The sequence below is a fragment of the Polypterus senegalus genome, chromosome 4, assembly GCF_016835505.1.
Source record: "Polypterus senegalus isolate Bchr_013 chromosome 4, ASM1683550v1, whole genome shotgun sequence".
Classification (NCBI taxonomy): Eukaryota; Metazoa; Chordata; class Cladistia; order Polypteriformes; family Polypteridae; genus Polypterus; species Polypterus senegalus.
The window spans coordinates 66,806,212-66,878,300 of record NC_053157.1 but is presented as its reverse complement, the minus strand read 5'-3'; the positions used below and the strand labels follow the sequence as shown (position 1 = coordinate 66,878,300).

At 38.3% G+C, this 72,089-nt stretch overlaps 1 protein-coding gene across 1 annotated transcript; it reads left to right on the top strand.

Annotated features, from left to right (window-relative positions):
• Nucleotides 1-44,940: 44,940 nt before the first annotated feature.
• ak3 (adenylate kinase 3) lies at nucleotides 44,941-70,903 on the top strand. The gene is made up of 5 exons (XM_039750800.1): nucleotides 44,941-45,515; nucleotides 56,203-56,322; nucleotides 62,028-62,200; nucleotides 63,017-63,135; nucleotides 69,437-70,903. Exons 1-5 carry the CDS (start codon nucleotides 45,368-45,370, stop codon nucleotides 69,555-69,557), a joined length of 681 nt encoding a protein of 226 aa, XP_039606734.1. The 5' UTR covers nucleotides 44,941-45,367; the 3' UTR covers nucleotides 69,558-70,903.
• Nucleotides 70,904-72,089: the final 1,186 nt, after the last annotated feature.

The following is a 72,089-nucleotide window of genomic DNA, read 5'->3' as shown; positions in this document are numbered from 1 at the left end:
TGATTGTAAAAGACAATATAAACACATTTCAATGTGCAAGTTGTTTACAAAATCATAAAAAGTAAAAGGAAATATCTATAAAAGTTTTACAAATTTTCAGTGATATTAAAGTTTTTTACTTCTATTTAACCTGAAACAACCACAACATCGTTCGACATCCTTTGAAGATCGGCACTTGGTGTGGGTGCACAGTTCGCACCACCCACGCTATGGCTCTGATAATGTCACAGCCACTACAGCACACTGCCTGCCCACCACTGAACAAAATAAAGAAGATTTTAATCTTAAATGCAAATCAGGCAGATTCCACATTTTCTTTACTTTGTTTTGTAAACAAGTTATATCAATGTACACAAATAACCAGATATGTATAAAAACATGACAAAATTCAGTAAGCAGGATTCATGTTACCTTCTTGTTGCTGCACAATGTTTTTTTTTTAAGATTTTTCACTCACACTCAAATATTATTAAATAACTTTTGATTCTGTAAGTCCTGAACTCAAGATACTGATTTTTAATTACTAATAGCAATATTAAAAGGGAAAGTTTCTGTCTCTTTCTTTTGATTGATTCTAATATATTACACACTATGGAAAAATATGAAGAAATAATGAAATGTCTGTATATTATTAATCTTAAATTATTAAATAATAAATTATAGAACTTTGAGTCAGCTGTGTTACTGAGTTCTGCTCTTTAAATACAACAGATTAGGTAACATGATTTTGTGGAGAAAGAAATTTTAAAAATTACAGTATATTCTTAAGCGTAGTGTTATATAGCCTTTTTTTTAGACACCATGCAACAATGTTCATTTATTTTTATTATTGCATAAATGTAAAAAATATAGCATATCAATAACATGCAGTTATTACATTACAGTAATAGCAGACCTAACAGAATCCTAGAGATTAGTACAAATATAATATATACACATCATTTAGAAAATATAAGCAAGTATAAAACTTTGAAGGAGTATAGCCATACACATAAGAAGAATTAAAATATAAGCCTGTTTCAGATTGGAGACAAGCAACATCTTACTAAGAATATTTGGTTACAACAAAAGCTCAGTGGATAAACGTGGGTCAGGGATGACATGCTAGAGGCCACACAACACACTAGGAAGTGCTAGAAATCAGTCTTGATAATAATATCATAAAAGCAAGTGTTATCTACAGCAACAACAACATCATTTATTTCTTTAGCACATTGTTAGTGTAGCTCAAAGGGCTTTATAAATAACAGAAGAAAATCATAACCACAAAAAAGTAAAAGATAAGTAAGATTAGTGTGTTAACCTCGTTTAAACTGGGGAAACAGAACAAATAATGGAGCAATGGTATTACATATGCCTTCATGGTTATTGGAGTCCATGGAAAATTTTTAATATGAACCAGGAGGTGAAAGGTACAAAAAAGGGTCAAAAAAGAAGGTGGTCAAAAATACAACCTAGATCAGATTATTAATTAGAGATGTTTATTGTCCCATGCACTGCAAGAGGACAAGTGAAAATCTTGGGCCACAGTGACAGTGAATACATTCAGTAAATAAATAAGAGTAGCAGAAGATAAATAAATAAACATAAATAAATAAATAAGAGTGAAAAAAGAAAGCAATGTTCAGTACAATTGCACATAAACCAGCAGGTTGGTACAGAACACAGTGCTGAGCAGGTAGGATCAGGTTACTGGCAGTTCAGTGACCTTATAGTTATCTCTGATGTGGGTGGAATGAGCCTCATGTAAAGCAAAAGTGAAAATGGGATGAGCTGGGTGGCTATCATTAGACACGATGATTTCAGCTCACCTCAGACATCTGGTTGAGTAGACGGAATGAAGCTATGGAAGGTCAGCCCCAATGAATTTTAGGAGTTGTACAGACAAGTCCTTTGGAGGAGTTTGTGATTCTGGCAAGTGAGATTGCCAAACCACACCATGAAGTCAGGAAACCTTAAATAGTGTAGCAGTAAAAGTTCACTAGTGTTTTGGTTTCCACTCCAAAGCTCTTTAGCCTCCTCAGGAATAAGATTTTTTGCTGAGCATTCTTCATTATGCAGGAGGTTTTGACAGACCGTGAAAGGCAGTCAATGATCTGGATACCCAGGAACCTGAAGCTGATGTTGGAACAGGGCAATCATTAATGTGGAGTGAAGCATGAAGCCTTTGTTCTTTCTGAAGTAAACAATGACCTTCTTTGTTTTGTCGACATTCAGGGAACGGTTATTGCTGTGGCACCATACAGTTAGGCCTTTTAACTCCCTACTGTAGGCAGCCTCATCATTTCTGCTGATGAGACCAATCACAGAGGTGACATCTGTGAACTTGATGATGCTGTTGCCCTTATGCTTTTATGCACAAGTCATAGGTGAATAGACTGTAGAGCACTGGGTTGAGGTGGCAGCCTTGTGGAATGCTGATGTTGGTGAACGGTGTGGAAGAGTTATTTTTGCAGGCCTCACTGGGGTCTGTTTGTTGGGAAGTCAAACATCCAACTACAGATGGAGCTGCTCAAATCAAGTTCTCTGAGCATTAGCACCAGGCTGGTGGGCATCATGGTTTTGAAGGCAAATCTATAGTCAATGAACAGCATCCTGACATAAGTGATACTTTTTTTAATTCATACTTTTTTGTGAAATAGAAGAAACCATCAAATCACTAGTGCCAAAACCCATCAGTTCAGTCAGAAGATCGCTGAAGGTGGTGTTCTCATTTATGAAGTCTGTGCTGTCAGCAAGAATGATCAGATAACTAAAGTTGCTTGACCTTCTAGGCTAGATTTTTAAAAATTTAATTTCTCCCTCTTTTTAAAATAGATAGATTAGTGGCACTGAGTAAAGCTTTGTTTTTATGAAAAGGCAGATCACCATTGCTTTAAGATTCTATACATGTTATTCTTATTTTCTATTTTTTCAGTTTCTTTTACTGCTTGCTATTTAAATGTTGTGGGATATGGCCGGAAGCTTATCCCGGCCAATACCCTCAAGCCGCCAGGTGGAGTCCTCCCTGCAATGTGGAGATGCCCCGAATGGCAGCAGGGAATACTGGACAATGTAGTTTTTATTCTCAGCCCTGTTGGATACCTTGGGGCCTGCTAGAGGACGCTGCAGGGAGGCCCAGAGACTATTTGCCTTACGCCCAGGAAGTACGTCAGAGTCACGTGGACAAAGGGAATGATGTGCTCCCTGGGTGAAGAAAAAGAAGGATTTTTATCTGACCCGGAAGTGTTCCAGGTCACATGGACAGAGAGGGTGAAACACTTCCGGGTCAAGGACTATAAAAAGGACAGTGAAACACCAGAGCGTTCAGCTGAGCTGGGAGGAAGGGTGGCTAAGTGTCTGGGAGTTGGATGATTGGTTTATTGATTATTGTTTATTAATAATTAGTGTGGAGTAGACGGTGCTTAGTGCACATAATTATTATAATAAAAAGAAGTATTGGACTTTTACCTGGTGTTTGGCGTGGTACCTGAGGGTTCAAGGGAGCAATAGTGCCCCCTACTGTCACAATGTATATGCTTCTGCTGAACACAGAGTTGTCGTCTGTATTCTGTATGTTCCCCTGGTGCTGTTAAGAATTATTTTGTAAACTTTGTTTTCTCTCACTCTACTGGATTATTTGTAACTGTATTTGCATGTACGACTGGCATCCTGCCCTACACCTCTTGCTGTCAGAATAGATTCTCACTTCCCGGCACAAAAGTATACTATTAAAATTTCTTGTGATAATGAAATTTATGTCTAGATTATTCTGAGTTTGGCTTTCTTAATATCAGATCAGTGCAAATAATTTACTTGCAGCTGGTTTATTTTTTACTAATGGAGGATTATGAAACATTTGCTCAGTGAATTAGAATACTTATGAATGTCAATAATGTGGAAAGGTTTGGCTTATTATTAGATTCATTTCTGTTTACTTCATTCCTTGTGCATATTAATAAACTGTTGCAGATGTCAAAAATTGCCTCTTCATAATATTATATAAGGTGCAAAAGAATAAAATTAATGTATGTTTGTAATTAAATTTCAGCTTAGTCAGTATATAGTAATAATAGGGCAATCTGAAATATTAAAAAGTATTTTAAACTCTGCTAATATATAACTGTTCTGTCAAAAAGGAGAAGCTGGCCAGCACAAAGCACAAAATAAAAGAACCAGGGGCTTCGTGTATAACGCCATGTGCAGAACACTAAAACATGGAGTATGGACAAAAGACGAAAAGTGCATATGCACAAAAAAATCCAGATGCATAAAATTGGTGCACCTGATGACATCACCGCATGAAAGTCACATTGAGTTCCACTCAATCGCCAACATCCAACGTATCGTTAGAGTGGTGGATGAAACACTTTGATTCAAACCCCCGGCCTTTTGCCACCTGCTATAAAGGGTTTCTGGCAGCTAATTTGCATGTAATATGCAGTCTCCAGACGTCATGGCAAAGTGGCCTATAAGTACCCATGATGAATTTATCTGAACCAATTCAGCAAACTCTTGCAAATCAATGGACGGTGAATTTGGGGGTGGCTGCCGATTGGTTGACAGTTCCTACCCTCTTCACTCATATCTACTGACACCTGTAAGGACTCCACAGACTGTGGCAGAAGGGCAACATAATGGTGCGGATTAGTGGATACGCAGAGTGGTTAAATGCACAATAGAAATGTGGAAAATGCGCACAATAGGGTGGTACTGTGTCATAATAGTTGTGTATGTCATGCTAAATAATATTACTGCAAAAGCAGCTGTCCTACTGTCTATTGTGGATTTGGAATACAAGTAGGAGAAGAAAGAGGTGGTGTTGGCTATAGAGGCTGGTAACGACTAAATGCCACATTTTCCACAACAGGATGCCAACTAGACTGGTGAGAAAGCAAGGCAGACTGAATCTGAATACTTTGCTTGGTTTATCTTTGATTTCATAAGTGGCAGATGTGTTATTCATAATCTTATGTGGAAATGAATAAACCGAAGGAGTGGGAATTTTTTGTACTATTTCTGTTACTGTTAAATTATGCATATTCATGTACTGTACATTTGATTAAAAACAACAGTAAAACAGAAAGACATCATTTGAACTATATGTTGTCAAGGATTGTCTCTTTCCTCAGTGGGTGGTGGTTGTGTATCTGTAAACTGAGCACAGTACATTAAGACAGTGGTACTCAACCTGTGGGGTGCCCCTCCCCCCGGGGGGCGTGAAGTAACAAAAAGGGGGGCACAAAGATGTCAAATAAAGAAAACAAGAATCAAAAATATGAAAAAAACATCTGTTGAAACCAAAACAAATTAATTTAAACTACATTCTGATACTAGAACAATAAATATACAGTTAGATAAATGTCGATAAAAGTTAAGTAGGTATAATAAAATATGCATCTACATTTCGAAAAAATGTTAGGGTGGGCACGATTAAAACTGTTATGAAAACTCGGGTGGCAAATACTTAAAGGTTGAGAAACGCTGCATTAAGACACACTTAGTGGAATACAGCAAAGTTCGATATAAGCTTAGGTGCTTATATACAGGGTTTTGCTTAATTGATACTTTAATGTGACAGTGTTTTCAACTTGCCTTATTTTTGGTAGTGTTATTTCATCTTACTATAAGACTAATGACGGCACTTAATATCCTTGATCGATTATTTTCAATCGACTTGTAAGGGTTGCTGCAAGGTTGGGGATATCAACGTTGTAATTTATTTTCATTTATAGGATTCACATTTTAAGAAGCCTTTCAAGAAAATGGTGTAAAAGTTGGTCATTTATTGCTTATATCGTTCGTTACTCGCTAAATGTGAACATTATTGGGAAAATCACCCCAGATGGTGTATCAGCAAAGAGGCAGAAAAAAACCATAAAAACAGGTTTGTACGGTTAAACAGTTTCATTTGAAACATAAAAATAATAATGTTCCAAGGTAATAAATGGAAGACTTGATACAATTTTTAATTTGCATGCAATTTGAAAATTAAGGATTCATAAGTGGGATTGGCGATTCTAAATTGGCCCTGGTGTGTGCTTGGTGTGTGGGTGTGTTTGTGTGTGTCCTGTGGTGGGTTGGCACCCTGCCCAGGATTGGTTCCTGCCTTGCGCCCTGTGTTGGCTAGGATTGGCTCCAGCAGACCCCCGTGACCCTGTGTTCGGACACAGTGGGTTGGAAAATGGATGGATGGATGGATTTATAAGTAATAGAACCAGTTTGTAACAGTGAAATAATATTTTAAATGTTAAGGTAATAATGATCCATGACTGTACTGTTGAATAGTCAAGTTGTTCTCATGTATTTTTTTGGGGTTTTCTATCCAAAATACCGTCAGTTGCGCTTCAGGCAGTGTGTGAGCCTAATGATATAGTAGTGCAGTCATAATTTAGGAACTTTGGATGTTACAGATGCCTTATTTTGTACAATCCCAAATCAGAAAAAGTTGGGATAGTATGGAAAATGCAAATAAAAGTAAAACACAGTGATTCTTAAACTTACTTTGACTTATATTTCATTGCAGACAGTAAGAACCCAAGATATTTCATATTTGTCTGGTCAGTTTCATTTAATTTGTTAATACACTCTACATCCTTATCTGCATTCTAGGCCTGCAACACATTTCAAAAAAAGTTGAGATGGTAAAGCATTCACCACTTTGTAATGTCACCACTCCTTCTCACAACACATAAAAGATATTTTGGCACTGAGGATACCAAGCAATGAAGTGTTTCAGGTGCTATTTTGTTTCTTTTCTTTCTGCAAAAATGATGTGCAGCAATATGGGATCGTTGTTGTCATTTTTCAATTCAAAATTCGTCCCACATCCTCTCTTGAGGACAGTTCAGGACTTCAGGCAGGCCAGTCCAGTACCCTTACCCTCTTTTTTCACAGCCATGCTTTTGTAATGTGTGCAGAATGTGGTTTTGCATTGTCTTCTTGTAGACGTCCCTGGAAAAGATGTCATCTTGACGGCAGCATGTGTTGTTCTAAATTCTCTGGGTACTTTTCTGCATTAATTATGCTATTTTGAGGAAATACTAAAGAGGGCTGAGTCACTTATTGATAGTTGAAGCCCATATGGAGCCCTAGGTGGGTTGGCAAGAAAGATGGTGGGGATGTGCAAAGATCCAAAGCGTGTGCTGCTTGACTTACCAAAACTTTATCCCTTGCTGTCCATAGTATGACCACAAGAGAAAGGCATGGAGCACACGCAGTTTGAGTTATACAAACAGTGCCTCTCAATGGCCAAAGTATGCACCCCTTCACTTTCAGAAACAATGCCATTTGGGTGTCGCCACCTTAGGCAGTCAAATACATCACCTAATGGATTGATTGGCTCTGGAGTCACTGACTGGAAATCTAACATGGCCAACCATTTTCTCCCAAGCACAATGAACTATATGTTACTAAAAAGCCCAGATGACTCATTTTTGTTTCTAATGCACACAGTTGTCAAACAAAATGCCAGTTGATAGTCATCTGGCACGGGAGTCAGCAGGAATAGATTCAGAGAAGAACGAGCAAGGGAGAGGAAACAACACAAAAAGATGATCACCTTGTTTCTGGTTACACTGTTATATGCACCATCACCCTTTGTGTCCCTAACAGGCAAAATCATCATTTTGTGACTGTAGACATGTTGCTTGAAATTCACAGTGGATTGATTTTTGGCTGCAATTTTTTTTTTATAGTGAACTGTAATTGAACTCTGAACTCTTTTACCTAGAAAACTGGAACTTTACCCACAAATGTTTCAAACAAAACAATGCTGTGAGATTGTGGTTTAATGTTCGATTTATAATCTTTTATGGTTTGTTTAAGTCTAAGTTCTTTTTATTTTAGCTCAATCTATGACTTAAATTCTTACCTAAGACAGACCAGTCAATCTATAACTCTAACACTAGATGGAATATATGTTTTCCAAGGGATTTAAATTTCATAAAGGTGAACAATCTTTATAACATAAGGTGTTTTGTACATGTTTTTGTGATCAAAAGCTTGTGAGCAAAGTTGTCAATTATATGAGTAGTTAGCCAATTTTCTGTACATAACATTACAGTGTCCAGATAATGAAATCAAGGGGGTGAGAGACTAACTCCATTTCATTAGAGATTCCATCTAGCTGGATCAGAAAGACACCATCAATAGATATTCACAGATGCTTTCTTTGATACTTGTCTTCAGCTTTCATATTTGTATGGAAAGCATTGTTTATGTATTACGACTTTGAAACAAGGGTGTATTTACTGCTTTATTATTCATTTTTGCTGCTGTTATTCATTTTTTGTAATAAATAATTTGTCTGCCTAGGTTGAGTGATTGAAGTAATAAAATCTATGCAGGGTGCCTGGTATAATTAGTTTGACAGTTCTCACAGGAATGCCTTTAATAATGACTACAACAGGAAAGAGCAATGGGTCGGTGTTAAGTGGCAATAAAATAGTGCGTCATCATCCTGTATCTAGGGGACACCCATCTGGTGTGGTGAGCCCCTGTGGGTAGTATGGAGAAGTGATAGTCGGTACGGGCATTACTCATAACCATTGTTTAAGTGTGTATACTTCTGGGTCTTTCTGTGTATGGGAGTCTGTTAAGATTGGGATGTACAAGAGCAGGGAAATCCATAATGAATTTAGTGAGTCCTGTTCATCCCACAATAATACACATTATATCAAAGAAAGAATTTGTCAGATTTTTTTTCCTTTACCAACTTATCAATCAGATCATGTCTTGAAATGTATTGATCACAAAGGAGTTAATGTAAAATGGATGGATGGATTGAAATTATTCTAATACAAGAGATCAACCATCATAAATCAAACCATCCAAATGTATAACATTTTTACATGTAATGTGCATTCTCATAAGCAAATTGAATTCAATTCCCGAATAATAATATTTTTAATTTATTCAACATGGTAGTAATGATATTGTTTATTTATTAATCACAATACAAGGCAAATACCCTTCCTTACTGTATGAGTGCATGGGGAAGTCTCGTTACGTGCCAATATTACAGCTTCTACCGCCACCACATTCTACACTTGTCTCTGTGGTTGTGCTGCATCTTCCATGAATGTACTCACAGTGACTTAGTTCTCCTTCTCTTGAGAATGCACTATAGAAAGGGGAGGGGCTATATGTTTAGGGCGGAGCTCAGCATCCTCTCAAATATTCAGCTCCTCTCTGTTCTACAGGCTGCAGCGAGTAATATGTGCTGCTCTATGAGATCGAAGTTGGAATGTAACATTACATTCATGTCTGTAAAAGTAAAAAAAAAAATAAAAGAAACTTAACTTTTATAGAAATGCATGAAAGCTGGCTTGGTGACACTTTATGTGACTAGTGACTACATGTGTACTCAGTATTCCTGCAACCTCATGGCTGCATTATCTAAAGATTACAATGTTTCAGTATTTTCCTGAATAATTTATTGGCAAAGTACCACAATGATCTGAAATCTGTCATGTTAGAATTCAGCCATCAATTTTAGCTTGAGACATTAGCACAGATATGAAACTTCTTTAAAAAGTAATCTATACTAATAAAAGGCAAAGCCCTCACTGGCTGACTGACTGACTCACTCACTGACTGACTCATCACTAATTCTCCAACTTCCCGTGTAGGTAGAAGACTGAAATTTGGCAGGCTCATTCCTTACAGCTTACTTACAAAAGTAAAGCAGGTTTCATTTCGAAATTCTACGCGTAACGGTCATCACGGTCAACAAAGTCCCCCATGTTGAACTTTCTTATTTATGGCCCCATCTTCACGAAATTTGGTAGGCGACTTCCCTGAGCTAACTGAAACCGATGTACGTACTTATTTTGGTGGTATGACGCCACTGTCGGCCGCCATATTAAACTTTCCAACGTCACTTATTCTCCAACTTCCCGTGTAGGTAGAAGACTGAAATTTGACAGGCTCATTCCTTACAGCTTACTTACAAAAGTTAAGCAGGTTTCATTTCGAAATTCTACGCGTAACGGTCATAATGGTTGACAACGTCCGCCATGTTGAACTTTCTTATTTATGGCCCCATCTTCACGAAATTTGGTAGACGGCTCCCCTGCGCTAACCAAAACCAATGTACGTACTTATTTCGGTGGTATGATGCCACTGTCAGCCGCCATATTGAACTTTTCAGCGGTCTTTGTTACTTATGGGCCCATCTTCAAGAAATTTGGTACGCTGGGTTCCCAACGCTAACTGAATCCTACTTATGTACATATAAACGTTCATAGCCTGCAGCTCGGTCACCGTGTGAAGCGGCATTGGGTCCCCCATCCCAACGCCTCCCACGTTGTTGGCTGCCTGCCTATATAAGACCGTCCATCGCTCCGGGCTCTACATTCCCTTCTTTGCTTCACCACGGGATTCACGTCTCCCTGCTGATAACTACAGCCTTTTTATTTAATCCATGGCTTCTCCGCTGTTTTATTGTTCGTTTATTACGATTATAGTTATTGTGTAGGTATTTTAGACTTACTTTACATTGTTCAGGTACCCATTTTCTTTATCATTCCAACCATACCCCCATTAACATGTCTATCGAGGTGATCACCATCGATCAAAGAACTGTCACTTACCAAGTGATTTCCATGCCCAGAGATGGCACCTGCCTTTTCCATTCTCTTTGTTACATATTGCACGGCCATATCAGGCTCACTCTTAATATCCGGAGGAACATTGTGTCTTATGTATTGAATGACTGGGACAGGTTCAAGGTGTGAACTGATGACGGTACAGGAGATAATTATACTACACAGGAGCACTATAAGAGTGAAATGCTTAAGCCCGTCACCTATGGTTCTGCATGTGAGTTGATTGCTGCCGCTGAATTGTTCGGTTGTCACATTTCAAGTGTACCAAAATGGCCAAATATTTTACACCTTTCAACAACCGGCAATGCTTCTTAAACATCTTAGATTCACAGGTGACGATTTCAGTAGTGGACACTTTGATGTTTATGAATGTTTAAACTCTCAAAAGCTGGACGCAAAGTTATCGATGAAACCGGTTGTATGCTTACAACACTTGACACATGCCGAATGTCACTTCAACACAAGTCCTGCAAATACTGTCGTAATTGAAACAAACCATGAAACTCACACCGATTATGACAGCAGCAATCCAAGCTGTGATATTTGAGACAAGATTACTGTTCACATGGCCAACTGTACGTTGCATGCTTAAGAGTTATCTCAGCGCACAGCTTGGTCATATTACAACCGGAGGGCCGAACTGACAACGTGGTATACAAAGAGATCCTTAACAAATAATTAATGGTATATTTTCCTTCAGTTTAAAAAGGTTTAATTTTCTTCTTAATAAAAATTTTAAGGCAGTACTTTGCCGCTGTGAAGCATGGGTATTTTGCTAGTGTTTAATAAATTTGAACTACAGTTAACCACAGAGCCTCCACTTCCAACAACTAACAAAGGTACATGAATATTTTCTTTACCTGAGTTGGGATCTGCTCTCTGCAAAGACATCTTCAGGTAGATGATATTGTAAAATGGTATTTAAAAACATGTTTTACGTATATGCACTACTATTACAAGTAATCATATTTTGTTACTACTGAATACAATTCATTGTTATAAAAATATGTAAAAGAGAAAATTATGATACAAACTTTGAAAATGCTCCTAGTTTCAAACTGGCTAGCCAAGTCTCCGAACGCACCTGAATGCTACATCACATGTATGTTTTCTTGCTTGTTGAACATCAAGTCAAATCAATTCAATTCCGCTAATAGCACTAAGTTGAAAAATCAGCTATTTACCATGGCATTTCGGTAAATAGGTATTAATAAATCACACCTAGAATTCTTACATAGGACCTAATAAGGGTAAAAACCATTATAGCGAATACCAAAGTAACACTATTTTCAGAATAATGAATACTTATTGTTGGCCTGGACAAATGTTCATACAGCATCATGTACTCTGAAAATTGAGAGTACACCTTATGAGAAGGATTTAGGAGTCATAGTGGACTCTAAGCTATCGACTTCCTGACAGTGTTCAGAAGCCATTAAGAAGGCAAACAGAATGTTAGGTTATATAGCATGATGTGTGGAGTGCAAGTCAAAGGAGGTTATGCTCAACCTTTATAATGCACTGGTAAGGCCTCATCTTGAGTACTGTGTGCAGTTTTGGTCTCCAAGCTACAAAAAGGACATAGCAGCGCTAGAAAAGGTCCAAAGAAGAGCAACTAGGCTGATTCTAGGGCTAAAGGGGATGAATTATGAGAACAAATTAAAAGAGGTAAGCCTTTTAAGTTTAAGTTTAAGATTAAGAGGTAACATGACTGAACTGTTTAAAATTATGAAGGGAATAGGACAGTAGATGGAGACTGGTATTTTAAAATGAGTTCATAAAGAATATGGGGAAACAGTTGGAAACCTGTTAAGGGTAAATTTTGCACAAACATTAGGAAGTTTTTCTTTACACAAAGAATGACAGACACTTGGAATAAGCTACCAAGTAGTGTGGTAGGCAGTAAGACTTTAGGGACTTTCAAAACTGGACTTGATGTTTTTTTGAAAGGAATAAGTGGATAGGACTGGTGAGCTTTGTTGGGCTGAATGTCCTATTCTCGTCTGGATTGTCCTAATGTTCTAATGTTTATGACTTTGTTTCAATAAAATGTATATTTCAGTATAACAAATGTTTTTTTGACCAGAAATGATTAATGAAGATAATAAGGTGATACAAAAAATACTTAAAGTTGCCCCTATACTTTTGCCAAGTCAACAGGAGCCAAGCAACAGGCTGTTTCATTCTTGTTAGACCAAATGAAAGTGACAGTCTATTGCAAAATTTCTAGTCTCAGGCAGTCTTGGTGAGGCTCTGTGAGAGTGTATGCGTGACATCATAGAGGTATAGCCGAAATCTGAGTCAGTGCTCTGTCTGCATGGGTCTGTGTGGGTAGTTGTGTCATGTGCGGATACTGTATCATTGAAGTTTCATAGCACTTCTCAAAGTTTTCTTTGCGATTAACAAAAACAGTGAGAAACAGTGTCAGTTTGCAAAAAAAAAGTTACATATAAAGTCTCATTTTCATTCTGTATTCATACCTGTATTTCTATAAAAATGAAAGAGTTACATCTAAGGTCTCATTTTCAAATAAAATATTTTTTGCAGTTTAAGAAGTGCTGTTTTTTTTATACAGGTATTGTCAAGCTTGGGTCACAAAGCTGCAAGAGAGACAAGAAGGTGAGTCAAGGTTTCCAATGAAAATACAGGTATTTTATTACTATATAGAGAAGGTAGGTACAGTTTCAAGACTTCATTCAAAATAGGAACTATTACTTCATTACTCAAGCATATAATATATGGGCCGTGACACAGGCAGTCATCATGATTTAGCTTCCATCTTCAGGTTAGAAGAATATCAGTGGCTTGTAATCATCGCTGTGGCAGACCAGGAGAGTGCAAAGAAGAGCAGGTCAAAGCCTGATGTTAAATGTTCTAAACATCGTGAGACAAGCACATTACATGGTAATTTTTATCCTCCAGAGGACAACCAATTACTTGGCCATTTTACTGTTTACCAGATGCAGCAGAGCAGCTACAGAGCTGTCATTGCGCTGCTGCTATTAAAGATGGTTAAACACTGGCAACCCTAGTCACAATGGTATACGTATTTTTCCCATATTCATTACAATGAAATTTCTGTTATAACAAAATATTTCTATTGTCCCATGAATTTTGCAACAATGGAATTCCACCTATATATGGAGTCAGTAATCCAAGATTATTTGCAATAATGTTAATAGATATGTAAGGAATGCACAGGACCATATTAACTGGAAAAAAAGTTGCTGCCAACTAACGTTTAATATCCTTAAGGCATTGCCAAAAGGTAAGTTATTGAAGCCCTCTCACCATACTTTAAAGGAAGGTAAATTTGGGTATTATCAGTATAGCTATGATATGCAATATTATAGTTTTTTAGCATCCTGCAAAGTGGCATTAGGTGTAAAGAAAACAGAACAGTTTGTAAAATGGATTATTGGGGAACCTCACAAGTAATAGGAGCTACAGAGGATGAGTTGGCAGACTTTAAAGTAAATGCCCTGCACTTCAGAAAAGCTGAAAAACACCCAAGTACCATATCCTTAATTCCAATCTCTTGTTCAACTCGATTGATGAGGATATCACTAAGATCCAACAGAATTAGAAATATGCTGTATCTATTACAAAAGTACAGCGAACTTAAGCAAATCCTTGATGGCACTCCAAGGGTACACATTTAGATTAGCCTCATTCACAGTTGTCATTACATGCCTTTTGAATGTGTGAGAAAAATCGAGTAGCCAGAGAAAATCCATTCAGAAATGGAGAAAACATGTCAAGTCTACATCGGTTTAATCCCTAAATGGGTCATAATCTAAAACCCTGGAGCGTTAAGGTAGCATGACAAAACACTACACTGTCACACACCAAAAAGTAAATATCCAAAATATAATATTTACAGGATAGGAAAGAAAAATGTGTTATTTAATCATTACATTTCCCCATTGAGATTTTTAATAACATTGGCTTCTCTGTTACATAATTTTTACATTTTTTTTTTCTTTTCAGCTTAAGTTAAATAAGAGCAATGCACTTAGTGTGAGGACAGAACATGCCAAAGTGTGTTAAAAATTGCGACTGTAGGAGGAAAGCAGTGGAAAAGCCCTTGACCTAAAAGGATCAACATGAAATAACAAGTAAATGAGCAGTGAAATGCAGAATACAAGACTGTGGTAACAAGGATTAGAGGATTCAGATAGACAAAATTGGGGATTTAAAATAGAAAGTGAGAGAAAGGGGAACTTTTAGAAAGGTTTATCTATTGAGAGCAGCTATTGAAGAAAGCAAACAAAGCACTGGAGTATATATTGCAAAAGAATTACAAAAGACTAAAGCCTTGCCTATTATTCCACTTAAAGCAAACAGTTCATTTATTCCAGTTAAATACATTAGGACATTTTCAAAAAATGCCATCCAAATATAAAGGTGTTTGAATTTAGTCCATGGACAAGAGGTTTTATGTGAAAACAAATCCAGCAAGTCCAAGGATCCCCACTGGCTGAAAAGACGATTTTTTTTTGTATTAAAAACATCTGTGATATTAATCTGTAATATTATTATCATTGGATGCAGAAAAAGCATTTGACATGATTGAATGGAAATTCCTTTTTACTACATTTGAGTAATTTAGGTTTGGCCCGAACATTTGTGCATGGATCAAACTACTGTATACCAATCCAGAAGCTTCAGTTTGTATTAACACCATTTGTTCAGACTACTTTAAACTAGAATGTGGTACCAGACAAGGATGCCCCTTGTCACCGCTGCTATTTGCAATCGCCATTGAACCACTGGCAATACACTGTCGAAATGCTGATCAGATAAAGGGGATTATCAGAGAAGGACTGGAACAGAAAATTTCTCTATATGCAGATGATATGGTACTGTATATATCACACCCACAAACTTCTGTGCCTGCAGTCTTAGCAGCACTCACAGAATTTCAAAACATCTCTGGTCTCAGAATTAATCTAAATAAAAGTGTACTCTTTCCAGTGAATTCTCAAGCATATAATATTAAATTAGACACCCTACCTTTTATCATTGCAAAACAGTTTAAATACCTAGGGGTAAACATCACAAGTAAATATAAAGCTCTTTATCAACAAAATTTCGCAGTCTGCATGGAAAAAATTAAGCATTGCATAGATGGTCAACCCTTCATCTCACTCTAGCTGGAAGAATTAACACTGTTAAGATGAATTTTCTCCCTAAGCTCCTTTTTTATTTCGAAACATTCCAATATATATCAATAAATAATTTTTTAAGCAATTAGATTCAACACTAACCTCATTTATTTGGAACTCAAAACATCCACATATCCAAAGAGCGACCCTAAAAAGACAAAAGGCAGAAGGTGGCATGGCTCTACCTAACTTCCAGTTTTATTACTGGGCAGCAAACATACAAGCTATAAAAACCTGGACACAAATAGATGAACATACACAGGCCTGGTCTGCAATAAAAGTAAAATCCTGCAGTACTTCTTTATATTCCCTGCTCTGTGCCCCAATAAATGCAAGTTATTGGCAATATACTAATAACCCAATTGTGCTTCACTCACTCAGAATATGGAACCAATGCAGAAAGCATTTTAAGATGGAGAATCTTTTATCAGTGGCACCTCTGCAAGAGAACCACCTCTTTCAACCTTCGCAAACATATGCAGTTTTTAATATCTGGAAAAATTTGGGATTAACTTGCTTAGAGATCTTTATATAGACAACGTCTTTGCATCCTATGAACAATTACAATCTAAATTTAACATTCCAGCTACACATTTCTTTCACTATCTTCAAATTAGGAACTTTGTTAAACAGAACCTGCCCGATTTTCCTCATCTTGCACCCTCGTCCACGCAGGGAAAAATATTGCTCAATTTCAAGGACTCAGACACCATCTCTGCAATATATAAAATTATTTTACAGTCCCTCCCTTTCAAAGATCCAAGAGGACACTGGGAAAAAGATCTCTCAATTAATATATCAGAAAAGGAGTGGAAAATAGCAATGCAGAGAATTCACTCGAGCTCCATATGCGCAAAGCATACAATTATTCAACTCAAAATTATATATTGAACACATCTGTCTCGCCTGAAACTCTCCAAAATGTTTCCAGGGTATGATCCAACCTGCGAACGCTGCAATCAAGTCCCAGCCTCACTGGGTCACATGTTTTGGGCCTGCACCAAATTAACATCATTCTGGACCAAAATTTTTAATTACCTTTCAGACAGCCTTGGTCTCACAATCCCTCCTAACCCATTAACAGCTGTGTTTGGGGATCTTCCAGATGGGTTTAAAGTGGAGAAGGACAAACAAACTGTGATTGCATTCACTACACTTTTGGCACACAGACTTATTTTGCTAAACTGGAAGAATCCTAACTCTCCTCTTTTAAGTCAGTGGAAAACCAATGTGTTATACTATTTGAAACTGGAAAAAATCAAATACTCAGTTAGAGGATCTGTGCAGATTTTTTTTAAAACATAGCAGGATCTAATCAGTAATATTTTAGAATAAGCTCTTAAAGCACAGAGGAAGCAATTATTTCTGTATCCATTCATCTACAGTATATTGGCTTATCAAACTCATCAGTTTAGGTATGTTTACAAGCCTTAGTTTTACTCTGTTGGCCATGCTCTCTCTCTCAGGGGTGGGGATCAATTTGCTCTTAATCCTACTTTTTGTAAAAATTGATTGATTTGTATGGAATGATTGCAATAAAATTAATAAAATTAAAAAAAAAAATCTGTGATTTAAAAAAGAAAACATAAAAGCTTCTGTAGTGAAGAATGTTCTAAAAACAGAGTCAAACAAATTTTAACAACATGAATTGTTGATACTGGAAGATCAACACGACATGTCATTGAAACCAAAAACAAAATCTAAAATCAAAGTACAATCAAAAATAAGCTAAACATTTCATACCTTGCACTGAAGAAGATAACTTTCAAAATTCAATTTGTTGGCAGATGTTAGCAAACATATTTTGAATCTTTTACCAAAGAGCAGTTTGTTTGTCACAAATAAATCATTTAGTAGAAGTTAGTGTTTACCAGTGGATCATTAAGTCAATGCATCACACACAGAAGCCAAGGAAAGAGACCTTTAGTATTGACTGTGGGATCATGAGCATCAGATAAACATTAAGCTCTTTGTCAATATTTTGCTTATGATTCCATCTAATCTTTTTCCATGTTCAATTTTCAGTAATTTTTTTTCAGTAGTAATTCTAACTGAATGTGAGTCGTGGTCCACTAATAAACAGCTGTCACATGCAAGACCATGTCGGAAACCTTATGGGGAACAATTTCCAGGATACACACATTTCCAGAATTTTGAGGTTAAACTGTAGCTTACTTGTTTGCCATTTTTTTGCCAGGGAACAACAACCTATAACAGGAAAACATCCCCTGTCTCTAATCTACCTCCATTTTCATTCCTTCTGGTCTCTGGACCATTTAAACCAGAAGAACCACCTGAGATGTGCAAGTGTCGATTGCAAGTGATTGAATAATGTTGCCAAAGCACAATTTCTTGTTTATAAAATTTTCTGTTGGCTCACAGCAGTAAGTGGGGAGTACACCTTGGAAATTCAGCCATTTTTACTTTTTATTTGTGTTCCTTTTCATGTCAGCTTTCTTTAATTACTTGTATCACAGCTTGGGCAATGTACTTCTTGAAGTATGGTAAATGTCTCAGTAAAAAAAAATGAATTTAACACATAATATTTATAACTCAAGATTATCAGAAGTGTTCTTATCCTGAGTCTCTGTGATCTAGTTTTACTAAATAATGTTGTTCTTTGTATTTTTGCATCACCTATGACATGTATTTAACATGAAAGGTACCAACTAACCTCTTAAATGGGGGAATAGGAAGAAATATCAAAACTAGCAATGTAACTGTTACCTGTAACCTTTTACTTTTCTCACTGTCCATGTTGTACACCTCATATTTCACCCCCAGTACCTTGATGGCAGACTGCTCACTGACTTTACTTTCAAACCTTTACTTCATCCCAGTTTTCCACCAGTAGAGGGTTTCACAAGGGTATCACTTCATGAAATTAATGGAGCACTGTTAGACAAGGAATGAACAATCTAATATCCAAGCAATGCTAGTAGCACTCAGACAGAGACCCTGCCTTTCAGCTTTCATTTAAAAATAATAGTAATTATCATCAAAACCAATAGCATCAGATATAAAGCAATACAAAGAATCATACAACTTGAGTGGATTACATTTTCAAGCAGTCCAATCATCAACAGCAGAACACTGAAGAACATTCCCAAGTGGCTCAGTTTCTGTTTTAGATTGTTTATAAATTATATATCCTGTCTTTCCGGAGAGAAAGCTTTTTGGAAAAGTGTCCATTTCCGATTTAAAATGCAGCAGCTGAGAGAAGGAAGTTTCTGGCAAGTGTTCGTCAGTAGAAAAAATGGTGTCCAAGTGTTCAAATGAGCACACACATAAAACACCTGGCTTAATTACTTTCTTCTCTGTTACCAGAGCGCCATGACATTTTACAGTTTTCTCAAAATACAAAAAATGTCACAGAATCATTATCACAAGCTCGAAATTATATTCCTATGGGAATCGATAAGTTGCTTCATCCTTCAGCTTTCTCAGAATACACTGAACTCCTGTTCAGCTTAGTCAAACGCAGGCTAAAGCCTATCACCTGATAACCGTTGGCTGAAAAGTTCAAGCATCTCCTATACATAGGACAATTCTCATTTTTTTTGAACTGTAGCATATAAACTCAGCAAAAAAAGAAACATTCCTTTTTCAGGACTGTGTATTTCAACAATAATGTTTTAAAAATCCAAATAACTTTACAGATCTTCATTGTAAAGGGTTTAAACAATGTTTTCCATGCATGTTCAATTAACCATAATCAGTTAATTAACATGCACCTGTGGAATGGTCGTTAAGACCTTAACAGCTTACAGAAAGTAGGCATTTAAGGTCACAGTTCTAAAAACGCAGGACATTAAAGAGACTTGTCTACCGACTGTGAAAAACACCCAAAGAAAGATGCCCAGGGTCCCTGCTCATCTGCGTGAACGTGCATTAGGCATGCTGCAGGGAGGCATGAGGACTGCTGATGTGGCTAGGGCAATAAATTGCCATGTCCGCACTGTGAGACGCCTAAGACAGCGCTACAGGGAGACAGGAAGGACAGCTGATCATCCTCGCAGTGGAAGACCACGTGTAACAACACCTGCACAGGATCGGTACATCCGAATATCACACCTGCGTGACAGGTATAGGATGGCCACAACAACTGCCCGAGTCACACCAGGAACACACAATCCCTCCATCAGTGCTCAGACTGTCCATAATAGGCTGAGAGAGGCTGGACTGAGGGCTTGTAGGCCTGTTGTAAGGCAGGTCCTTACCAGACATCACCAGCAACAACGCCGCCTATGGGCACAAACCCACCTTCGCTGGACCAGACAGGAGTGGCAAAAAGTGCTCTTCACTGATGAGTCACGGTTTTGTCTCACCAGGGGTGATGGACGTATTCGTGTTTATCGTCGAAGGAATGAGCATTACACCGAGGCCTGTACCCTGGAGCGGGATCGATTTGGATCGATGGCTAGGGCCATTCCCCCCAGAAATGTCCAGAAACTTGCAGGTGCCTTGGTGGAAGAGTGGGGTAACATCTCACAGCAAGAACTGACAAATCTGGTCCAGTCCATGAGGAGGATATGCACTGCAGTACTTCAAGCAACTGGTGGCCACACCAGATACTGACTGGTACTTTTAATTTTGAGCCTCCCTTCATTCAGGGACACATTGTGAAACATTTTTAGTTTATGTCTTATGGTGTTGACTCTTTTAGTGTTCATACAAATATTTACACATTAGGTTTACTGAAAGTAAAAACAGTTGAAAGTCAGAGGACATTTCTTTTTTGCTGAGTATATAATTCACTTTTAAAATTTCAAATCCAAATATTTTCGTATATCCCAGTTTTTCTTATTTTTAATTCTTGCTTAACTAACTGCCATTCTCTTTTCTTAATGTAGTATTATTTATTATTATTATATAAAAAAAGATATAAATAACTCTTGTGAAAAATAAACAAAATGAAATAACAACAAGCTGAATTGTTCTTGGGTTAATCCAAATCCCAATGTGAATGCCAAAAAGTGCAGATCATAAGGAGTTACAATCTAGGTAAAATAAAGCTGGGTGATTTATATATACGTATACTGTAGTTTGCCTCGACACACTTAAAAAGGTTTGGGGCAGCCACCCATATATTATACCTGACTGCAAAAGTTTTTTAAATAGTACAGAGATGTTCTCAGTAAGGAGTCCAAAACAGAACTGTTGAGGGTTTGAAAAGATGGCAGCTCTAGGGGAACAGACAGGAAGTGACATAAGGAAACCGGAAGTGATGTTCTTCAGATGTCAGATTGGGTGCCGGAAATGATATTCTTCTGGGCGTCAGAACTGAAAATGATGTCATCTGTTCTGAATCAGACACGTTTTCCTATGGCTGGTCTGTAGAGATAACAGGAGAAGATTTAGTGTACCCCGCCAAACCCCTGGCCTGATGTGGAATTACCTTTGCTTGGTCCATACAATGTCCTCCTGGTCGCACGTGTGTGACAATATAATTATTAAATTGCAAATGGAAGAAGTTTGGAAGGTTGATGAATTAATTAGCCTTTATGAGTGGGTGCTTTATAGAGTTTAAAAATCAGGTAGGAATAGCTTTGTCTCAGATCAGAACAAGACTGTCAGACTGTACATTCATCTGTGTCTTATTACAGCTTTTTATTTTGCATTGCTGACAGGTATACCAAGAGAAAAACAATACAAGTATTTTTTGGCCAAGTGGTGAGTAGTGGAAAGGTTTATTACTTGAACGTAATCATTTTTTTTATTAATTTTATTACAATCCATACATAGCAATCAAGTTTTTACAAAAAAAAAAATTATGTTAAGAACAGATCGATCCCCACCCCTGAAAGAGAGAGCAAGCCAAACGGCGTAAAATTTAAGGCTTGTAAATATACCTAAATTAATAAATTCTCTGTGCTTTATAAACTTGCAGGATGTATAATGCTGCTCACGTTCTCGGACGGGGGTGTGGGGGGGCGGGGGGCGACTGCTGCTGTCACGCTGCCCTTCGATCTTTTTAAAGCATGTACAGCCGCTGTGATTTTTGCTACTTTGTGTCTCTGCTGCTCGCATTGTGATCGCTTCTCCGTGATCATAAATATACATCTGACCGACTTGTGTTTTCTTTGAAATTAAACTTGTTGTTGCTTTAACTGTTTCATTTATGACATATTGTCCTTTATACACTTTATATGCACTGAGACACCTGTATCTGTGTGTGCTGCTTCCCTTTATACTACTGATTTTTCTTTCTTCTCTCTGTTCTTTTATTTGTCTTTTGTGATCTTAACGTGAAGATCACATATCGTCTCCTAGTCATTCATTCCACAGGATTTTTTTTTATAATAGAGAGATAACACTGTAATCTAACTCTTTGAAAGACTTAATGTTAGATTCTTAGACTTAAAGAATGTAGTGCTTCCCTTACATTTTATAACAATGTAAATCATACTATTCCTTTGGCATGCCTCGGCACAGCACTGGATGTATTTTTTGTATGAATTAATAATGAAAAGCAATTATACACTGAAGAATAACAAGAATCAGTAGAGTCTATTCATTAACACCAACAAAAAAGTTAATAAAAAGGCAGGCAGTGTGGCCTAGTATCAAAGGATTTGGAATATAAACAATGAGGCTGCTAGCTTAAGCCACACTTCTGACTCACTATTTAACTCAGAACAAGTCACTCAACTGGAATAGAATCTGTAATGTACTTGGAATGATGGCCATTACACTTTGCTATTACAGGAAATCTATCTCTTTAAAGAATCCATATGTATTACATTTAGTGGCGGCATAGGTGCAAAGTGAAAATAATGGCAAATGGGATTCCAGCACATCACAAGCGCAAACAATGATGCTGATCAGCCCTACATGAACGTTTTTAGATATGGGAAGAAAACCAGCATGTAACCAGAGAAGAACCAGACAGGGAAAAGATCTGCTGTAGCAATGAGTTAGCATTACCAGACACTGAAGTTCCTAACCCTTTAAACTAAAAGTATAGTAGGGCTTTGCTTCAAAAGTAGAAATATGAGATTGCTTATGTGTGCCAAACAGGAGCCGTTTAAGAGAGTGTTTCTCAATCATTAGGTTGTGGGCTGCCACTGGTGGGTCTCAAGTTGCTATTGTTTATAATGGTAGTAGTGCACAGTGGGTTGTGATTGTGCTTGATTCTCCAAGGGTGAGCCCCCCAACTCTTATGTTTGTGCTATACTCACCCAGGACACAAAGACATTTAAATGGGACACCAAAAAGGTTTAGAAACACTGATTTAAGGTATGAACAACCCTTGTTCTCACAGAGTACAAGCTGGAGCTCCCAAGTAGGTACAACCAGAGATCACACCACAAAGGAGTGTGTGGCTTCAAAAGTGAGCAAGAGCGGGGGATGGATAGTTGGCATTGTTTGGCCTATCTTCAAAGGAGAATGCCTTAGGGTAGAGGACAAAAGGTTATAAGAACACTGACATCTCCCTTAGGCTAGAGGCCACAAGGTTATAAGAACACTGACATCTGCTCTGTCCATTAAACATACCCATGAACGGGGGCACAGTAAGTGTAATACCCAAATGACCAAGGAGGATACCTTTGTTTTTGAGTACTTCTGACTTTACCTTTAGCTTCTGCCACAGAGAGCTGTATGTCACCCCTAAGAGGTTAGAATGAAAATCTATAAACTGATGGACAGGCATCTTTAGGATAATATTACAGTATAGAGTCATGCATCTGTATACAGAGGGTGATGCAGCAGCAGTGCTGCTGTTTCCCAGTAAGGAGACCAGGGTTTAAATCCCATGTCCTTTCTGCATGGAGTATACATGTTCTCCCACTGACTTCATGGGTTTCCTCCAGGTGCTCTGTTTACCTCCCACTGTTCAAAACCATGCAGGTTAGATAAACTGATGACACTAAATTAGCACCTAGTGTGTGTTTGCCCTGCAATGGACTGATACCCTGTCCAGAGTTTGTTCCTGCCTTGTACGCTATGCTAGCTGGGATAGTCTCCAGCCACCCTCTGTGACCCTGGTCTGGATTAAGCAGGTTAGAAAATGACATGACATCTGCATGTGGCTATCAGCTATTGTGTTATTGTGTTTGTGTTAATATGTTTTACGTGAAGTGTCATTTTGGGGTGCTCTGTGAAACAGCTTTTTAGAATATTAAGTGGCCTTAGATTTTCAATTACTCCTCCTTGAACCGTCACCTTATCGTGGTGGAGGGGTTTGCGTGTCCCAATGATCCTAGGAGCTATGTTGTCCGGGGCTTTATGCCCCTGGTAGGGCCACCCAAGGCAAACTGGTCCTAGGTGAGGGATGAGACAAAGAGCGGTTCAATAAACCTCCAATGAAAATAAAACTGGACAACGCTTTCCCTTGCCCGACGCTGGTCACCGGGCCCCTCTGGAGCCAGGCCTGGAGGTGGGGCTCGATGGCGGCGCCTGGTGGCCGGGCCTGCACCCATGGGGCTCGGCCGGGCACAGCCCAAGAGGTAACGTGGGTCCTCCTCCCCATGGGCTCACCACCTATGGGAGGGGCCAAGGAGGTTGGGTGCAGTGTGAGTTGGGTGGTGGCGGGCGGGACCTTGGCGGTCTGATCCTCAGCTACAGAAACTGGCTCTTGGGACGTGGAATGTCACCTCTCTGAAGGGGAAGGAGCCTGAGCTAGTGCGCGAGGTCGAGAGGTTCCGGCTAGATATAGTCGGACTCACCTCGACGCACAGCTTGGACTCTGGAACCAATCTCCTTGAGAGGGGCTGGACTCTCTACCACACTGGAGTTGCCACCGGTGAGAGGCGCCGAGCAGGTGTGGGCATACTTATTGCCCCCCGACTCGGAGCCTGTGCATTGGGGTTTACCCCGGTGGACGAGAGGGTGGCCTCCCTCCGCCTTCGGGTGGGGGGAAGGGTCCTGACTGTTGTTTGTGCGTATGCCAACAGCAGTTTGGAGTATCCACCCTTTTGGAGTCTCTGGAGGGGTTGCTAGAGGGCATACCTTCTGGGATTCCCTCGTTTTGCTGGGAGACTTCAATGCTCACGTGGGCAATGACAGTGAGACCTGGAAGGGCGTGATTGGGAGGAATGGCCCCGATCTGAACCCGGCGGTGTTTTGTTATTGGACTTCTGTGCTCGCCACGGATTGTCCATAACGAACACCATGTTCAAGCATAAGGGTGTTCATATGTGCACTTGGCACCAGGACACCCTAGGCCTCAGGTCGATGATCGACTTTGTGGTCGTGTCGCCGGACTTGCGCCATATGTCTTGGACACTCGGGTGAAGAGAGGGGCGGAGCTGTCAACTGATCACCACCTGGTGGTGAGTTGGCTTCGATGGTGGGGAAGATGCCGGTCAGACCTGGTAGGCCCAAACGTGTTGTGAGGGTCTGCTGGGAACGGCTGGCAGAGTCCCTGTCAGAAGTAGCTTCAACTCCCACCTCCGCAGAACTTCAACCACGCCCCGAGGGAGGTGGGGACATTGAGTCCAATGGGCCATGTTCCGTGCCTCTATTGTTGAGGCGGCTGACCGGAGCTGTGGCCGCAAGGTGGTCGGTGCCTGTCGTGGCGGCAATCCCCAACCCGCTGGTGGACACCGCGTGAGGGATGCCGTCAAGCTGAAGAAGGAGTCCTATAGGACTTTTTGTCCTGTGGGTCTCTGGAGGCAGCTGATAGGTACCGCAGGCCAAGCGAACGCTGCTTCGTTGTTGCTGAGGCAAAACTCGGGCATGGGAGGAGTTTGGAGGCCATGGAGAACGATTTTGGACGGCTTCGAGGAGATTCTGGTCCACCGTCCGGCGTCTCAGGAGGGGAAGCAGTGCAGTGTCAACACCGTATATAGTGGGGATGGTGCGCTGCTGACCTCACTGACGCTAGGGTCGGTGGGAGGAGTACTTCAAGACCTCCTCAATCCCACTAACATGCCTTCCACGAGGAAGCAGAGCCTGGGGACTCTGAGGTGGGCTCTCCCATCTCTGGGACTGAAGTCACCGAGGTGGTCAAAAACTCCTTGGTGGCAGGGCCCCGGGTGGATGAGATACCGAGTTCCTTAAGGCTCTGGATGTTGTAGGACTGTCTTGGTTGACACGCCTCTGCAACATCGCATGGACATCGGGACAGTGCCTCTGGATTGGCAGACCGGGGTGGTGGTCCCCCTCTTTAAAAAGGGGGACCGGAGGGTGTGTTCCAACTATAGAGGGATCACACTCCTCAGCCTCCCTGGAAAAGTCTATTCGGGGTTCTGGAGAGGAGGGTCCGTCGGATAGTCGAACCTCGGATTCAGGAGGAACAGTGTGGTTTTCGCCCTGGTCGCGAACAGTGGACCAGCTCTTCACCCTTAGCAGAGTCCTGGAGGGTGCATGGGAGTTTGCCCGACCGGTCTACATGTGTTTTGTGGACTTGGAAAAGGCATTCGACCGTGTCCCTCGGGAATCCTGTGGGGGTGCTCGGGAGTATGGGGTACCGGACCCCTGATAAGAGCTGTTCGGTCTCTGTACAACCGTGTCAGAGCTTGGTCCGCATTGCCGCAGTAAGTCAGCCCGCTTCCAGTGAGAGTTGGACTCCGCCAGGGCTGCCCTTTGTCACCATTCTGTTCATAACTTTTATGGACAGAATTTCTAGGCGCAGCCAGGGTGTTGAAGGGGTCCGGTTTGGTGGACTCAGGATTGGGTCACTGCTTTTGCAGATGATGTTGTCCTGTTTGCTTCATCAGGCCGTGATCTTCAGCTCTCTGGATCGGTTCGCAGCTGAGTGTGAAGCGGCTGGGATGAGAATCAGCACCTCCAAATCCGAGAGCATGGTCCTCAGCCGGAAAAGGGTGGAGTGCCCTCTCAGGGTTGGGGAAGAGATCCTGCCCCAAGTGGAGGAGTTCAAGTATCTCGGGGTCTTGTTCACGAGTGAGGGAAGAATGGAGCGTGAGATCGACAGGCGGATCGGTGCGGCATCCGCAGTGTTGCGGCTCTGCATCGGTCTGTCGTGGTGAAAAGGAGCTGAGCCGTAAGGCAAAGCTCTCAATTTACCAGTCGCTCTACCTTCCTACCCTCACCTATGGTCATGAGCTATGGGTAGTGACCGAAAGAACGAGATTGCGAATACAAGCGGCTGAAATGAGTTTCCTCCGCAGGGTGTCTGGGCTTTCCCTTAAAGATAAGGTGAGAAGCTCAGTCATCCGGGAGGGGCTCAGAGTAGAGCCGCTGCTCCTCCGCATCGAGAGGAGTCAGATGAGGTGGCTCGGGCATCTGATCAGGATGCCTCCTGGACGCCTCCCTGGTGAGGTGTTCCGGGCACGTCCAACCGGGAGGAGGCCCCGGGGAAGACCCAGGACACGCTGGAGGGACTATGTCTCCCGGCTGGCCTGGGAACGCCTTTGGGATTCTCCCGAAGAGCTGGAAGAAGTGGCCGGGAGAGGGAAGTCTGGGCCTCTCTGCTTGCTGCTGCCCCCGCGACCCGACCTCGGATAAGCGGAAGAGAATGGATGGATGGATGGAGATTTTCAATTACATTGCTGTCAGTTTAACCCCCTGCCCCATCTTCGTGTTACTAATTAATAGACAGGGCGTCCCTTAATTTAGCAGCATTAAGTTTGTGAAATACTTGCAAATTTAGTTCTTTAGTGATGATCTTGGGATGGCACCACAAACAATAAAAGCAGTTTGTTGCTTAAACATCATTTTCTGTAAAGAATTGAAGAGTACAGTACATATTATCTCACTGTCATCAAAGGAGGGCCATACTATGTACGTTGTACATATTGTAGGCTCATTTTTAATTTTTGTGTATACTTGAAGAAGCACATCAATTTAAATTGACAATTTATAAAACATTATTTAATTATCCATATATTGTTTTTGATTGGAATATATCCTGCCAGTTAATGCCCTCCTATAAATAGTATGGAAATGATAGTCGCAACACAGTAAAATTATATACTCTATATGAAGTGAGCTTTATAAAAACTATCTCAGTTGAATTAAATATATTAAGTTAATCTTCAACATCTTACCTTCAGACTACATTTAGCATTGTATAAAATACATTCAGTGTATCAACAATTAATGCTTATGTTGATTCCATCACAAAATACAAATTTAGAGAGAAGAGAAGCCCTACATACACTTGTATGTTACTATATCCTTGAGTTTGGCAAAAGAAAACAGCCAAATGATCGGTTTACAGGAATGTCTTAACTGTCAATGCTGAGAGGGTTCCTTGACACTTTGTGTTCTCCTTATAGACAACATAACAGTTTGCTTGACTGGCAAATGGTTGCCTGGGTAAGAAGAGGCCTAGGACTAACACATGTAACAGAACAGGTTCAGCAAGATCTATTTTTTAAAACAAAAACAGAAAAAACACTCGTATCTGGTAACTTCCTCCATATGCCAATGTGGGAGGTATGCTTTATTTGTTGAACTGATGCCCCAGGTCCCAATTTCAAGGACTGCATCCATTTGTTTAAAAATTGACAGCAGATAAAGAGAAGTCACACCACATCAGTCTCCTTGAAAGACAATATGAAAAATATAATAGCCCTCTGCTTTGGTATTTGGATGGAATAGGGGGATCTTCACAGCTTCTGTATATTTAGATAGATAGATAGATAGATAGATAGATAGATAGATAGATAGATAGATAGATAGATAGATAGATAGATAGATAGATAGATAGATAGATAGATAGATAGATAGATAGATAGATAGATAGATAGATAGATAGATACTTTATTAATCCCAAGGGGAAATTCACATAATCCAGCAGCAGTATACTGATACAAAAAAAAGCAGACAATAACTGAGTAATGTTAGCATTTACTCCCCCGGGTGGAATTGAAGAGTCGCATATTGTGGGGGAGGAACGATCTCCTCAGTCTGTCAGTGGAGCAGGACAGTGACAAAAGTCTGTCACTGAAGCTACTCCTCTGTCTGGAGATGACACTGTTCAGTGGATGCAGTGGATTATTCATGATTGACAGGAGTTTGCTTAGTGCCCGTCGCTCTGCCACAGATGTTAAACTGTCCAACTTTACTCCTACAATAGAGCCTGCCTTCCTCACCAGTTTGTCCAGGCATGAGGCGTCCTTCATCTTAATGCTGCCTCCCCAACACACCACCGCGTAGAAGAGGGCACTCACCACAACCGTCTGGTAGAACATCTGCAGCATCTTATTGCAGATGTTTAAGGATGCCAACCTTCTCAGAAAGTGTAGTCTGCTCTGACCTTTCTTACATAGAGCATCAGTATTGGCAGTCCAGTCCAATTTGTCATCCAACTGCACTCCCAGGTATTTATAGGTCTGCACCCTCTGCACACAGTCACCTCTGATGATCACAGGGTCCATGAGGGGCCTGGGCCTCCTAAAATCCACCACCAGCTCCTTGGTTTTGCTGGTGTTAAGATGTAAGTGGTTTGAGTCGCAGCATTTAACAAAGTCTTTGATTAGCTTCCTGTACTCCTCCTCCTGCCCACTCCTGATGCAGCCCACAATAGCAGTGTCATCAGCGAACTTTTGCACGTGGCAGGACTCCGAGTCATATTGGAAGTCTGATGTATATAGATTGAACAGGACCGAGAAAGTACAGTCCCTCGGCGCCCTGTATTGCTGAACACAATGTCAGACCTGCAGTTCCCAAGACGCACATATTGAGGTCTGTCTGTAAGATAGTCCACAATCCATGCCACCAAGTGTGAGTCTACTCCCATCTCAGTCAGCTTGTCTCTAAGGAGCAGAGGTTGGATGGTGTTGAAGGCGCTAGAGAAGTCCAAAAACATAATTCTTACAGCACCACTACCTCTGTCCAAGTGGGAGAGTGTACAATTAACTCTGCTTAATAATATTATACCACAGCACAATGACACAATGTGTACAGAACAATACGCCTGACAGCTTTTATATTAGCTTTTCACATCTACTCTACATATACAATACCATACAGAGACCATCTTAGCTCCTTATTATATGCCCCCCTAATGGGTAGGATAAACCAACGGCCTTCAAATAACACCAAAGGCCTTTTTGGCACATATATTCTGAAAGGGTCATCTCATAATTTTCCAACATGTGTACAGACGTCTCTAACATAACCACTACCTTACCTAACTATTAATATCTGACCGTCTTTTCTTAACAACTTCCAAATCCAGCAAGCTAACACACCATTCACGTCACAAAAATCAATCAAACAATGGCATGCTGGTGTCTGTTCTGTCTCAGTAGGTATCAAATCACTGTGTTGCCCTCTGCCCTCATAATATATCATTTAACAAAATACAGTAGCCATATACATTTGAATGCCAAAGTAAAGTAAGAACCTTGTACCACCTGCTGCATGGGAAATATTAGCTACGAACCTCCTAATAAGAAACAGCAACTCCTCGTGTTTAGAGTCAAATGGTTTTTGAGGTGAAACAGGACAAGTCACAGTAACATGGAAAGGATACACAGGCCACACAAACAAAAGCTGAACAATTTGAACTGCACTCTGCACGGTGGTAGCTGCGTTAACTACCATGTGGTCAGGTGTTTGCCGTACCAGGCTAACTAACAACTGAAAAGACATTTTCTACATACATATCTGTTCCTTCCACACCAGAATTCTGCACTTCTTTGTAACAGGGTGATGATACTGCTGACTTCTATCCCATGAAGCGGAAGGAGCACATGTAGGCTTTTTTGGTGGCTTTTCTAAAATATAGTGTGGTCCTCTTCAGCAGTGGGTGAAAATCAAGATGCAGCATAATGTCTTATTAATATTGCATTTCTTTTTTTTTTTTTTCAAATTACTGTGGCTTTCTTTTTGGTAGCAAATTTTGTACTCCTTTTTTGGCTTGTGCTGCAAGGGAAAAGTTCGAACCAGAAGTTCAAGCATGCAATTATAAAAAAAAAAAAACAAAACCAGAATAGATCATCCTATTTTAACATGGCAATGACCTTTAAGCCCTGTTGCTAAACTGGAAAGTTCCGGTTGGACAGGCATGTGCAAATCAAAGGTACAGAGAACACTGTTGAGCCAATTAGTATGAAGAGAATATCACATACAAGAAGAAGCAACATCAATCCATCCATCCATTATCCAACCCGCTATATCCTAACCACAGGGTCATGGGGTTCTGCTGGAAACAATCCCAGCCAACACAGGGTGCAAGGCAAGAAACAAACCCCGGGCAGGGCACCAGCCCACCGCAGGGCATGCACACACACACCAAGCACACATTAGGGACAATTTAGACTTGCCAATCCACCAAACCTGCATGTCTTTGGACTGTGGGAGGAAACAGGAGTACCCAGAGGAAACCCATGCAGACACGGGGAGAACATACAAAATCCACGCAGGGAGGACCCGGGAAGAAAACCTGGGTTTCCTAACTGTGAGGCAGCAGCACTACCACTGCGCCACCGTGCCGCCCAGAAGCAACATTTTTCTAGATAATTAATTACATTGAGAATTTGGTGAAAAACTGAAAAAATACCATAATTGACTAAGCTGAGGTTTGTTATAAGCATTTTAATAAGAAGTTAACTTGCTGAGGGAAGTATATTACTTATTTTGCGCAGCATTTGGTTGGGCTATGCACAACTGTCCCTTAATGCAGAAATACTAACTAAAGAACAGTAGAACTGATTGCAGAAATCATCCTAAAATTGGAGCATTTAAAGGTATGACAAGGCAAGGGCTTAACTAGCAAAGATGTGGGAGGAAGGTTGAGATAAAAGGATAGAGGATAGTAGGTATGTGACAGAGTACCGAGTTTGCATCTTGTTGTTGAGCAAGTGAGCGAGCTTCCTCATTTTGTTAATAATGGACCCAACTCTATACCATATACTGTAGGTATGTTAATCTGGGCAATTTAGGTGAGTTTTCAATTTGTTCATCTGACACTCTTCCTTTCAGTACACTTCCATTATGGTTAGTTGTTATATGTGTAATATGGCATTCATTTATATTTGGAATTTAACATGCCTTGTTCTGAGATAGGGTAGTACACAAACGTCCCTCATTATCCCACCATAACAGTATACTGTTTAGATAAATCTTTAGACAAACTGACATAAAATCCACAGTACAAAAGTAGATATGCATTGACAATGAATAGCGTTCACTTTCTGCTTTATTTGTTTACCTAAGAGCTTTGCATTGCAAACACCGAAACACTGGCAGGCATTCCTTTCTGCTGCCTTTTGACCTTTGCATTAGCCTCCAAAGAAAGATATATCTATTTGCCATTTTGAGCTTCCTTCAGAACATACAACTAGTGTTTTGAAGGCTGAACAGATGTGAACATGTGTAATTTTTTAAGGAACCTGATATTTTTTTGAGAACAATATTATTTAGAGTATATAAAAACTTTGTATAGACATTTCTCTGACTATTAATGGAAATTGGATGTTAGTACTGTGTGAATGCAGCACATCCCACTATGCCTCCCAATTTTGTTTTGATGTATTTTAAATAGTGCTATTTCATAGTGCTCATATTTAAGTGCAAATAAATCTGAAAAGTGTCTGTTGTCCCCATACTCTATTCCCCCAGATGTGATAGTTACCTAAAAATATAAATTAAATATTCCCTTATGTGCAGGAACAAGGAGTAACATCTTCTTGTTATGCATTAAAGCTGAGCATAACATGCTTATGTTGTATTAAAGACATTGCATACCAGCATGTCATACAGTACTGTACATACCTCCACCCTTTACAGCTGAAAAAACTGTTTACAATGCGTTGCATTTGCAAACCATAACTTATTTTAAGCTATTGTGTATTGTAAAATTGTGAAAGGCCATTCCTTTTAATACAAAGTAGGTGTAATTAGCATAACACAATTTCCTCTTAAAATAAAACTGTTGAAAGAAGAACAGCCTCTCTACTGTTTATGCCGTATAATGACAAAAAAAAAAAACAAATAAAAGCAACCTATAAATCAAAATGTTATTATTGTGAAGCACCTTTAAAAGGACTTGAGTTCACCAAGTATAAAAAAGAGTAAAGGGACCAGTAAAGAGAACACTAAATCTAAAAGGGTAAAGTAAATTTACAAGAGCCTGATTCCAGACACGAGCAAAACATCAGAGGTCAAAATATCTTACAAAAACGTAAAAAGCAGACTAACCAAATTTTTCATAAAGCACAATAACCACCAGTAGGTTGTTTAGAGAACTCAAAAGCATGGGTGCAGATGCTACAGCACCTCCATTTTTTATAGGAAGAACATGAAGGGATAATATGTCAGTTGATTTGTGTGTCACCTGATTGGGAGTAGTAACAAAAAAGAATATAGCTGCAGATATGAAAAATGAACACAAAATCACAGCATCCACAAAAAAGGTAGCAAGGAAATGTCACCCAAACAAATTAATAAAGCAAAGTAAAAGCATTAACTTTCACAAAAATGAACAAAAACAACTTATAGCGTTAAAAAGAATCCTGAAATCATGACAGTTACAATATAACTTCACTGATTAAAGTAATCACTAAGCTCTTTATGGAAGTCTTTTGGCTGTTTGTTGTTGAACAATTTTGGCAAAGTTATTGCTTCACTTTTCCAATAGGATTCCATACCACTAGTAAATGGAACCAGGCCAATGGCTTGACCCCAATTGAAGAAAATGGCAAAAGAAAGTGTTCCTCATACAAATTATTTGCACAGGTGTTCTATTAGAAGTTATAATGCAGTGTTAATTATATATTTATTTATGAAAATTATGAAAAATGCAATGGGTCAAGGTCTAAATGTATTGAACATGGAAAAACGTTGTATAGACTTATTTAAGTTTTCCATTTTCTCTTGGCACCGTTTAACTATGCATGCACTATCACTATTATTCTTATTATTGCAATTTCGGAGTGCTATTTCAAAGTATTGTGACACAGTAGTGCTGAGGTTATTACTGTTGCTTCTCACATTCAAAATCCTGGGTTCAAATCCCATAATCCATGTGGGTTTTTCCATTCTGTATTAGTGGACTCTGCAAAGGATTGGTGACACATACAGGCCTGCCCTCCCACCCGGGTTGCAAAATGGATGGCTTTACTTTAAGAATGTTATGTTATTTCAAAGTCACTTTGGAAACTGTAGTCAGCCTGATCTGCATTAAGTGCTTGCGCTTTGTCACTGGTTCATTGTACTTTTGACAAGTTAATAAAAACTGTAAACCATCAATTTAATGGTCCAGTCGGGAAAGAGAAGTCTTTTAAATCAGAATAATGAATTGTACCTTTTCTACAAGAGCTGTATTACCTTTGTAATTTTAGCAATGAATTGAGTCAGATTTTTTGATTATGAACAAGAGATTAAACAAAGTACATTTCTCACTATTAAAGACAAATATGACACTGGCGTTCATTTTAGCCTTAATTTCCATTACCCTTCTTAATTGTTTTTGCACTTTCAATCAATAACCATGTTGTACAGTTTGCCTACTGCTTTTAGCAAATGATCAAGGAACACTAATTCCTTAGATTTGCTTCATGTGCAGTGGTAATTAAAACAAGATAATGTGATATAATAGGAGGGTAAATATAGAGTTAATGCATATCTCAAAATGCTTTTGATGATTAGTTTAAAAAAAAACAAAAAATAAGCTCCTTTGTTAGGGCAGAAGACGAAATAAGTAAAGCACTTAAGCACACTTCCACAATTTTTTTTTTCTTCACAAGGTTTCATGTAAAGGCAGTATAATTGAAAAAAAAATGGCATGAAAACAGTGATAAGGAGTGCATCAGGTTAGCTAATGTATTATTATTGTTGATTATTATTGAGTAAATTATTTATTTAACAAGTTTTTTCTTATCAGATGTATTGGCGCTGCTGCCTCGCAGTTAGGAGACTCGGGTTCGCTTCCCGGGTCCTCCCTGCGTGGAGTTGCATGTCTACGTGGGTTTCCTCTGGGTACTCCGGTTTTCTCCCACAGTCCAAAGACATGCAGGTTAGGCGCTTGGTGGGTGTGTGTGTGTGCGCGTGCCCTCCGGTGGTGGTGCCCTGCCCGGGGTTTTTTTTTCTGCCTTGTGCCTTGTGTTGGCTGGGATTGGCTCCAGCAGACCTCCGTGACCCTGTAGTTAGGATATAGCAAGTTGGATGATGGATGGATGGATGTATGCTGCATGTTTCTCGGATATGCAAGTAAGAATTTCACTGTACCGTGTACACATGACAATACTACTACAAATACAGTATGTTGCCTAAACAGTCAAAAAACAAAGGACTTGAGGTGGTAATAAAGGCTTCTAAGTGTGAAATTGTGTGTGCAGCTTTCACTTCTTGGTATGACTGGGATTGTAGAGCATTAGATGGAAGGAAAAACATTTTTCAGACTACTTTGGGTTTGAATAGACATCGAAAGTTCATTGAGAATGCATTCATGGTTGATTACCATTAGAGCAAAATTCAGATTTGGAAGTTCCAAAAGTCTGCCAATTGAAGATTTAGGAACTTGAACTATGCAAACCTGATTAAACAATACAACCAAAGCAACGTTATCAAGTGTATATTTTAATGATTTTGCTGCTTGGATGTTGACATAAGCTTAGGCCAAGTAGTAACAACCATGGCAACACATCCTTGTTAAGGTCTTACCAGATTCACGGATGCTTCTGGATACTGAGCACAGGCACAGGTAATTTCAGGAACCTACTGAAAAAGAAATCTGTCAGTCAGCAGGTCTTCCATCCTCATCCATGTTTTCCTGGCCTCAGTCCCTTTCTGATAAGAGGGTGAGGCATCCCTAGCATCCACTGGGTTGCCTTACCTCTAGAATGCTGAAGTGATATTGCATTGGCAATGTTACCTGTTACCCTTTTTGAAAGGATCAGACTTGACATACTCAAAAAGGTTTGGGGCAGCCACCAGTATATTATCCCTGGCTGCAATGGGTTTGGTTTTGTAGACAGAAGTGTCTCTATTGGAGTCCAGACATGAACTGTTTGAGGTTTGGGAAGATGGTGGTTTAAACTGATAGAACCAGAAGTGACTAGGGAATCCATTCCCCGGCTACCGATTACCGGGAGTCCAGGATTCCTGGACATTTTCCATTCCTGCATTCCCGGGAATGAAAATGCTGTAATTCCCGGGAAACCAGGAACGGCCAAGCTCGTATACTGTACTGTACTGCTACTGTATATAGCGTGTAAATGTGTAAAAATCGATCAAGAAATAACAGAGTTATAGTTGAAAATAATTAATTGGCACTTTTTTTGGCCCTCGGTGTAGTGTGTTGCCGATTAATTCAGTCAAGAACAGACTAGCAGCAGTCAGTCTCCCGGCTCCCACTAAGAATGAGTACAGTGGACTGGGAGGAGTCTGCACTCTGCAGCTCACGAATGCCGGGACGGGGCAGACTTCATTGACGTCTGTCAGGCAACAGCTTTGAAAAGCAACTTGAAATTGCAATGCATTAGTCTCTTGTATCCGCATTATCTGTGCCAAGAAACTTGCCATCACAGAATGATGACAAGAAACTGGATGCATAAGTAAAACCTGAAATGGCGGTGTTTCAGAGCAACTGCAAGCGTGGACATTGTTTAGAACAAGTATATCAGTATCTGATAACTGTGCCGCCTACTTCAGTGGAGGCAGAGTGTGCTTTCTCAGCAGCTGGCTTACTCTGCACGAAAGTGCATTCTCGCCTAGACGCCCGCACGATGGACACGTTGTGCTTTCTACGTTTTTATTACCGCAACTAACTAGATACTTATACTTATATGACAGCATGAACTGCTTGTAGATAAGGTTAGTCTTTTATTGTTGTCAACATTTTGCAGTAGTTTTATTAAAAATAAGTGTCATTGTTCTAAAACCATTCACATGTGAGATGCCCGTGCACTGTGTCATCCCCAGGGGCCCGGGATTCCCGGGAATGACATGCGGGATTCATGAATTCCCAGGAATGGATAAACCCATCCAGGAATGGATTCCCTAGAAGTGACATAGGTGAACCGGAAGTAACCTTCTTCTGACATCATCGTAGGCGCCAGAACCGGAAGTGGCATTAGTCTGGGCGTTTGAAACCGGAAGTGATGTCAGCCTATGTGCCAGAACAGGAAGTGACGTCCACCTTGGTACCGGACCTGAAAGTGGTGTCCGCCTAGGTACCAGAACAGGAAGTCACATCAGCCTAGGTGCCAGAACTGGAAGTGACATCTTCAGCAATGAGTCAGACAGGTTTTCCTGTGGCTGGTCTGCAGAGATAATAGTGCACCCCACCACCCCCTTGCCTATCGTGGAATTACCTTTGCTTTGTCCATACAACATCCTCCTACTCACACATGTGTCACACCTTCCAGAACATTCCAGCTGATGTGCTGTACTTACCATCACCTGGCACCTCCATCTTTCCCTCACTCACAGATCTTTTTCTTGCCAGCATATTTTCTCACTCTCTTTATCCTTTTGTATTTTCTTTGAGGTAAAAGACCCTTCCCTTTGCCATCATAGTAGTGCCGTCTCCTGGAAACTTTCTGACAGCTAGGCAAATTAATCAAAATAGCACCATATGTTTTTAAACTTAAATCTACCATTGTGCCAAAAGATCACTTCACATTTTTATTCTTGTATGTCAACTTCTCCATCTGAAAGATTACCATATTGCAGTCCCCTACCAATTAAGTTAACTTTATTAATGTGCACAAGCTTTAAAATACATTCATTATTTGTCACATTTAATGTTGTAGTAATTTGTTGTAGACATTTTCCTCATTATTGAAACATTTTGTGCTCTGCAGAAATGGTTTAGAATATCAATTAGTTAAACCACACAGTATACAAAGTGTTTAAAAGCATATTGAAAAAAAGACACAACAGCCTCTAGGAGTTCAATTTTCCCATTATAATTGGTATACAACTCACCCAAAGGTCATTATAGCTTTTTCTTATACAAATTATTTCCCCATTGTGAAATGCGGTATGGGAAGATTTGATGTATTTGTTAACAGAATAAAATAGCAGTGCTAAGTGACAAGCATTTCTGCTGTGTGCCATTGTTCTTGTTAAAGGTTCCTAGGTTACAAGGCAAAGAGACTGTAGTCACTGAGTATCCACTGTTTGAAAAGAGTCTCACAGCCTGGAAGTATCTCTGTTACTACTTCTAGGTTTTAAGGCATTTTAGCAATTGCACTCTGGATCACAAGGCAGGGGCACAAATTGAATGAATTTCTCTGCTGGTAAATTATTAAATTCAAACAAAACTGACAAATTCAATGCAATTTTGAATGGAGTTCATGCAGATTAACATCACAAAAAGTTGTAATGTAAGCCGGGTAAATGTATAAAAGAAATACTGTCAGAGTTGACTTGGGGTCGACCCGGCTGAGTTGCCCAGGAGGACCGGAGGAGGGCTACACCTCCCCCGGACCATGTGGGGGCGACCGCCCTGGTACCTTTGGGGGCCTGTGGTCACTGCCAGAGGGTCCCCCTATGCCTTTGTAGCCCTGGACCTCAGCACTTCCGCCACACCCAGAAGTGCTGGGGGAAAGAGGAGCAGGGACACCTGGAGTGCTTCCAGGGATGCAGCCGGCACTTTTACCACACTGGGGATTGCCATTGGAAGATTGCCGGGAAGCACCTGGAGCACATCTGGGTGGATATAAAAGGGGCCGTCTCCCTTCATACAATGACTGGAGTTGGGAGAGAAGAGAGGACAAGGTCTGGGAGGAGAGACAAGGAGGCAGCCTGAAGAAGTGAGGCATTGTTGGTTGGCCAGGACTTTGGGGACTTTAGGGGTTTGGTGTGCACTGTTGTAAATAGATGGATCGTGTAAATAAATGTGTGTGCGGTGATTTAAATGTGTCTGCCTGTCTGTGTCCGGGTCATCTTCCACAATATATTGTTAATAATTTCTAATGTCCATAAGGCAGTAGCTTGCACAGAGTATCACGGAGCACATTTGGGAAGAAACTGGAATACCTGGAGAAAACATAAGGAGACTATGAAGACTGTCATCCATTTGTGCTGTTCACACATAATACCTTTACATAAATCAGTTTTTTAAATGTATATATTTTTCTCTATTCACAGAAATAAAATGAAATAATATTCCCAAACCCAGTTACTGTACTCCAGTTTAGTGTCATGGGTGTTGGAGACTTTCCTGGCTGCATCAAGTGCTAGGCAGATATCAGCCCTGGATAGGGGACCTGTCTGTCACAAGAAAATGACATTTTGAAAAATACATTTTTATGTAAATATAATTTCCACCGTTTCAATTATAAGGATATATACTGTATATATATATAGTATATATAGACTAGCCCAAATATTGACCCATACTTTATCACTGCCTTCAACAGTTTTCTATGCTGCAGTATTCAACTAATAATGGATTCTTTCTAACCCTGTGCACAACCCTTTATACATGTTTAAGTATGAACCCCTGGCACTGCCAAACCTCAATGACAGACTGGCATAATCTATATATGGAAATATTTTATCTGGTGCTTTCGGTGATTTTTGCACACTTTATTTATATACAAAAACTATAGAGCAATATATTTTGGAGAACATTAAAGATACATGGCTGTTAAGGAATGTCGTCTATTCTATGGCTAGGGTGATGCTCTTCTGGCATCTGTGGTTCAGCTACTACTACGAATCCCCATTTAAAACATGTTTTTTTTTCAGGAAGGCCAAGGAATTTTATTTCTTTGTAATTAAACACACCTTTTGCTCTTCATTTCTCTTAACACACAAACTTCACCACCCTGTCTGCAATTTCCAAGGTATTTCCCCATATTCCACGGGATATTGAAGAGGCCTATTAACCAAGTCAGCTCTACAGTACACAATGCTCTCTCAATTTCCTAAATGTTTTCTTTTCTGCATTTTAACAATATTCACAGTTGAGGTTATGGCCTGCTTCCCCATGCTGGGCAGTCCAGTTACTGCTCTTCAGTCATCACATAATTTGTTTAGTCTACTTTAGTTGGTTTATTTTTGGAATGTAACAAAAACAGCAGCTACCATCTGCCATGCCTGTTTGTCCCTCCTTCTGAAATCTGAAGATCCTTTATAACAGTGTATGGAAGGCTTCTTCCTTTGATCCAACAACGTCCCTCACCACTGGTATCCAGCTCCTTCCTATAAACTTCACTATTAATATCTCCAGTTTCCATATAATAATACTTATCGTTCTATCTTTTGCATATGCCTTTACTTAATGTAATTTACAAGATTAGGAGAAATTGAGATTGTTTATATATTTTTATTAGCAGATTGACATAGTCAGGTAAAGTGACTTGCTTAAGTTTGTGGTTTATAGTATTGATTTTCCACTACCAGTCCTCTGGTACATTAATGAGCAATCTCCTGCTCGAACATTTTTCTTAATGGAGATTGTGTGACTACCACAGAAATACTATAACAATTCATCATCAGATTTAGATTGGGCAAGCTGTTCATCTCAATAACGTCTCTTCTTGTATATATATTCATTGGTGTTTCTCAGTAGCACTACAGTTTGAACAGGCAGCTCCTTTTCAAGCATCGACAACCACTGTCCCTACAAGGATACAATATGTAGAACCATTTTTACTTGAGTATACGTAGAAACAATAATCACATTCATCTTCCTTAGCCTAAGGTCATACAACGGCAACAAAATTAAAAATTACTGAAAATGTTTGAGAAATAGCAAATTAACTAAATAAATACTTTATTTATTTTACTGAGTCGTTGTACAAAAGTAAATACAAAGAATGCCTCATACAGAGGTAAAAACAAGACCTGTTTTTAAAAATGGCATTACATGTACTTCTAGGACTGCCTAATGCCCAACTGGATTATGTGTAATAAGGAGACAGGTCAATACACAAGTTAGATGTAATTAATGAACTAGGTACATTAGAGATTAACAAAGCCATAGGATAACGTAACAGTCTCTGTGCTGCTTAATCCATTTCAGAGTTCAGAAGCGACAGGACCAATCCCAGCTGCATTGGGGACAAAGCAGGAACCAGCTCCAGACAATGTATTAGTCACATTCCGAGCTAATAAAACATACCCCACATTCACAATAATCAATCCCACTTCATTTGGAATCGCTCATTGTTGTGGGAGAGGAAAACTCTAGAAAAACCAAGATAGGGAGAACATTCAAACACCACACGATTAGTAACCAGACATGAAATTCAAACCCAGGACTAGATCCATGGTGCAGCAGAATTGATCACTGTGCCACCACATGATATCAAGTGTGTATCTAATGGAATTGTACCAGAATATCTGAAACAATAAAAATGCTATTTATTAGAACATGCTCCAGCAAGCCTTTCTGATGTACCTGATGACTTTAATGTTACTCACGTTCACAGGGTGGGTGACAAAATAGATCCCAACAATTATACAATAATAAGTCTTGCCTTTATGCCATGAAAAATAATCATAACCGCTGTAAGAAATAAATTTCCACCCTAATTTTACCCTAATTATATTCGAAATGTGAGAAATGATGGGTTCTTATTTCACCAAACTACTCTGTTAGATATGTAAAAATTTCCATAATCAAAGTATACAAAATAATTCACTTTCAGAAAGCTTTTAATACAGTCCTGCACTGTGGATTAATTGTGAGGCATGAAGCCAGTGGCATTTGAGGTAATTTACAAAAGTTCATTTCAAGTTGGTTTTAACAGGCCGAAAGTAGTAAAGAGTACACATGGGACAAGGTCATCAGTGGAGTCTGTGGGGGCCTGTCTGTTGACTTTTATTCTTTCTAATTTATATTATTCACATTAACTCTGATGTATTTAAGTAAACCTATGAAATTTGCAGATGACAACAAACCTAAAGGGGTAGAATATACCATGTAGGCCATAAAAGTTATTCAGAAAGACCTGGGCAATCTTCCAAATTGGGTAAACACTTGGAAAATAATATTAAATGTAGAAAACTCTGAAATGCTGAACATACACTACCAGTCAAATGTTTCAACACACACAAAACAGTTTATTTTTGCTAGCAATTGATATTTTTTTATATCAAGATACCAATAAAATACCAAAGGATTTTAAAATACAGCCAAGAAATTACTAATGTTGCTAGCAGCTACTACTGCTTGAAATGACTGGTTTTTAATGTATTATTCACATGTCACTGTAAAGCCTCATTTTCAGCAGCCATTCATTGTGTCCTAATAGTGAGCTCTCTTAGCTCATCCTTAATTAGTCATTTTGAATTCTAATTGTTTATTAGTGAAACCTTTGTAATTGCATTAGTACAGCTAAAACCTGTTATTCTGTGCACTTGGGTTGTAAGGTACTGACATTCCTTATACTTAGTTTTGGGTTCGAAAATTACCACAAATGAGCTTTCTCGAGAAACATGTCAGCATTTTATTTTTTTTCAGAATGAAACTTATTTATTCTGACAGTATGCCAAGAATCTGACAAAGGTGTCAATTACTGCCTTATGAAATAAGCACAAACTGAATCCAACCAGGACAGAAAAATAAGGAAAGACTCTGCTGTGCAACTAAATAAGTGGATAAGAACATAACAATGTGAAGTTTCAGAAACAAATGCCTTACAGGTCCTTAGTTGGCTTCTTCTTTAAATAGTACATGCCAAATACCAGTGTCGTCTGCAACAGTGAAAACACAACTCCATGATTTTGGCCTAAAAGACAGAGAAAGAAAACAGCAAATACAAAGAAAAGGTTGAAATGGGCAAAAGAATACAGACATTGAACAGAAGATGACTATCCTGTGGTCAGCATCCTGGGGTCATGTTTTCTCTGTTGCAGACAACACTAGTTTTGGCATGTTTTTTAATGAAGAAACCAACTAATGACCTGTAAATTGTTTATTCCTTAAACTACCAACTCTGATGTTCTTATCGTCTTATGCAGTTGTGCACCATAGCCTTCCTTTCTTTTTCTATCCTGGCTAGATCCAGTTTGCCATCTTTTCTCAAAGCAATAACAGACACCTTTGCATTAAATCTCTTGGCAATCTGTCACATGAAATAACATTTTAATGCCAAAAAAAGTACATTTCTTGAGAAATCAGTTTCTGTCTGGCCATTTTTGAACTCAGAACTGAACTTTAGGAATGCCAGTACATTGCAACCCAAGTGAACCGGTTTCAGCAGTGCTAATGCAATTACAATAGCTTCTCTAATACAAATTATTTACAGTACAACTTACATTATGAATAGAGCTCTTCACTGTGTGCCGGCACAGAGCGCTGTGAACAATTCTCAGTTAAAATACAAGTATAGGTTACACTAATTACTAAATACAGAATTGGAATACATATAAATACATATTTATTAAAACAAACAGAGAACAAGGTAGAGACTGATTAAAAATAAATGAAAATCAACAACATCTGCCTATTAATTAATTAATGATTAATGGTATGTTGCCTACGGTGGGGATTAAAACTGTAAAAGAGAAAATCAAAAACAAAGTCAAAGTCCTGGAGACCTCATCCCCTCATATTTTCTATAATGGAGTCTCTGTTGGCCATCCCATCTGATGAAAGAATCTTTCCATCCGCTGATTCCAATGCTCCTTTCAGGCCTGCACTTAGGGGGGGGAATAGCCATGACACTTGTCAGGGGCCCGAGCTAGACAGGGGCCCGCCCTTTAAGTGGCGTTTTAAAATATACGCACATATTTGAAACACGAAAGGGGCCCGAACTCTGTCAGCTGCCTGGGGCCCACAATTTCCTAGATGCAGGCCTGCTCCTTTATCCAAGTCAGTGCCGTCTTAACAGCATCTTAGGCCCCCAGACAAAGTAGTGCTCTAGGGCCCCTGTTATGACAGCAAAACAGAAACATACATAGGAATCAGAAACATCATGAGCCCCTATGGTTCTATGGTGGCCGGCCAGTGCCCATTGTGCTCATACGTTAAGACGGCCCTGATCCAAGATGACTTTTCCATACGCAAGAGAGCAGTGGCACCAAGTGCTAAATTCAGATACTAGGAAGAGAAACAGAACAGAGAAGGGTTAGTGATGGTTTAAAATATTGTGATACTTACAAATGCTAACAATCAATGTGCATTTAAAATGACAAATTAAGGATAACCTAAAGGAGCTGACCATTAGGATACTGATGGAATGGGTTCTGAAAATGGGACTTTGCTGTCATAAGTGAATAATAAATTAAAAAGTCATTTGAAGCAGTGACGTAGCGTGGGTATCAGCCGCCCCCTTATTTAGGTATTTCAATTTAAAAGACTAAAATATACAGTAATTCTTTGCTGCCCCCTAAAAGTGCCCCCCGGGGCGGGCTGCCCCCACTACGTTACGCCACTGATTTGAAGAAGTAGCCATTAGCAACACTAGAAACGTCTTGACTGTATATTTAAATTAATTTAACGGTATCTTGATACAAAAGAGATATCAATATCTATCAAAAACATGAAAATGTCTAGGTGTGTTCAAACTTTTGACTGGTAGTGTCAACAGGCCCGCACCTATGGGGACAACCATGACACTTGTCAGGGGCCCGAGCTAGATAGGGGCCCGCCCTTTAAGTGGCGTTTTAAAATATACGCACACATTTGAAACACGGAAGGGCCCCGAACTCTGTCAGCTGCCTGGGGCCCAGAATTTCCTAGGTGCGGGCCTGGTGCCAGGCAGAGGAAAAATTAATTATAAATATAAATTAAGTTTCACTGACCTACAGGAAGCAACATATGAAAATAATTTAAGGGTTAAAGCATTAGTTTCATTGTAATACTGTAAAGAAGCAATTACAAAAAATGATTCTACAAGCATTTGCATATAAAATCAGGTGGATTATACAGTATAATACAATGCAAATGGAGTTCTCGTTTATGAATTTAGAGAAACTTAATACAAATATTAATGTGGATATATAAGACGTAAGCGAGACTGAGGTGGAGAGGCAGCTGTAAAGTTTCTACAATTACATTACATACCTTTTTAACAAGAAATTTAAACAAATAAAAGTTTGGAGCATTTTTTCATTTTATGAAACCAAGATTAAAAAAAAAAACCTTCCCTATAGATAAACCTGATAATAGAATATTAAGCATAATAATATAAATCACAGCACGTTAGGTTTAACTATTTTAACTAAGAAACCTAAACAGGCGTGTTTTTTGAAACTCGTTTTTTTCCAAAAAAAACTGGGAACCAATGTTAGCAGGCTTTTGCCGTCGCTTAAAGTGCGGGTAGTTAAAGGTGATACACAAGCTGAATCGAAGTGCTCACGCAAAAGTGTTTTTACGTGGGGGCGTCAAGTAGCCTCTGAGGCTTTATGTCAGATTTCATGAAATGGGAAAAGAGTCTTAAAAGTTTTTTTTTACAATTATTTTAGTCGTCTCGTTATGTGTTGAACCGTATAAAATCATATGTGTACGTATTAATAGAGAAGAGTGCTCTAAAACCGTTTATCTGCACAAATATCTCAATCAGACTGCGAGTACATAAAACTTTAAAGAAAAAGCTGCCAACTACTGCGTATCTCCCCTTCCCTGTGAATGGACAGCTCTTGGAAAGCAGGCGAATCTGTATTCCTTCTCCTCCTTTTCCCCCTCCTACTCGGCGGCCGCCTCCTCCCACCAGCGGGGAGCCGAGTAGAACTTCGCTCGGCGCGGTTGGTTTTATTTCTCGTCACGCCGTGCGTGTGAGTCGTTACTGCCACCCGAATGCGATTTGATTACTTTTTTCAAGCATAAAACTTTCACTGAAACGAATCATGGTCGTTCGTGTGCTGTTTCGTGCTGTCATCATGGGACCCCCAGGCTCGGGGAAGGGTACGGTGTCGGACCGGATTGTGAAAAGTTTTGGTTTAAAACATCTGTCCAGCGGAGACGTCCTGCGGGCAAATATGAAGTCCCAGTCAGGTAAGCAGTTGAGATCGCTGCCGTCTGAAAGTTGTTGGCTTTACGGACACGTTTCATATGTCGGTGCAAACTGTCTATGGGCTCATTAGATGGAGAATTCAGCAGGGTCACCCAGGGGCTGCCAGCATCTGTTCAGTGAAACTGTGCTGCTCTTTCAATAACTACAGTACAATCGGTGGATTCATAAAGCGCACTTTCTTATCGCCCTTAACATTAATCGCCTTGTTGGCGCAAGTGTAGCTGAGGCTCTCACTACATTGAAGTGCGCAGTACTTTGTTTGTATGGAAGTGTTGGGGGGGGTGGGGGGCATTACGTGTGGGAACTGTAGATAAGTCAGCAGCTCAAGTTTCAATAGTTTCTTTTCCTGCTAGCGATCATCAGGCTCATAGGTCAAAACCACATTTGCTATATTTGCTTATTTATCTCATTTTCTACATTCAGTTGGAAAGGGGGTGTAGGGTGGTACACAGCTGATTAAATAAGAGATCCTATCAGAGTGAGCCCGCGCACGTAGCCTGACCAGTCACGAGATTAGGACCCCCATGATCGCGGGGCAGTTGAGGCAGACTGTGTGTTGTGTACTCTGACCAATGTGACACCACATGTTGTCAATTTGCTTATATTCCGAGTTGGGGAAACTTGCCTTGCAAAAAGCCGTTAGTCCTTGCAGTTTCAGTTAATGCTGAGGAAAAAGAATTAACCTAGCTACTTTTGATTTAGTTCCCTTCATATAAAACATGCACAACAGGAAAAAAGATTTTGCTAAGTATTTTACCGATATGGTCATCCATTTTCAGTTATTTTCATTTTCAAATCTGCCTTTCACCACGTATTGTAGCATTGCTAGGCTTAACAGGCACGGGGATCTCGGCCCTAAAGTCCCGGGTATGTTTTCCTAGTTTTAAATGAGTTCTCCTGCTTTTGTGAGTGTGTAGTCCTACATTGCCTCAGTTTCTCTGCTTTTGTTCACAATTAACAGAGCATGAAAGGGTCTCATTCTCACTTGGCTAAATAGTACATTGTTTTATGTCCATTTGCAGGGTTACTGAATCACACAACAAAATTAAGAACAAGATTGGAATCAGCATGGTAAAGGATTCGAGTCCATCAAAGCATAATTTTGTACTCAACCTTGCTGTTTCTTACTTGGCCAGTTTGATACAGCAGCTGTCAGTTTACCTTATATGTTTTATGGGCATCAGGATAAAGAGTAGTTGACACTACTATCTTAGCTTCCGGAGACAAGAGTTTAAAACAAGGGCCTGTTTGGTGCTGATGTGCAGTATGCACATTCTTGAAGTGTCTGGGAAACTGATGAATCTTAATTGTTCTTGTACAAGGGAGCACAATTTTCTGTGTGGTGTTACTCTCCTGTGGGAAACCATCCACAGTTTGATCCTACCCTGTACGCAATAATGTTGACTTTGCCAACCTACATAAGTCAGATCATGTGGTTACAGTACATATAATGACTGAAATTAACATCTATTGGAATATGAGGTAAAAACAGAGAGTTCAATATCCACACATATTTTAAGTATCCAGGCCAAGAGACTTAAATTTGAGTTAAGATGGAGAATTTTTAACCACTGCAGTAGCATGATACAGTGGTCCGCGCTGTTGTGTCTCAGCTGCAACCTGTACAAACCACTCAGTCCTCATTGAATATTGCTCCTTTTTATGTTAAGTACCAATGCAAGAAGCTTTACATAGCTACATAACATGACCGGGAGAAATGTCATATAAATCACAGAAATGAATTAACAGATTGGAGTGATAAAAATAGGATACACTGGGGATATACTTCCTGAATACACAGCCCAACTGATCCACTTTCTCCTGCTTAACTGTCAGACTGAGACAGCTGGGTCAGATGTCAGGACTAGTCCAAGCTTGAGACTTTGCAATGCAATATATAGGAGGGATCTATTTAAATCTGAAGAACAGAAAGACTAAAGGACTGTAACTGTTTTTTTGTGTGTGATATTCTTTTTGTACTTATCCCGTGTTGTTATATTTCAGTTAATATAATGAATTCTGTTTTGTCTTAGCTGTGTTTGTAGCCTTTTTTGTGCATGCGATAGGCTCTGGTTTTACATAGTCCTTTACTGGAATAAGCATTCTAAGGATATGGATTGTTTTTAATGCTTGACAATGCTTTGTTATACCGAAAAGGTGTTTTGAACCTATAAAATGATACCAACTCATCCAAATGAATCAGAGTGTGATTTTTTTCAGCAGTTGATTGATAATTGTAAATAGACAAGAGGCAAAAGAATAAGTAAATATATAAAGGCAGACGGTCACTTTGTTTTAAGTACAAATAGTTCTATAAAGTAGCCAGCCTAATTATTTTTCCATGTAACATTATGTATCTATCATTTAGTTTTATCAATCCATTTACTGAGCTTGCTTCATCTATCTTAAGTGTCACATAGTGCTACAGCTGATTTGTCATACAAACTCTTTTAACAGGAGTTCTTAGGTTGATTTTAAACACACATTGTTCTGTGCCACAGTTATTTGCACACCTGCACCTTTCTAATTGATCATTATTGTGAAAGCATGATATATAAAAATAAATCATTTTGTGCTATATTTTTGTGACTCTTTAAATATAATGCTATAAATTCTGAATTATTTGTCCACACAATGTGTTGATGCTGTTAGTTGTCATTTGTCATTAATTCAGCAGAATTATTCTTTTTATACTTGCCCACAGTAAAGCAAGCAAACATAATGTAATATCCTCGACCCCACTTAATCCAGTTTATAGCTTTGGGGATCCAAAGCCTACCCTGGCAGCTCTAGAGCAAGCTAGGAACCAGCCTTGCCCTGTCTAGTATATGGTCTTACAGCCTCTGAGGGTCAATTGTAAATGAAGTCTGTAACTTGAAATCCCTAGAAAGTTAGTGAAATGTGACAGAGCCTTAAAAGGCATGTCTTTGGGATGTGGGCGGAAAACCATATAAATGCAGAGAGAATGTGCAGACTTCACATTGACAAAGGCTAGGCACAAGATTTGAACTCTGAATACCGAGGCAGCAGCCCTACCCTCTGTGCCACCTTGCCACACCAAACATTGAATTGCCTTTCCTAAGGTTTCTTCCATTTTTTTCCCTATGCATGCATGTTCAGAGTAAGCAATTCACATGAAGCAGCAGCCAAAACTGATGCAATTCAATGTTACCATGAATTGGAATTCAAGAAACTTCTGTCTTCACTGTTGTTATATTGTACTGCATCCTACTCTCTCAATTTCTACAGAAATCTCTCTGCTGAAATTTAGGGCTAGGCTAAGACAGTCCTAGTTAAATCAAAGCACATGGTAGCCCACATTCTTTATGACCATAGATAGCACTACCATTTCTTCAGTGACTGCTGAGCAGCAAATGCATTTTAGTCCTAAAAACTAGACATAATATGTAAATGAAAAGCAAAATGAAAAATTACTACCTCGGTTAAGGTGGAGAAGACATGAGAAAGGGCTCAAGTGAGCAACATCTGACAAAACCTTTTCTAGTGTAGCTGTTTTTTTCTAACCTGAACTTTTCTGTATGCTTCTAGTTATTCTAGGACTTTCTGCCATTTTTTCAAGCAAATGAGTACATTTTATGGACATCTTGTTCTTTTTAAAGAGTTTGATTTATGTGTTGGTTTATTTCGCAATATGTGGGGCAGGTTAACAGGAAGTAGAACTGCCTTGCTAACAGTTAGAACTTGACCTGTCCTCTGTGAGACCTGTATGAGTTCATAGCCAGCATTTCCACATTTCTAGCTTGTGTTGTGCTAACAGCTAGTCCTAGCATTCGTGACTTTGCATAAAGTTAATAGACCTGTTATCTTGAGTACAGAATTTTTATCTGTTAATTTTTAACCAGGCAGTTTTAAATGCCAAAATGAGGCCATTCACCCTGTATGGTATGAATGAATGTTTGTGCATCCAGTTTCTTAATCCTTTTTAAGGGAGCCTGCTCAAGTAAAAAATCTTTAAAAATGTGTACTTTTGTAGTTTTATTTTTTTCTTTATGCATAAATAGCAGCTAAAATAATGGTTTCTTCTGGGCTCTAATTAGAATCCCTTATAAGTCATAGCACAATACAACTTTCACTGAGTGTAGGCACAAAGCTCTGCGAACAAAATACTATATACTAGAATTTTATTACTGTGATTATGAATTATTTTTCGATTATTTAATGTATAGAGGATGTCATTCAGTATCAATATCTGAACAAAATAATAGCAAAATATTTAATAATCTGATTTTATAGGAAGTCTAATTCATCACACTGTTCAGTGTGCAATTTGTGGATTTCACTAGTGAAGGCAGGTGTATGTGTGTGTGTATGGCTGCGTTTGTCTGTGCTGTGATTCCTGCCACACTGGTATGGATACCTGCCTAGGCATTTTTTTGCACCATTTCAGCAGTAGTTTTTTTGAGGCTTTATTTAGTTTCTGTCCTTTATCCTGTTTGAGTTTTGGTATTGGCAGCATTATACAGTATGTTGATGGCATTTTAAGGACAAATGTGGGAATTGGCCTCATGAGTGACTTTAAGTGCTTTCCCACCACACACACTTTGTTCTCATGAAACAATGAGCTCCTGTACAATGTAGGCCCTTGGGCAAATTGTGGTCGCTGGCCACTTTTGTGTGTTGCATTCCCACCACAGAAAAGGAACTGTCCCCTTTACAGAAAATATGTGACATGAAAAGAAAAGTGAGGTACCATAATTTTTCCATTTGTAAATGATTCATTTAACTGTACTACAAAGGATATTCAGTGCTTTGGGTATTTTCTTGCATCCATACACTGATTTGTACATTGGCATTCATCTTCAGGCAGAGTTGCTTGGAGTGATCTTTTGTCTTCATTGTGTGGGTTAGGCCAAATTACGGACTTCCCACGTGTAGAGCATTCCAGATACAGGTGCATTTATACTATACTATACTCAACTGAAGCTCCTTGACTCTGCACAGGTGATTGCCATTTCATTAATTATGTGAATTCTAATTGGCTCTCCCAGTGATGATTTAGGTGTGCCATATTAAAAGGGGTCAATACTTATGTGATCAATTATTTTATGTTTTATATCTGGTATTAATTTAGATCACTTTGCTGTGATCCGTTTTCACTTTGTCCTTTTTGTTGATCACTGTCAAAAACGCAAATAAAATTCACTATTAATTCACTGTCGTATAGCAGTAAAATGTGAAAACATTCAAGGGGGCGAATACTTCTAATAGTCACTGTAGCTATGTTTTACGAAGCAGCTCCACTTTTGCTCTTGAGAAGTCACCTGTGTCTCATCGAACAAACATTGTCTGGCAGGGCTTGAAGTTGGAGATAACTCTCTAATTTAAGGCAGCAATGTTACATGGTGGACTATTAACTTTGGTTGTACAAATAGCTAGCAATGCTTATTTGTGAAGATCCACTATTGTTAGTATAAAGCCTTTATGGAAGTCTTAATAGGGCACATTGACTGGATTAGTATGAGAAATGTGCAGCTTTCAAACCTCAGTAGCAACAAAGTATGCAGGCCAGAGAATGAGTCTTATTATTTGGTATTGAGCTACATGATGTAGCTGTATTGGTTTTACTTTGACAGTGCAGCTGTACAGCTGCTTTTAACACCTCCATTTTTGCTTTCTTGTTGAGGTTGTACGCCTTACTGTATTACTTTTGTAGATGCTTCTATGTAGCCTTTCTTTAAAGAAGCTTGTGCTGTGGTGGAGATACTACAGTCTAATTCTCAGAGTTCAAGCTGTAGTATGGGAAATAAAGTTATGTCTAATTAAACAAAAAGTACCATATATTTTAAATGTAAAATCAGAATAGCATATGCTATATACAGTTTTAATTGTATCGATCAGGCAGAGTATATATTTATCACAAAGAACATTATAGGTTAGGGCTGTCGAATTACCCAAAAATTGAGGTTTGAATATTTCAATTAAAAATAAGTAAATATTTAGATATATTCAAACTTAGGTTAATGATTATGGGTTTTACATGAACATTTGTATGTGTATTGTTACCAGAGTTAGAAAAAGCACACACAGGTGTGTCCTATAAGAGAGAAGGACCTGTCTTCAGTCTAGTGGTGGGTGAGGAAGTATTACTAGGATGCCAAGTTATAAAGTAACAATACTGCAGTTATCAATTCAAAGAGTCACCTGAAAACAAACATTCACAAAAATTGAGTTCTCTGTGCATACAAAAGCCATGTGATCAAAAAGAAATTAGACTTGGACACAGTTAGTACTGCCACTAATGCACATATTCAGCACAGACTAAATTGTCCGTAATTGCTTAAACACGCTAAATGCAGTTGTTATTTAATTTTTCCCTAGCTAAGCTATTTGTTATTATGCTTTAGACCCAAAAACATGAGTTCGTTGTTCGTCTCTTTTTTGAAGTATAGTGAGTCTGTTCATATCTCACAAATGAAATAATTTAATGTACTAAATGTTACATTATAATGATCATTAACTATTTAACTATTTTTGTTTAGCCGACATTGCTATTCACAGCAACTTTCAAATTCTATTTAATGACTTTGGGTGTTGACAAGGAAACAATAAGTTAGCAGCTGATAAATATGGAGCAAATCACAAGAGGCGTAGGATGTAGTTAGTTAAAAAAATTAAACAAAATGAAGAACATAGCTGGTGTAAGGTAAATGCTGTGTGTGGACCGATTTGCTAAGTTTGTAGCATGGAGTTGAGTGCTGTAAGTGGAAGCCAACAAGGAATATCAGACTGGATTAAACTATATTTATAGTTTCAGCAGAAATGTAATAAAGATGGCCTGAATATTGTTCATTATGCCTCATTGTTTTAGGCATTATGTTGTTTGTTGTCTAAGATAAATAAATGTGTATAGTTGACACTAAAAGGCTATTTAAAGTAGACATTTAAAGTGTATAATAATAGAAGGAAAATCAGAAATGTAACAAGTTATTTTCTATTTGCATTAAAGCAACCATCTTAGCATGAAACAACAGTCAAGGATCTTAGGTTTAAGAGAAAACCGACATAGGATCAGATGCTGAATGATTAGGGATGAGAAAAAAATACAGATTTTATGATTAATTCCAATTTTGGTTTTGCTGATTTGATATCAATTCATAAAACCCCCAAATCAATCTTGTTAATTTATGCAGTTTGCCCATGACTTTGTAAATATTTTTGGAGACTTTTATGTATATAGGTCTTTTTTATCCTGAGTATGGTGCTAGTTTCCCTCCCATCTGTAGTATTTACCCACCATCTCTGCTTAACTAAATTTAATAAAATAAGTTATTGTGTCTAACAGCAATGGCAGAAGGTGGCAATCTGAAAGCAGCACCTTCAATCCTTAAAGCATGCTTTGGAAGTGTTCTGAATTTTAAATCATTCAGAAATGCAGAACAACTGATAAAAAAACAAATATATTTGCAAAGTGTACAGGGGTTAAATATTGTGGTAATACCACAGATCTCAGAGATCATTTATTGATGCATCACCTGCACATTCTGAAGTTACAGTCCAAGCCAGTCTTCGTTTCATGCTGCATTTGCTTGTAAAGTCCATATAATTTGCTTTGCTAGAAAAAATAAATATTAAAAGTTAACATTATTGTGGAAGTTACCAGATACAGGTAAGATAAACCCGTTCCACTATCAGAAAATCCACTCAATTGGTGGAGAGCACATGAGGGTTATTATTTACTTTTGTCCCATCTAGCAAAGGGCCACCTTTGTAGCTGTGGGACCAGTGTCCCTGCTGAAGGGTTTTGTTTTTTTTTTTCCTACAGCTCGAGGCAACATTACTGCACAAAGAAGTCGCCTCACTCACTCCCAAGAATGTTGACCAGCTTCCAGTGTCTAAGAAATGATCGGGCCTCAGATGTCACTGAATGTTTTTGTTTTTTCACTGTTTTCAGAAGTGTTACTAACTTTGAGAGGGCTACGTGCGGAGTAGGCTATTACTTTAAAGATTTTTTTTTTTACATTGTAATAGAAATTATCAGATAACTTCAGTTCATTGTTTTGCTGGTTGGGTAAATAAAAAAAAGAAATTTAATGTTTAATATTGGCAGTTGTTAATGTTTAACATTAGTCTTCGCAGACAATCATTTTAAAAAGAAGTATTGCAAAATTAAACTGAATCAAAATCGAAACAGGCTCATGTGAATCAGAATCAGATTCCACCTGAATTGCATGCCTGATTCCCAGGACTATGAACTATACTTTTAATTTACCTGTGTTATAAAGTCTTCTCAGAGTACTTCTGTGGATTTGGATGCATGGGAAAGGTGCTATATAAATAAAAATTATTATTAAAAAAACAGTCCCGTGAGAGAGAAGAAAAACAGTTCCAAACTAAGTTGTGAAGGAAGTTTGGCTGGAAGGTTTACTAAGCTAACTATTGAAAATTTCTAAAAGGCTCTTTGTAATGTGCAAAAGCAGATCTGCGAAATGCTGCAGCATTGCATAGTGTGCCCAGAGTAACACAATGGCAAAATTTGTACGGGATAACAGCCATTATTTCACAATAGAATGTCAGACTTTGCCTTTGAATAAGATCTTTTCCAAAAAGTTCAAATTATATATGAATAGTGACATTTGATCTGACAGTCTTATTATAAGTGTTTCTTGCTGTGATACTTTTCTAGTAACTTCTTTGTGGCTTTCAAGCCAAGATATCTATTGACTACGTGAAATTTGTGAAAAGCCTTTTTTACATTTATCATTTTGTGCTATTTTAGGTACAGTTATGTAGACATCAATAAAAAATCTAGTTAGATATATCTGTAAATATATTTTGATTAGTCAGAGTTTGAATTTCAAGTGTCTACAGTTCAATTTTGGTTACACTGATTTTGTACAGTGATTTCTAATTATGATTTTCACTTGCACTTGTTAATTCAGACAAAAAATATCAAAAATTCTAATTTTTTAGTTGTCAAAGTATATTTGCATAACATAATATTTGTCAGGCACAAGGCAGGAAGCAGTTGGGACAGAGAGAAATTTCATTGCATGTCTCATACATGCATATATCCACACTTGTTAAATCTCTAATTCATTGCTCTACAAAAGTCAATTGGAAATGTCACTCAGTTGTTAGTTCCCAACATGTTATTTATTACACGCCTAGTTATAACATTTACTGGTAAATATTTAGTTCCAAACATAAAAGTATAAATCTATGCATATTCTACTTCCAAGCCACACTCATGTCAGTTTTTTGTGTATTCCATACCTTTGATGTCATCAATGCATAAGAAAGGCCATTGATATACCACAGGAAGATGTGTTATATGTCAGTATTCCCAGATACTATGGATTAGACCACTCCATTCTGGATTTCAGAAAACCAGCTGGACAGTTGACCATCCCTCTTTCTATGGGTTTCTCATGTGATATTTATGTGGCTTATTTTTGTTTTTTGTTTTTTTTTAAATATACATAGCATTTTAAACTTAGTGATTTTTAATGGTATGCAGTTTTGAGGATTCTTTGCCCAGATTATTATTAACACTTATTGCTCTTTTAATCTTAAATACTTTAACTTTACAAATTAGAGTGGCCATATCAAGCAGTTGATCCCTTGATCTATTGTGTTTTACTTTTCTTTTAAAGCTTGATAGGTTGTAGTTTCTTACACAATGCATTTACCCACAGTTACTCATACCAGGACAATTTAGAATAACCTGTTAGTCTAAGATGCATATCTTTGAAATACGGGAGAAAACTGAAGTACCCAAAGAAACCCTCCATGCACAGAATATCAAAAAAATTTACACAGATTCTATTGAACCGTGTGGCTACAGTGCTAATCACTGCCAATTCCAGTTTTATGTATTACAACTTAAAAAGTTCCTGTCATTTATAATAATCTCTCATCCTCTCAAACTGCTTTTCATGGTGAAAATTGTGGCCATTTATGAACAGATATATTAAATGAACTATGGAATTTATGGAGTTATTCCTTTAATGAAGTTGTTTGATTTAAATTTGGCCACCAATACTGCATTGATAATCTTCTGAAGTGTATTAAGCTGGTTTAAGAATGTTATGTTCAGTTTACCTGAAGATGCTTTTTAACACTAAATTTAAATTATTAACAGTTATTTTGAATCATATTTAGCATTACTTACAACATTACTGATCAGAAGCTTTGGATTCTATGCCTTCTTGTAAAGGCGCTACAGCACTCCCTTTCCCATCAATGTGATGCTTTGGATGTCAGGAAAAGTCTTATTACACAACTGAATTGGCAGTAGTGCTTTAGGAGTCCACTTAAAAATATTATGCTTGGTATAAAGTAAATAATATAAAAAGGACTGGAAATGGAGGATTCTCAAAACACTATTCTAGCATCCAAAGTCCATTTTCTTTTGCTTTGTTGAAAATTGTTTTGCAACTGATGTGCATGTGAAGCAGTGAGGACTCAGATAATGTAGGTTGCTGCTAGCAGTCCTGCAATGGAAAAAATCAGTTTCAGAAAGTGATATAAAGAGGTACACTTTACATTCATCATGTTGACAAAGAGAAGCAGATAAGGTATGTGGTAACGTTTGCATTGCATGTATAATTAATGTTGTTTAGCCTTTTCAGGAACTTGACACCTGCATAAATCTAGCCATGTTTCTAGTGTTTTATTAATTTTTTTTATATTTTTTTATGTTTGCAGAAATTGGCCTTCTAGTTAAGTCTTACATTGACCAAGGTCAGCTTGTCCCTGATGATGTTATCTCCAGGCTTATCCTTGGTGATCTGAAACATCTAGAGAACTGCAGTTGGCTGCTTGATGGTAGGGGTTTTTTCTAAATCAGTATCATACTGTTACGTTTTTTATTGTTTGTTTCATTTGGTACAAAAGTATACCTTTTCCTTCCTTCAAGCTCAGTCCGTTTCAGTGTTTTTAAATTATTGCATAAGCAAATTGTGCTCTAACTAGGGGTGGGCGTTATGACAAAAATTCTATATCATGGTATTTTTCTAAATTATCCCGGTTTCACGGTATTCAAAGGTATTTTTTTTCCCCATGCATGAGTGGATGTTAACCATATTTTCCACTGCAATTACTGCAGTAGACTGGCTAAGAATAACCTATTGCACTGTCATGAGCATTGTACATTGTGCAAAAAAAAAAACATTTTAATGTGCACACAAGTATTAATACAGGTTTGCATGGCCCCATAAAGTGATAGTTTTCAAGGGTGTGGCACTAATGAAGAGAAGGATTCACATCACATGACAGATGCAGTCAAAATATAGAACCTTTTTATTGAACAAATTTTGCAGTAACTTAAACTTAATTTTGACAACATATTTTCAACCATCCAAAGATGCATTTAGACTATCCAGAGGTGCTTGTCAAACATTGTATTGCAATAAACATGTCTTAGAAAAGGAATAAATAGTAAATATTTTTTGTAAACCAACTACACTTTCTGTTAATGTTAACAATCTCTGTCCACTGACACGTTAAAGTGACTTTTTAAACAACTTTACCATCATTAAACTGCAAAGTATTTAAACTTATAAATAATAACAATAAAATAAACAATAGTATTATTACTGATAGTTGCACTATTACTTCAAGACTTCAAGCCCAGGTGCATTACACATTATTCACCACATTAAAATAATATAAAACAAGGGCAACTTGGTGATGACATCTTTACCACCTGAACCATCATTTAGGCAAACTGCATTAATATGGACCTTGCTTCAAGCTAAGCTATATACATAAATAATAAAACTGCAACTTGCATTTATAATGTTATTTGTGGTATGGCCCTACGGATTTGTATCAGGGCCACAGTGAAGAAAAAAAAAAATACTGACACAGGGAAGAAAAAAACAAAACATTTCCACTTCAATTTTGACGCTTATGTCGAGATTAAAGTCGACATTTCCACTTTATTGTCGCCGTTTATGCCAAGATTAAAGTCGACATTTCCACTTTATTCTCGCCACTTATGTCAAGATTAAAGTCGATATTTCCACTTTATTCTCATAATTTATTTTATAGTTAAACTAGAATGTCGTAAACTAAACTTCACCCTAAAATCAATGTTTAATTTACTAGATTTTCTCAAACCACGTCATAAGTTAATGCAGTACATTAAATGCTTTGTGTTGTGTTCCCTGACCCAGTTGTTAATCACTGCGCTTTTTAAACTGACTTCCTCCGCACCAAGAGGCGGCGTCAGCAGAGATCACCGCATAGAATCCATTCACTTCATGATATTCCTGCTCTCTGAAAATTTAGAATGCTAAGATAATTCATTTCATCATAAAAATGATATCAAGAATTTAAAGCAGGTATTAAACATGCACGGTAGTGAGGCGGTAGTGCTTCTCCCTCACAGTAAGGGGTCCACAAGTACTGTATATGTTCAGTGCAGAGAACTTTATGGGAGGTGTGGCAAGGCTCCAAAAAACTGGATGTATGAATGGGTATCGCTGCCGGCACCTCCTTAGTACAAGAGGAAGTCAGTTTAAGAAGCACGTACTGATTTAACATGGCTCGGGGAACACTTAACACAAAGCATTTAATGTGCCATATAACTTATGACGGGGTTTGAGAAAATCTAGTAAATAAAATATTCATTTTATGATGAAGTTTAGTTTACAACATTCTACTTTACAAATTACGAGAATAAAGTCAACATGTCAACTTTAATCTTGACATAAAAGTCGAGATTAAAGTCAACATGTCGTCAACCTATTACACAGTTCCCAGGTACATTACACTGTATTGAAAACAAATAAAACAAGTACAACTTGGCTTGCAATATTATCCAGTAGTATAGAAACAGTATTTACACATTTGTACATAATGGTCCACATCCGACCTTTTAAAACCAAAGTATCTCCAGGCAACGGACGTGACTCCTTTTTTTCGGCAAAAGTTCTTTTGTGTCATCATGTTCAACTTTATTGTCTGCTTCAGCTTCAGTTTCGGAATGTTCTCTGTCCATTTTCACCACGCAATACCTACACTACCACTACCTATTTAGTGGTGTAGCAGTGAAAAAGAGCCCCCGGGCAACACCTCTGTGATTAGAGGTGTAGCAGTGAAAAAGGTCCCCACTTGAACAGTTTCCCGCTGCACCACGTTCCGAATGTCGTTTAGGCAATTTAAACCAGTGTTGCGGTATAAGAAAAATCCATATCATATCATAACAAAAATTAAAAATGGTTTTCGGTATGAACCGGTATACCGCCCAGCACTAGCTCTAACCATAGAAGAACCATTACTTTAAAACTGCAGACTGGTGGCTTTACTTCCACTCATAATTATAGATCTCTAAGCAGTTTGATTAACCTTTACAAAACGGATAAAACTTTCACTTTAAACCAGTCAAGTGGAGCAGGAGGTCTTAAAAGTTATGGTAACATTTTAGGGATCCATGTGTAAAGTTTTCATAAATAATCCATATAAATGATAATATTACTATTAAAAGCAGAAAGAATCTTAAAATGCATAGCCATTTAGCATTGTTTTATGCCGTGTTTAAAATGCTTATGTTTTATGTCTTGAGTTATTAAATATCTTTATTTATAACATTTTATCTTTAAGTTTAGAGAGGTGTTGTAAAATATGTAATTGATTATATTACTTACAGCATGTGTTTATAAATATTTTATGTTTTTTTTTTTTTTTGTACTATTAGAGAGTTGCCTTTTTAAATGTTTAGAGTTTGTCTGAATATATACAGAATACCTTATTTTGAATTATGAGACAGAAATCTGATATTCACTGTATTGAATGTAGTAAATAAATAAAAATTATCATCTCCTAGAGTTAGGCAATACAGTCTTCCATATTATGCAGCCTACGTGGTGTCATTCTTGGAAAGGTAGGCATACACACCTAGGCAATGTTTTACAGTGCATCATCAGGGAAATAACATGAAAGCAAGATGTGTAACAGTGTGGATGTTGCATCAAATGCAACAATCTCTCATACACAGAACACAGACTAGGAGCTTTGGTAATTATTATTCTGGCATGTTAGTAATATTAAAACTGAATTCTGTGTGACACACCATAGAAAATATCCTCACTTATGGTGTCACCATGTGGTATCAAAACAGATTCACACAGAGCAGAAAGGACATTCAGAACATTGTGAATAGACCTACTTATAAAATTACAAGAGCTGATCTGGCATTAATTGATTATAATTTAGCATCTATGTGGTAAGCTGGTGGTCAGTCAATCAGATACATCTAACTATTCAAGACAAAAACTACTTGAGAAAAGAACCTTTTCTGAATGTGGAACTCATGAGAACATTTATGCTTGTGTTGGCTTGAGTATTTATGTAACAGACTTTAGTAAGGCAACATTTTAAAGTTTTTTGTAACTGAAAAGTCAATCAAGTTAATGCTATAAGTTATGCAAGTTATCTATTCTATTATATATACAAGGGACGTTCAAAAAGTTTCCACACTTTTATATTTTCGTTGGAAGCAGTTAAGGTGGGAGGAGTAGTATTTGGGCATTAAAAAGTTGGTACGGTCCTGGGAAAATTATATCGTACATGTAATTTGTTTTTGAAATTCTTAATAAATGGAGTTAAAAAAAAAAGTGCAGAACGTCCCCTGTATTTATAATACTACCTAATATTCATATGTAATTTTAAGGAAAAAGTGCTTAATCTTTCCTTATAATGGATACCTAAACTGAAATTTTACTGCATTTATTTTTTAGGCAGAAAATCTGTGCCTCAAAGACAAAATTATTGCTTTCTATCTGTTTGTGTCATTTGGGTAAGAGTTCTTACTCAAACTGACTGTATCTTTTCCGGCACTATGTACACAGTTTACTTCAGTTACTTTTGTCTCACAAATGTATACATTTGTATGTTGCCATTCTAGCAGACCAAATCTTCAATATGTGTATGCTTTCAAATTTTTAGTTTCATGAAAACTATGTATTTGATCTCCTAAATTTCCTTTTAATTCAAATGGTGAATATGAAGCTGAACTACAAAACAGATTTTCATGTTTTTCTAGATGTTTCTTTGCATAATTGTTGAACCATGCTTTTTGTGTGATTTCATAAAATCACAAACAAATACTGTTACTCTTCATTGTTTCTGATTACTGTACATTGTACGTAAAAAAGGTAGTATTGTATGATATTTATATAAATAAATGCAAAAAAAGGGAATTGTATGTGTAAAAAAGTTTTCTTTTCTTTAAGCATTGGACTAGTTCTGCTGGAGTTTGCTTTTTTCAAATCTAAAAAAGATCAATTGATCAAGAACTACTGTGTTTTCTGTATGACATTACATAAATAACTTGTACCATATATAGAATTATACTAAGCATTATATTAACCTTCATATTAGAGAAGTTTTGAACTCTTGTCATCTTGAGGTAAGTTTAAGTTGATATATTTAAATTGCACAATTTTGTGACAGTTTGTAAACTGGTATAGTTTACTATGAATAAGGTTTCCGTCATTAATTGTTAGAGATATATTTTAATAGCCTTAACTATTTATTTATTTATTTATTCATTAATTATATAAATTTCCTCATATCTTTCACATACAGAAAAAAAATCTTTTGATAAAATAAATTTCCAACACAGTATGTACATTTACAAAGGCAAACCAGTCTACCAGTTGTTACTCCCTATTGAGCATGGTTTGAATATTATATTAGGTAATATTATGACAGAGGTAGTCAGCATGCTCTAGAGAAGACAAAATTTGGGAGTACTTTAATTTAAAATAAACCAACATGTCTTATTCCTTTAAAATCAAAATCAAAAGATCAACTACTGTATATGTTGGGCAACTCGCTGTAGGATTTCTCAGTTTTGGCTACGTTTATGTATTTCTTAAGTTTCAGTTTGCATGGTTTAAATGGGCATAATCAAGCATTCTTTTTACATTTTTTCCACAGTGAAGATTTTCTCCAAATCTTTTTGGCTTTTTTGCAAGCAAAGATTTCCTAAGCATTGTTTTTTAGAAAAGAGAATTTACTGGTATAGTGGTCCTTAAATACAAAGTATAGGTACGTTTAAAGAAAAAATAACTTTTATGATGTTATGAATTCCTTAATCACTCCACTTTGTGAATTTGGCAGGGAATTGTGGTGTAGGGCACAAGTAGTGAGAGGCTTAAAGCTAGAATAGGTTTCCTATTGTACTTTGCCTCATTACTTGACTGTACGTGTAATTCTTCGTATTAGTGTAATTTATGATTTGCTTGGCTGCATAAATTACCACTGCATACTTTAGGCCCAGAATTTTAAAAATACATATAAATGTTTAAAAAATGCATTAGCGTGTATTGTACAGTTTATTGATTGTAAAGCATGTTGCTGTTGTCTAAAAAGACTTACTTACTGACTGAGCACAACAAAGCATTAGGTATTTTATTTTTATGTTATTTTAGTAAAATATTTTGATTGCACTCACAGCCAAAGATTACTGAATATATTTTACTTTGAATAGAAATCAAATGTTTTTTCAAACATCTTCACAGGTTTTCCTCGAACAGTAACACAAGCAGAGTCCCTACATCAAGCCTATCACATTGATACTGTGATAAACTTGGATGTGCCTTTTGAAACAATTAAAGAGCGCCTTACTTCACGGTGGGTGCATCCAGCAAGCGGCCGTGTCTACAATACCAACTTCAACCCCCCAAAAATACCTGTGAGTTTTTCCAAACAGCGGAGCTCTTAAAAATTTTTGTGATACTCTTTATGCATAGTTTCTTAAAAGGAAAAGAACTGCATGTGGGTTGTCTGAAATATTTTGATGTCAAATATCACGTAACACCTTTCATGTTTTATTTTCAGATTTGTCCTTATTGGCACCCAAATCTCCTCTCTAATATGTAATATAAAAATCTTAAAAAATAACTTGAACTTTCTGAGTTTTATGTAGATAAATCTATTACCTATTTTAAAATTTTCAATTGTGTTTCTAAATGGTACAATGATTTTCACACTACACTGCGGCTAGGGAGAGGTTTCTGTTAATGGTTACATCACAGACCACTTATTAAAAAGCTGAGACTTTCTGTGTTATATATATATAATATATATATATATATATAATATATTAGTCCCTTGTATTTACATCTGTCTTGCAAATTTTACCAGAATCAGGGGAAGTCTATTGACTAGACACTTTACTAGGAAGTTTTATTTTATTTTATTTTTTTTTAATTTAACCGTGTGTACAGTATTATTATGGCACCCATTGCTGCCATAATAGTCTGTTCCTTGTCAAGAACCCTGAATTGAATTAAACAGGATTAAGAATGCTAAGTAATTCATGTTAAGAAGCTACGAAAACTATAAATTAAAAATAATCATCTTCTGAAAATTTTTCTGTTTAAAAATGAACTGTTTAAGTAAAATATTTTTTATTGAATTGTGATAATAAAACGTGTTTAATTGCATAGAAATGGACATCCTTAATAATATTATTTTGTTTTTGATTCGCTTTCTATGCTATCTGCAGGGTTTAGATAATATTACTGGAGAACCCCTAGTACAGAGGAATGATGATAAACCAGAAACTGTCACAAAGAGGTTAAAGGCCTATGAAACACAGACTAAGCCAGTACTTGAATATTACAGGTAAGTGTGTTAAGATAATTTATATATATATATTTATGTATATACTGGCTTATAACTTTGAGTGCTTAGGCAAGATTTGCCCTCAACTAAAATGGGGTGTGATGTACATGCAGAGTTTCCTTCACGAGATCAGAGAAACAAGAGTGTGATCTTTGTCACATCTTTAAAAAAAAAAAAAGTGACATTCTAGCTGCATTTTAGTTGACTAGCAGCCCCATGAGGTTATCATAGTTTTAATTTCAGTTCTTTAGCTCTGGCCACAAACACAACAATCCACTACCAATTAAGTATTGTAGTATAGCTCATCATCTTTGAGGTGGGCATAAATGGATCCATTTAATATTCTCTTTATCCCTTATTGAACCACAAGGCAGAAATCATCCGTGGAAAGGGCATCTGTGTATTATAGCCTGCACATACTGACAACCAGGGTCATGGGATGGGAGTAGTTTACCAGCAATACTGGACGCAAGGCAAGAACCAACCCTGGAGACAGCAGACCTTCAAAAGGCACATGCACTCATGTTGGGCCAATTTAGAGTCACCAGTTAATCTTGTGCTTAAATATTGGAGCTATAACTTGTGAAAAACCCATATAGGCCGAAGGTGAAAATGCAGATCTATAAGATCGGTGCTGAAAATTTTGTACCAGTGTTGATGGTAATATTTAAGTTTTCCTTAGCCCAGTCTGTAGTACCAACATGCTTTAAAAAATCCATTATTGTTCCTTTACCTGAAAAGGCAAGTCCAACCTCTCTGAAAGGCTATCGACCTGTAGCACTATCACCTATAGCAGTGAAATGTTTCGAGAGACTAGTAAAAAATTACATATGTTCTTCTCTGCCAAAATAATTAGATCCACTACGGGTTTTAACTTCTGAGAGGCAGACCCCAGTTGGTTCAAGTGGGTGGCCACACTTCTTCATCCCTTACTCTAAACACAGGCGCTCCACAGGAGTGCATTCCAAGTCCTCTGCTGTACTTCATGTACATAAATGACTGCATTGCTTTATGTGACTATAACATAATTGTCCAGTTTGCTTATTACATAGCTGTGGTAGGCCTTATATCTAACAACAATAAGCAGGCTTACCTAAATGAAGTAGAATGTCTGACACACTAGTGCAAGGGCATCAGTCTTCTTATGAATGTCAGCAAGACTAAGGATTTTATTGTGGACTTTGGAAGAAAACAGCAGAGGCACTACCACTCCCTCAGTATTAACAATACTCATGTGGAAAGGGTGGACAGTTTTAAATACCTTGGTGTCCACGTCACAGAGGACCTGACCTGGATCAAAGCACTATTGATGAAGAAGGCACAACAGCATTTTACCACCTCAGACGCATCAGAGATTCCATGCTGCCCTCCCAGTTACTAAAGACGTATGCATCCACCATCAAAAGTATCCTGAAAGGAGGTGTCACTGGCTGGTTTGAAAACAACACACAGCAGGACCACAAGGCTCTGAAAATAATGGTGTCGTTAGCTGGGTGCATCAGTGGGTGGGTTACTTCCAGGACATCTACACTAAGCCATGTCAGACCAGAGCAAGGAAAATTATCAGTGACACCAGCCATCTCAAAAACAGCGTCTTCTCTGTGCTGCAGTCAGCAAAATGGTACTGCTGCTTGAAGATCACTTCAGAGAGACTGAGGAGGAGCTTTTTTTTTCCACTGCCCATCTGCATCTTGAATGAGAAGTGTCTAGAGCTACATGATGCTTTATTGTTAACTCTTTTACGCTGTTATTTATTTAGTCATTATTCATTTTTTGTCACATATTTTATAATTCTATTATGATGCATACTATTGCACTCATTTAACAAAATGATTTTATATTTATAAAGTAATGCTTTATAGTTATTGTCCTTTATATTCCTCTTAAATGTACAGCCTTATTGATTAGCAACTAAACATTTTATTACATATTATGCTGTATGTATAACTTATGTGACAACAAAATTTGATTTTAAATGGGGCCTGCACTTTCATTTTCATACCTTAAATGACCACTAATGCTAAAAAATTATAGTAGCACTAGCCAACCTGCGGCGTACCATACGCCACATAATCAGGACGATTTTTTAATGATTTTTAAGCAGAGGGAGAAAATTAACATTTGAAAAATCAGTAATGTAATAAATCAGCAAGAAAAGCAGCATTGTAACAATGCACGGAACGAACCAACACACAATCGTCTGAAGTGACTGAAAACTTGCGCACCGTCTTCGTGCCTTCTTCTGCCAGACGGAGGGATGGGGGTGCACGGCGCAGAGTGTGGAACGGGAGGAAAGGAGAATGACGTCAATTCAACTCCGTCCGTCATGCTAGTCTGCTGATTTCTCGTTCAGTATGCACTGCCCACTCATGTGCCCACCTCCAACTCGTCACTTGAGTCGCCGTCTTTACACAGTACAGATGTACCTGTGACTGACGTAGACTTTGATTGCTCTGTGCGGTTTTGGCTGCTATTCTATATATATTCCACCAAGACACCCGACCACGGTAGTAGCGAGGTGGGAGGGGGGTGTGTACAAAGGGTTGGGACGCAACCAGTGGGAGCGTATGAGTCGCACTTGGTGGGACTTAGTTTGCAGCCCGAATGGGGTTCAACGGCTTACCCACGCCGGGTAGACACACACTCAATGTCATGCATAACTATTTATTGAATGCTAAAGACTTCTGGTAAGACACGGTTGTCTAAAACGGTTTGGTGTGAGAATACAACAGTAAGCGAATGAAAAGATGGAACTCTGGAGAGAGCAAAATACAACGCAATAGTAAACCCGCGGCATAACAAATGGTGAATAATTATTTAATGATGGTTGAACACTTCTGGAAAAACACAGTTGTCTAAAAAGGGAGGGTTTGAGGATACAACAGAAAGAGAATGAAAAGATGGAACTCTAGACTTTTCATTGCTCTGTGCGGTTTTGGCTGCCTTTCTATATATAATCCAACCAAGACACCCGATCATGGTAGTAGCAAGGTGGGAGGGGAGTGTGAACAAAGTGCAGGAGCATCTAAGAAGACGCATGTTTGTCGCTGAAGCGAATTGATGCATGTAGCGTGTAAAACAGTTTGCTATGGTACACGCAGGCGTGCGTCGTAACCGAAAACTCTTTTTTTTTAAAGACTGCCTACTTCATTGTGTTTTAACCACAGTTGTAAAGGAATGTTTTAAGGACCCCATGGGATACCCCTTAGTTTTGGCTGCTTTTCTATATATAATCCACCAAGACAACCGACCACGGTAGGAGGGGGGTGTGCACAAAGTGTAGGGACGTAATGAGTGGGAGTGTATGAGTCACATTTAGTGGGAATTCCACGGCTTGCAGCCCGAATGGGGTTCAACGGCTTACCCACGCCTCTCTGCGCTGGGTAGACACATGGTCAATGTCATGCATTATTTATTGAATGCTAAACACTTCTGGAAAGACACAGATGTCTAAAATGGGTTGGTGTGAGAATACAACAGTAAGTGAATGAAAAGATGGAGAGAGCAAAATACAACACAATAGTGAACCCGCGGCATAACAAACGCCGCGTGGCTCAGACGTGCATGCAGACTCTTACCACAGACGAAAGGGACTAACTGGGTGGTCGGTGAGTTTTTGCGTCCGGGCAAATGGGCAGGAAGTGTAAATGCCTAGAGAACGAAAGTAGACGCCATCCAGTGAAAAAGGAGCATTGGTGGGCAGGAAAACGTCTTCCGTGTTCCTGCAGGAGCATCTAAGAAGACGCATGTTTGTCGTGGAAGCAAATAGCTGTATGTAGCGTGTAAAACAGTTTGCTATGGTGCATGCGGTCGTGCGTCGTAACCGAAAAGTTGGTTTTTAAAGACTGCTTACTTCATTGTGCTTCAACCTCAGTTGTAAAGGATTGTTTTAAGGATCCCATGGGATACCCCTCGCAAACCGTTTCACTCGCTGCATATGGCGATTCACCTTCGCTAGAAACATGCCTTTATGAACAGTCAACGTAGCTCGGAGGTGCATGACATGCACATGGCATTAACCTGACCTGCACTGCATCTGGCCTCTACGACAGACGAATATAAATGACGCCATTTTTTCTGTGTCGTCGCGTCCGAGTTGGTGGGCGTGGCCCTGCGAGTTGTCGTCGTATCCAATGGTCTTGGAGTTGGTGCGTGCACCATAGGTGTCTCACTTGTCGGCAGCTTAGTGTATCCACGCCTCTTCCAGCGTGCTTTCCATGGTTGTCTTGCCTTAGTGAATTATATATATAGATTCCTGGAAAATTCTTGCAAATACACTTGAACCTTTGTTTCAGATATGACATTATTTCTTTACAAACAGGTACATATTGCCATATCAGAGTAAAGACTTTTTTATTTTTGTTATTATTTGTTTAAACATACTGTGTTAGAAACCAGTTGATTACTTGGGAAATGCTCAAATAAATAACTTTGTTTAAAATTGTTAGCTAAAATAATTTAAACTGGATGTCAATATTGTGTTAAATTACAATTATGGCTCTTTCAAGCTGAAATTTGTATAAAATAGAGTCAGGCTGCATTCACAGTATGTAGCATTGCACAAAAGATGTCCAATGATTTGCAGCATTTTTTCTATTAACAGTACTAAACTTGACTTTCCATGTTATGCGTAAGTAGACATCTGCTAAACTGAGATCCAGTGAAAACATTTAACCAAAGATGTAAGTAACTTTAAACAGAAACATCCCCTGCTGCTGAATGGCAGCAGAGAAATGGAAACTTGAACTGCTTAAAGAATGAGCATTGTCATATTTTCTTTTGGAACATGAAATTGGGGGAAATATTATTTTTTTTCAAAAGTTGGGGACAATGATTTATGTCCTTTCTCCGTAGCTCACAATGACTGGCTACCTGGGTTTTCAGTTATCACCTTCTTCTCTAAATTGGTCACTGGTACAGTTGTACATTTTGGAGTAGTTGCATCAGTACAGCAGTGTGTGTTTTGAGGGATGAGGGATTATTCTGTCATCCTCAGAAAATGAAACTTGCTTTCTTATTTACTTATTTAGGCTTTAGCACCATGTCTTATCTAATGCAAGTCATGAGGAATTCTAGTAGATGATGCACAATCAAACATCAGTTACACGACTGTGTTATTTAAAAGTACTTTACTCGTGGTACACAAACTGTATATCCTGCTTTGTTACATGCGGAAAAACTTAAACTCCCAACAAGATCAAAGAGCACTGATTAACGGCTTATGGAAAATAGATTACAAAACTTTCCTTTCATACGACAAGAGCTATTGCATTTTGGGTTTGCAGCATTAAGGCAGTTTATCTATAAGCCCTGAAAAGAAGCTGGGATTTGAAACATTGATTTCTTTCCAGTGCTAATGGTATCTGGAAAGAAAGCTCTGTGGGTAGTTTATGTGGATCATGAAGCAAGTGATAAGACGAGACACACTTCTGGTTAATCAATTAGATCTGTGCATTGACTCCATGGATGGGCTAAGACTATTGCTGGGAATTGCACTATGGAAAGGCTGCCTTAAAGCCAAAACTGAGATAAAACACCACCACCACAAATAATAATTGTTATACTTTGGTTGTACTAAAGAATTTTTCAGCATCCAAATCCCTAATCAGGTTGTACACGGGGACATACAAGAAAAGTTGACAGTAATAAATGCAGTAGTTTCCTGAGGGTGTCAGTCATTATGGCATCCAAATGGCGTTAGAGCCTGCAGAGGTTTGGAGGCTGGAAGGTAATGAAAAGCTGGAATTAAAAAATCCCCGGATTGATCAGATCAGCAACAGTGGTACTCCAAAGCCAAAATATGGTGACACTTTATGTAAGCTAATATTTTGGTACAATAAAACTTCTCAGCATCTAAGCAGGAGCTTCACCACCCAGTTATATCAGGGAAACAAAGAACATTCTTGTCATTTTTTTCCTGGCAGAGCGCAAAAAATAGTTTTTCATTGACTTGTAGAGAAAAAGTTAGCACTCTAACATAAAGTGATAATAATAAGCATGTATGAGCATACTATGTATTATTTGAAAGAGTAATATTTCATCACAGAGGCTATTTATATAAGTGCAAAACCAGTGACACACTGGTTATAGATCTTCACTGTTGTTAGGTTTAAAATATCACAGCTCTCTAACTGCATGTAAATGAATGGAGACCAAAGTATCACTTGAAAACCTTGCTTTTACAGTAACACTTAACTTTTTATTCCAGTAGCTCACTTCCGAGGTTAAGATGTATTTATTAAAAATGTGTGTCTTATTGTGATCTGACCATTGTGTTTTCATAATGTGTGTTTCTTTACAGAAAAAAAGGGATACTGGAGACATTCACAGGGACAGAAACTAACCGGATTTGGCCACAGGTTCATGCATTTCTATGCAGCAGAATCCCTGATGACCCAAAGGCAGCGGCTGGCAAAGTTTGAAATCTTGAGTGATATTTTAGAGCCAGCCCAGATTACTACATGTGACTACGTGACCACTGCCTGCCACTACAATCAAGAGGAAATGATCACATTCCATAGAGGATTCTACCACTGTACTTAAATGGGGCCAAGAAAAACTCGCTTCTTTACATCAGCACTGCATTGACTTTTTGTACTCAATGAAGAGTGCTCTTTATGTAAAGGACAGCTCTGCTTCTTAATATTCCATTTGCTGATTTTTTTTTTTAAGCATTTTAAATCATTCAGCATTTTAATTTGATCATGAAGAACTATGCGCTCTGAATACTGTATGTGCATTCGCTTTTTCTTGCCTTGTAGTGTACATTTGCAAGGAAGTGTTTTTTTTCTTCCTATCACACAGCTACAATGTAGTTTATTAGTAATCTGATAAAACGTGAATAATCAGTGCCCTAGCTAAGCAGAAAGTAATATTTTTTGATCACACTGATATTTGAGAACATAACTGAAATTCATTAAGGGAACAGAAAAATGATGTGTGAAAATATTTTTCTATTTGCTGCCTGTATAGAGCTGAAGTTGCAAGTAGGATGCGAATTTTAAAAGGTATATAGCATTATTTAGAATTTTTTAAAATTGAACTATATTTTTTTAATTAAAATAGTCTCATCAGTTGTACTTTCGCTTAGGGTAGGTGATATTTTACCGTCCTCTGCTGCCCCTGATAATAATGTTCAATGCTAGCAAAACCTTTGATCTGAAAACCACTTTATCATAAGTTGTTTAGCATTTACATGGGACACAAAGTAACTTGACTGGTGCGGAGTAGCTGTGCTTTCAGCGTATTTCTGAAATAGGTAGCTTATAGCAGACAGGCTGCTGTAAATTTTTGGCCAGTTAATATGTGATGTTGCTTCTGCTTTTGTTTTTTTTTAAAAAGTGGTTTACCATCTTAAGAATGTAATATTCCTAAACAGTATTTTCTGGACTGACCAGACATTTTGTGTTGCAGGAGTTTAAACAATGCTGTATTTTCCTTGTGTCTTATTTGCTCATTTAGTATGCTGATACTTTCACCACTATCATGTACAAGAACAGTTTAGGGGAACAGAGGGTCTATATCACTTGCCTGTGGAATTGAAAAGATGTGTTTAACAAATAATCAGTTATCTTAGCAAATAACCAACACGAGTAAGTGTGTCTTTTTACCACAGTCAGCTTTATCCATGAGGTTTTATTACCACTGTGTGTGACATACAATGAATAATCCATGGAGGGGAAAAACTGAAAAGACTGAACAGGAATCTGTTGTCATACAATGACTCGGTGCCCACTGCTATTTTTTTTTTTCAGCTCTGTGGAGACATTCTATAAAAATAGGAAATATTTCATTATTGTCGCCACAGTATGACTTTATTTAACAAATTGTCTCTCGTCTCCCCTGCCACATCTTGGCATTATATCTAATTCAAGGGCTTCATACATATTTCATTCACTCATGTATGTGCACTTGCAGTGTGTGTATTGATAGCAACACCAAAGGAAGAGTCTGGGGCAAAGTGCAGTACGTATTTACAAATAGATATCTAAAATGGTACTGAATAAAAAAAGCACCATTACAATGTGCATGTAATGCGTAGCATACAGTGGCGTAGCTACAATGGGGCAAGGGGTGCAATGCACCCGGGCCTCGGGAGGGCCCATCAGGCCTTTTTTTTTTTTGCGGCGCTCTCATCAGGTGATCAGGGCATCAGACACAGTCAAATTAGTTAGACTGATCGTATTGCTTATTAAATTAAGTAACTTTCACATGTCCGTATTTAGCGATTTTAGCCACCGTCAGTCAGCATTTTTACATTTTCCCACAATTACATTATTTTAATTAGCGCCGTCCGACTCGGCCGGGCGGGGCGGCACATTGTGTACAGACGGCGGCGGCTAAAAACAAAGCGACATGTTCGCTTCATTCTCCGAAAGGCTATAGCTTAGTTATGAAGCAGGCAAGCAGCTTCCCACGATCGTCGATGAACGGCTTCCCGCTTCCGTCTATTTCTCAGTCAGTTCTGTTAGGTAAGTGAATCGATCAAAATCAGTGACGCCCAAGTTCATGTCTCAAGCTGATGACCAGGAGCTATATGATGCCTCTATAAAGTTAGTGAATATGTATTCAAAGGACATAACTGCAGACTATTGCACCGAAGTATTGTCCTTCAAAAACGCGTTCAAACAAGATTTATGTCGAATGAAAAGTGTCCGTGATTTGGCTGATTTTTTGATTGTGGAAAATTACTTATCATCATCAAGTTTTCCAAACAGTCACAGTTCTGATCTTGTTTCTGACATTGCCAATCACTGTATGTTCAGCAGAGCGCACATTTTCAAAATTGAAGATTATAAAGAATTATTTGCGGAGTACAATGACAGAGATGAGACTTTCTGCATTCGCTGTGCTATCGATTGAAAGTCGACGAGCCATGAAATTGGACACCAATGAGCTTGTAGCAGAATTTACAAGAAAGAAAGCAAGAAAACAAAAATTCTGATGTGTGCAGA

Excerpts from the sequence above, each read along its gene's own strand:
- ak3 (XM_039750800.1), top strand. The coding sequence starts at position 45,368 with ATGGTCGTTCGTGTGCTGTTTCGTGCTGTCATCATGGGACCCCCAGGC. Across the intron at positions 45,516-56,202 it reads AAATATGAAGTCCCAGTCAG|AAATTGGCCTTCTAGTTAAG; the intron begins GTAAGCAGTTGA and ends TTATGTTTGCAG. Across the intron at positions 56,323-62,027 it reads CTGCAGTTGGCTGCTTGATG|GTTTTCCTCGAACAGTAACA; the intron begins GTAGGGGTTTTT and ends ACATCTTCACAG.